Here is a 72089-nt window from a genome sequence, read left to right as displayed (position 1 = left end):
ACAATATGTAAGTAGATTGCTTAGGTTTTTATGTCGGTAACGCCATGTAGCGCTCTGTATGAAGATCACTGACTGTGATGTGTGCAGTCTGTGGCTGGATGGACTCATTGTTGGAATATTCGCTTGTGTAGTGTTGGGCAGTTGGACGTGAACAGCGCGTAGCCAGTGTTGCCAATTTAGCGACTTTGTCGCTAGAAATGGCGACTTTTGCCTTCGTCTTAGCGACAAAAAAAACTTTTTAGCGACAAAAATTATTTAGCGACTTATCTGGCGACTTTTGGAGTACTGACGACTTTTGAAGTACAAATCAAAACTATTTTGGGCCAGTATTTTCATTAACAAAACTAAGATTTTAACTATAGGATGGGTACTACACTGACTTTGTTTTAGATTTACTAAGTCAAATTAAGTTTTTAGCAGTTCATGTAGCATTGTTCAGCATTTAGTAAACCTGAATGTGGGAATTGCCTACAGAGTAAGAAAACCTTGACTATATAATAATTCATTATTCATTACCCACTAGCCTGTTATCGTCGATAGCGTATCGATCTACAATTCTTCAACTTTTGAATTCCTTTTATTTTTCGAATTGACAAAAAACATACGTAAAAGTATAATAAAATATATTTCTCTCCAGCAACCTCTAATTTTTCGAAATGTTGACTCGCAGTCAAATTATTAACACATGATAGTGGTAACGCAAGAACAATTCGGTGGGGGTATCTCAGACATTATTACGTTTTAAACAGTGAACAATAGGACTGATATCGTGTTACCGAGTTAGTAGATTGTTTCATGACCTCTAGTTCGCCTGAGTTTTAATGTATTTTCAGTGATTATAAATTGGTGAAACCTATGTTGTGGTGGCTTACATAATGGATTTAACGCAGAAGAAGAAGCAGTACGCTAAAAAATATCAGGATGCGTGGGAAGCAGAACCTGAATTCAATGGATGGCTGAAACCAGTCGTTGGAGACTTATCCAAGGCAAGATGTCAAGTATGTGCAACAGAGTTTTATGCTAAATTGTGTGATATTAGAAAGCATTCGAAAACTATTAAGCATAAACAAAAAATTGATTGAAAAAACACAAACCACCTTACTTGTGAAAATTGTTCCGAAAACTACAGTTAGAATAGCAAGCAGAGAGGAAGGCGCCCTTTCTTTATTTTCCGATGATGAGGGCGCTAAAAACATACAATTACATCGTACAAAGTGCACTAACATTATAACTGAAGTTTTGGCTCAATATTTTACACAATAATTGGTTGAAGATATGGGTAACCAAAAATACAGTGCACTAATAGATGAATCCACAGATGTATCAATATCTAAAATGCTAGGTATCGATATACGGTACTATGGTGTAAACAACCAAACCATTTGATCAGCATTTCTCAAACTCGCTGTAGTAGAAACTGCAGATGCAAGAAATCTGACTGCTGTTCTTGTGAATTCTTTGAAAGATCTCAAACTTCCAATCGCTAATATGGTAGGAATTGGCACAGATAATGCTTCTGCAATAGTTGGAATAAACAATGGGTTTTTCGAACAACTCAAGAGAGAATATGGTTTGAAGCATTTGGTAGCAATCCGTTGCATTTGTCACTCTCTTCAGCTCGCAGTTTCGCACGCCTCAGTGAATACCAACTACAGTTCTGTCAAACCATGAAATAGAAGAGTTATTCGGTCTTCTGAGTGACTGCGATGAATAGCTCACATTCCGGTATGTATATATTTTATAACCTAATTTGAGTTCTTGCTTTCTTTTGTTACAAATATAGTTGTATATTTTTGGTATATTTGACTACTGTGATTGAAACAACAATCTATGTGTTGCGTCAATTATGATAACATGTTTAATTATACGTTAGCGTATTTTATGTGTATGTTGTTGCAAGCGATGCGTCATTAAATTACGACAATATAGCAATTAGGTATGAGACAATTTTTATTAATATTTTATTACCCCCCCCCCCCCCCCCACTGGCTTATTGCACCATTCACAGCACGAAATTTTCAGTACACCCATAGAAAATCAGTTTTAGCGACTTTTGATATTGAATCTAGCGACTTGGGTGTTTTAGAGTTGGCAACACTGCGCGTAATGTTGGGCAGTTGGAGGTGAGCCGCCAGCAGTGGTGGATGTGGAGAGAGAGATGCCAGAGTTTTGAGAGCGGACAATCTGGACGTGTGTCCGTCAGAGAAAGGAAATTTGTTTGATTGGATGTCACAAAATTATATATTGACTTTTGAACGCTATTAAGGTAAATACATTGTTTGTTCTCCATCAAAATCTTTCATTTGCTAACTATACCTATCAGTAGTTAGGGCCTCAGTAGATAGAATCTTTCATTTAGCTGACAGTATTGGCACTCGCTGTATTGCAGTAGTTCGAGTAACGATAATTTTTGTGAGGTAAGTGATTCATGAAAGGTGTAGGTTATTGTTAGTCAGGGCCATTCTTTTGTAAGGATTATTGAAAGTGAGACTGCGTTGCACTAAAAAAATATTGTGTGTCATTTTAGAGATGATGAAAATAAGTGAAGAGAGAAATGGCTGAGTACGTTCAGTTTTGCTCAGCTGTTTGTAAATCAGATAACGTAAGAGTTTTACCAGCATATTAATTCATAATTTTTCTAAGGAGACGTTTCAAATGTGGCGGACGTTGCGCGTGTTCTGGCCTTATCCTTACAATTTACATTGGATTCAACGACTTCAGGAAGAAGCGATTCGAACAATACCCGTAACATTGGTTCGTGGCAGAATTCTTGACCATATTCTCCTTTCGAATATAGTAAATTTGCTTGAGAAGGAAAAGCTTCTGTCCAAGAATCAGTACGCTTTTAGAAAGCATCGGTCGTGCAAAACTCAGTTACCCCTTTTTTCCCACGACATCCTACGACTATGGGTGGAGAGCACTTGCAGACACCGTATTCGTATAGTTCTGAAAAGCACCTGACACGATGTCCCGCTGGAGACTGTTAGCGAAGGTACAAGCATACGGGATACACGCACCGGCACGAGAAAAAAAAATCTGAGCGACGAATTCTGAAAGGTGGTACGATACAACTTTTGTTGAAAACGAAGCGATGTAAAGCAAGTGTTCCATTCGCACTATTAAAATGCTCAGAAAAACATTGAAATAACGTTTTAAGGAGTCTAAATTTCAAAAACGCGCCCTGGAAGGTTGTAGTATCGAACCCTCTTGTTTAGCAGTATCTGTTCTGTTGGACGCGTCCACCCACGTTTTCCCCACCGCCAGCCCACAAGTTATGAGCGTGGGGAGGGGGGAGAGGTAAAATTTGCGAATGCACCTCATTTAAACATCAATGCAGGCCCACTGTTTACGACCCGGTTTTATATTTCACGTTTCTCAACAACATATATCAAAAACAAAACAAATTTTCAGCATCCTTTAATTATTTTTGGCACACCAAAGATATAATTGTTGTCTGGTACAAATTATCAGCATACCAAGAGACACGCATAATTAAAAAAAAATCACACTCAGATTCCGATCTAATTGTGACTTATATAGTTTCACAACTGAAAACCCGTCTTTCACACATACATGTTGGTCGAAGAATTGTAGAGCTTTTTCAGTCTCATTACGGAGTCGTGGCAACTCTACACGAGTAAAGCAACGTAGGCGTCCTGGTTAGTTATAACGCCAAACGGATTTGTCTTTAAAACAGGAATTTCCTTATTGATCGGTCAGTTACTTTTACAGATGCATAGGGGCTCTGCCAACTCAAAACAACAAACGGTCTCGAAAACAGATCTAAGACAGGCGGTATCCGCAAAACCTTTAGGAAACCGTTCTCTTAATTCTTTCAAAGCCACGAGGAATTCTTCTAGCCTACCACTTTCTTTGATGGCAGTGAGCTTACGGAAATGGACGGTGTTTTTTGTCTCAGTCTGTCCCTTTCACAACTCGATTTTCTTCTTCATCCACATCAAATCACAAATTAGTTACCGAGCGGGGCGGCGCAGTGGTTAGACACTGGACTCGCATTCGGGAGGACGACGGTTCAATCCCGCGTCCGGCCATCCTGATTTAGGTTTTCCGTGATTTCCCTAAACCACTCCAGGCAAATGCCGGGATGGTTCCTCTGAAAGGGCACGGCCGACTTCCTTCCCAATCCTTCCCTAATCCGATTAGACCGATGACCACGCTGTCTGGTCTCCTTCCCCAAACCCACCAACCAACCAACAAATTAGTTCTTTCTCACTTTGGAATGTCTTATTGTGGGCAGTATGCAATCGAGTCCACTTGAAACGCGAAGTCTGCAATCCATTCCAAATGCTGTAATAGTCGTTTATGCGTCACTTTTTCCTCCATAAAGTCGACAACAGCGATTTTTAAATAGAAAAACGGTGCCAGGCACGCCCCTTCACTTAATCAACGTACTTTCCAGCGGTAGATAAAGTGTACATTTTCTTCGTTCAGTTCCATCGAAAACTGTTGCAACTGACATAAGAATAACGCGTGCGACTTCAGAATTCTCACTATTAATTCCACCAACTTTTCATGTGTTGCATGTACTTTCATGGGTAGAAAACAATGAGTCACATCTGTCGTCTGTCGTAACGTTTTGCTCTTTCACTGTCAACAAAGGCTTTAAATTCCTTCTGCAGAGTATTGTAGTATCGTTTTATAGCAAATTTTCGGTACACGTCGTATATATGGCTGCATAATATATATTTAGAATTCCCACCCCTCTCTTCTACCATTCCCATTTCATTTTTAAAGGCTTGTGATGATAAATTGCTAGACTACATCTTTCTGTGCGCATAGCCACTGGATCAATGAACGTTCTTCATACAACAAACAAATCGTAAAGAGTAACCTGCACTGACACCACGATTTTGAACAGACAGGTGACTACCGAAAAAATGCCACACCCCAGTACTAAATGAAATATTTCGCTGTACAGGGTACTTCAAGGAGGGAACGAGCAAAACAGCAACAGATGGAGGCTTGTACCATACGCGGGCGACACACTAGGACCCTGTGGAGTTTGGCCCCCCGTGGTCGGTCTTTTCCTGCGGGAATCGTAATTCGCGATTAGGGGGTAATGGACGAGGTACGCTGCATAGCAGCGTGCGATAGGTTGGGAATTCGGGCCGGTCGGGTATCCTATCCGGATGGCCGAAGCGGACAAGACAACCGCTCACGAAAAGCGGTATATCTGGGTTCGAGTGCCAGTCCGGTACAAGTTTTCAACTTTCGTCATTGCATTTTCACGATGACCTATGTGGCTGGAAGTCACTAAATCCCCGCCCACACTGTATCGTTTCTTCCCTTTTCTCTATTTCATACACCACATACGGAATGTGCACTCCTGGAAATTGAAATAAGAACACCGTGAATTCATTGTCCCAGGAAGGGGAAAGTTTATTGACATATTCCTGGGGTCAGATACATCACAAGATCACACAGACAGAACCACAGGCACATAGACACAGGCAACAGAGCATGCACAATGTCGGCACTAGTACAGTGTATATCCACCTTTCGCAGCAATGCAGGCTGCTATTCTCCCATGGAGACGATCGTAGAGATGCTGGATGTAGTCCTGTGGAACGGCTTGCCATGCCATTTCCACCTGGCGCCTCAGTTGGACCAGCGTTCGTGCTGGACGTGCAGACCGCGTGACACGACGCTTCATCCAGTCCCAAACATGCCCAATGGGGGACAGATCCGGAGATCTTGCTGGCCAGGGTAGTTGATTTACACCTTCTAGAGCACGTTGGGTGGCACGGGATACATGCGGACGTGCATTGTCCTGTTGGAACAGCAAGTTCCCTTGCCGGTCTAGGAATGGTAGAACGATGGGTTCGATGACGGTTTGGATGTACCGTGCACTATTCAGTGTCCCCTCGACGATCACCAGTGGTGTACGGCCAGTGTAAGAGATCGCTCCCCACACCATGATGCCGGGTGTTGGCCCTGTGTGCCTCAGTCATATGCAGTCCTGATTGTGGCGCTCACCTGCACGGCGCCAAACACGCATACGACCATCATTGGCACCAAGGCAGAAGCGACTCTCATCGCTGAAGACGACACGTCTCCATTCGTCCCTCCATTCACGCCTGTCGCGACACCACTGGAGGCGGGCTGCACGATGTTGGGGCGTGAGCCCAGCTTCATGGAGACGGTTGCGAATGGTCCTCGCCGATACCCCAGGAGCAACAGTGTCCCTAATTTGCTGGGAAGTGGCAGTGCGGTCCCCAACGGCACTGCGTAGGATCCTACGGTCTTGGCGTGCATCCGTGCGTCGCTGCGGTCCGGTCCCAGGTCGACGGGCACGTGCACCTTCCGCCGACCACTGGCGACAACATCTATGTACTGTGGAGACCTCACGCCCCACGTGTTGAGCAATTCGGCGGTACGTCCACCCGGCCTCCCGCATGCCCACTATACGCCCTCGCTCAAAGTCCGTCAACTGCACATACGGTTCACGTCCACGCTGTCGCGGCATGCTACCAGTGTTAAAGACTGCGATGGAGCTCCGTATGCCACGGCAAACTGGCTGACACTGACGGCGGCGGTGCACAAATGCTGCGCAGCTAGCGCCATTCGACGGCCAACACCGCGGTTCCTGGTGTGTCCGCTGTGCCGAGCGTGTGATCATTGCTTGTACAGCCCTCTCGCAGTGTCCGGAGCAAGTATGGTGGGTCTGACACACCGGTGTCAATGTGTTCTTTTTTCCATTTCCAGGAGTGTATGTGAATGGCTAAAAGACTTCTTAAGTAACAGAATCCAGTACGTTGTCCTCGAAGGCAAGTAGTCTTCAAAGAGAAAGCTATCGTCAGGAATGCCCCAGGGAAGAGTGATAGGACAACTATTATTTTGTATGTACGCTCTAACAAGGGACCCCTTGAGTGCGAGGCCGCAAGTTCACCCTTTAGTAAGGCTCATTTGAAAGCATCCATCAGGAGAGCAACAGAAAATGACTGTACAGGAGTTACAGAGATCAACCCTCTGTGCCGTGTATGTATTACATCGTCGACATTCAATGAAATGTTGAAAACAATCAATCAACTTGCACCATGAACACTGAGTGAAAACTGGCGCGCCACAGTGATCACGAAGTTTCGTACCATCAAAATCGAAGGCGAACTCTTTGGGAGTTATAAACCGTGCAGGATACTCAGCTAGGTATCCACTCTTAAAGAATCCTACTAGAAGCATATTAGTTTAACGGTATGATGAGAACTAATAGAATCTGATGGTGTGCAACCAAATGTGAAACAGTCGTGGAGCTTATCGTGAAACTGGCTATCATTTAAGGCGCAGCTGCAGATAGCGCGATAATATGTTTCGTAGGCACGGAAAAACAAACATCCAGTCGTTCCAGATGGTATAAACTACATTATCACACGCTTCCAGGAGGGATAATTTGCTCTAAAGGAGTATGATTTTTAAACGCAGACCAGGAATCAAGCAAAAGTAATTTATTTTGGCGACCTATTGGCCAAAAGCAGCAGTGCTCATACCATAGTTGTAGTTCTCTTACCCCAGTTTTCCCACTCCTGCTTGCTGTGACGCAAATACTGCCCTTGCAACATCACGCATACGAGAAGGAATCGTCATACGCAAACACTTACAACTCCTCGCAGCGCAATAAACAGCTCTCCAGCCAATTTACCATCCAGATTACCAATCGGCATAATTGTATACCAGTGCGTTAAGGCATTGATTTTAGTTGATTTTGTGACAGCTCTCTTGGTACCTCTAACTTTTAACCTACCTTTCATATGCATTTCCTCTTCAAGTCTCGATTGGTCGGTGTGAAAAACAAATTCCTTACTAAAAGATGAAATGAGTTTGCTTATTTCATGCAATAATTTTGGGGCCAATACAACAGTTTGCTGTACATCATCAAGCTGATGCTATGTTTGAAATTCAGTTATCTTGCGTCTTCCAGTTCTCTAGCACTGCTTGAAGTTATGCAAACATCACAGCTGCCCTTGAAATCACTGTACGAGTAATCTACGTCGCGCGCAGTTTGATGTCCGTAACGATCACGCACATCCTGTAAATTGTATCGAGCTTCCTTGAGACGCTCAAACACCAGTTTTTGTAACAAGTGCATCTTGTCCTGCCTCGGAAATCTGTAGTTCACTACACAATCTTGTTGCTGCGGAATTGCTCATACAGCAAGTAAGGCGCCCGAGAATGTGTTTTCCGCCAGTTCGTGTAGTACACCAGCAAGAAGCGTCTAGAAACTGTCAGACAGGTAATAACATGTAGGACAGAAAGACACATTTCCTTGGATATAGAACGACAAAGAATTGGACAAAGTGTGTGAAAAACGCTTTTGGTTCCAGTATAGGGCTTCCGTCGGCAACTGCTACTTCTGTAGACAGGGATTCGTGTAACGGATTTGTTCTAAATGGATTTTCCCGGTGCAAAAGGCAATCGAACATTTCAGAGTTCATCAAAAATGTGCACTTCACCGTTCGTCCGTGACTGCCCTGACAACTACGAAACAAGGTACCAACGAGTCATCTCTTGTGTCAACACATAAATTAGAAGATATGAAAAATGCGCACAATGCGATTTTAAAGATAATAACGTCCCCTCATTCAGCAAGGTATAGCAGTTCGTGGTCACACCCATGAAGCATCAAATATTGCTGCTGCTTAGACCAGAAGATGCTCATGACTTGAAATCTTCATAAATGGTTGAAATGGCTCTGAGCACTATGCGAATTAACTTCTGAGGTCATCCGTCCCCTAGAACTTAGAACTACTTAAACCTAACTAACCTAAAGACACCACACACATCCATGCCCGAGGCAGGATTCGAAACTGCGACCGTAGCAGTCGCGCGGTTCCAGACTGTAGCGCCTAGAACCGCTCGGCCACAATGGCCGGCTTTGCGGCAGGAATTAGCAGCCTTCTCCCTCTTTTCAGAAAAAACTGTTGTAGTACCGAGAAATCAAAACATTGCTGGAAATTTTGTCTGAATGTTTAGCTTCACAAAGGGATATATTTTTTAAGTTGTGAAGTGAAACCGTTAAGAAAGCCGAGGAACTTGACAGTGAGGAATTAGTTTTGCCTAGAAAAAGGAAGATGCCAAAACGCTACGAGGAAGGTAGTGATCCTGATATGTACCAAATGCCAGAGAAAGTGTACAAATATTTTTCTAAATTATGATATTGCTGTGGATTCACTAAATACTAGATTGGACTCGAAAAGTCTGGAACGTATTTCACAACTCGTAGCTTTTGCTGTCGGTCAAATTGGTGCTGATCGAATCCTGCAGTTCTGTGGGGTACGCTTTCAAGAAGACAAGCTAACATTGCATAGGGATATGTTTCTACACGTGTGAGTGTGTGTGTGTGTGTGTGTGTGTGTGTGCAGAACAAATGATGAGCAAGCGGCCAACCTCGTCAGCCATTATAAATATACAAAGTAGAGAAAACAATGGCCCCATGCGTGAAATGCTCACAGAATTTGTGAAGTTTGTTCGGACGATTTTAACTATAAGTGTTTCTTCTTATAGCTTTGAGCGGTTGTTTCAGCCCTTAGACAATTGAATTTTTTTTCGCTGTCAACAGTGACATAAAGAAAAGATTGAATGATTTGGCAATTTTGCATGTTCATAAATAAATGGCTACAAATACTGCTATTACAAAAATTACAAATAAATTCTTGTGTGCAAATGACCTAAGATGGAAAGTTAATATGTTATTATTATTATCTGGTATGTAAAGCGAGTTATTTTGTGGTAGTTTAGCGGCCTGCAGAAAGTAAAAGATTATTTTTATTTTATTACGAATTAAAATGAAAATAGAAAAAATTAAAACATATACACATATAAACACAGAAATAAGAATACAATAACCAGAACAGTCATACGCATAGAAATGGTCAGATCAATACGGTTTCGTGGAATGAGTCGACGCTACATTGAGTTTAACGCAGAGTATGTAACAATGGTTGTCCTTGCCGTCTCTCGTAGCACTGCAATTGCACCATGGTCGTCGGAACTCACAAAAATGTGGCGCAGGTTAATTATTACACAAAAATGGAATCAATGAAAATGCATCCCAAAATATCACATTTAGTTAGAAAAACTATCTATTCTTGATGTTTAGTGTATCCGAGACTGTATAATGCACATTTTTCTGAACGTTTAACTTTTGTCGTATCTTTATTCGGCAGCATGTCAATTATCCAATAACAAGTAATGGTGTTATAACGGGAAGTTACTCAGTTTAGCACAACGGTTACGGAAGTTTAGAGTGTCACAAGTGAATGCTATTCTGAAGTGGAAAGTTATAACAGAGGTTATCAATGCGGAAAATAAGATGATAGCAAAATCGCCATAAAAGTAGTTAGGCCTGTTAATATCGCAGACTATTCACATGATCTCGCAGATTATCAGTGGGACGTTAATGATAAAACTAAAAAGTTCTTTGTCTGACAAAACACTTCAGCCTGGAGGGAAGTGGTTCGAGACTGGAGATGGCTAACCAAAAGAATAGTGTGATACGAATGTATGTGCACGGCTGTAGCCATGCGTTGTATTCAATCCGTGAAAATCAGAGTTGACTCCGGTATGTATTCACAACCAAGGAAAAGTGAGAACGTCTGAAAACAGGTGCTTAAGCTTATTGTGAATGTGACAATACCAAAGGCATCCAATAACTTTGTTTCTCGTTGCCATTGCTCCGATTTGTATCCGAATCACTAACGCTGTAGCACAGTTGCGAGTTACTCGTCGAACAAGCAGTTCAACTGCGCTCTTTAGCCTTGTGCCGTGCTCACAACTGGACACCTCTGCTGTCTTTAGCAGCCAATACTGTGGTTGCAAGGTAGACAATATGTGGAGCGTCGAATGCCGTAAACATCATTTGCCTTTTTCGACCTCTCACTCAACGAATTCCCTGAAAAAAAAATAAAAAGAAAAAAATGCCTGCCTACACAGGGCGAGAGTTCCTACTGCTTGTCTTCGTGCGTACCAAACCCTACCTTGGCGAGCAATGTCGCCACATCTCTCCCAAATTGAGAACGTTGGAGCATTATAGGCGAGGCCCTCCAACCAGCTCGGGATTTTGACGATCTGACGCGCCGATTTGACAGAATTTGTCACGGTATCCCTCAGGAGAGCATCCAACAACTCTGTCAATCAGTGCCAAGTCCAATAACTGCACGGATAAGGGCCAGAGGTGGATCTACGCGTTAATGACGTGCTCAAATTATGAGGCTCTTTCTCTTCTATAAATCACCCACTTTTTCCGAAATTGTAGTTATTTGTTTGTCTGTACATGTACATTACATCTACAGATTTCCGTCCCATTTGGATAACTTCTTCCTGGTACGTCGTTTTTTTTCTTCTTCTTCTTCTTCTTGGAGTGTACATAAATGATCTGGAGGACCGGACGGGCAGCAATATCCGGCTGTTTACTGATGATACTGTGTCTTTGAGCGACCGTAGGATGTTACAAGATGACTTAGACAAATTTGTAGTTGGTGTGATGATTATTCGCAGCTAAATGTAGACAAATGTAAAGTAATGCAGATGAGCAGGGAAAACAAACCCATAATGTTAGAATACAGTGTTAGCATCGTGTTGCTTGATACAGTCATGCCATTTAAATATCTAAGCGTAATGATAAAAACCAATATGAAATGGAACGAGCATGAAAAGCTTGTAGTAGGGAAGGCGAATGGTCGAATTCGGTCTATTGGGAGAAATTTAGGAGACCACACACAGGACACTAGGACGACCTGTTCGTGAATACTCCAGGAGTGTTTTTGATGCCCACCAACTCGGATTAAAGAAAGACATGGAAACAATTCAGAATGGGTCTGCAAGATATATTACCGGTAGGTTCAAACAACACGCAAGTGTTAAGGAGATGCCTTAGGAGTTTAAATGGGATCCCTGGAGGGAAGCAGACATTCTTTCCGAGGAACACTACTGAGAAAATTTAGAGAATCGGCATTTGAAGCTGATTGCAGAACGATTCTACTGCCGCCAATGAAGATCTCGCATAAGAACCACTAACATGAGATGCATTAAGGCTCGTACAGAAGCATACAGACAGTCGTTTCTGCCTCGCTCTATTTGCGATTGGAGCAGGTTGGGGTAGTGATACAAGGCACTCCCCACCACGCACAACACGGTGGCTTGTGTAGTGTGCAGGTAGATTAGAGGCAGAAATCGTTGCGCCTGCTGCTGCGTTGCCACTTCTACTAACTACGAGATAATGGGCGAGCCATATCACGTCTTGTGGATGATAATACAACTGCTGAGTCGATTTGTCAGGAAATACTGCAATAACGTGGCCTGATGTTTCGCCCAAGACAGCTTTTCAGCTGCTAAGAAGGTGGGATATCCAGCTGATCTTGTATACAGAACAAGAGAGAACTATTAAAACATCCCGAGATCTGGCTGAGGGATCTCCAACTGTTGACTGAAACGTACTTCATCCCAAAGGCTTACCAATGACCATGTTGAGCGGCTGATACTTCATTAGCACTGGACTAGCCATTTTTACTGCTTCTAACGGAGTGGAATTGAAATCAACTCCAGTATTTCAAATTTAAGTTTCCCTTGTTTTCATCACATTACTTGGTGTGAGTACCATTACAGATAGCTAAAACAGGGCCTTAGAATATTTCTTATTTTCCTCAATTCGTAACGGACTTCATCGTAGCTTTCAAATAACATTCGTTGCTTTCCAATAGCAAATGATATCTTTCTTCGAAATCCATATAGGGGATAATGTTATAACATGGAACATTTTTCAGACTTCCACCTCTGTGGTATAAGGTTAATTTATTTATTTAATTTATTTATTTAATTTATTTATTTTCTTGTTCTGTTTTGAAATATTTAGCTTTCTCTTCAGTTTTCTTAAGTCATAAAAATTGCTCCTCAGACATAAGGTTTTCCGACACGTGCAGAGCTGTTGCTAGGTAGAACATGGTCATGTACGTAGGAATATATGCTTTGTTCAAGATTGAAACTGTGGCAATCGAGAAAATCTTGTCGATACTATACTTAATAATTTGTGTGTTACATAATTACTCTACAACAAACGACTCATCAGAAAGTGAAATCAAATTTTTAAAAAAATATTATGAAAAGTGGGGTACAATTTAAAAACGATAAATGAAAGCTTCTGACAACTATCACAAATTTCCGTTTTCAGAACATGTAAATTTGTGAATAAAGTAAAGAAACTGAACTCATTCGCAAATATCACGTTTTCCATTGTTCTGAAGACTTTTTGTCTCCAACTTTAACGTGGTGCACAATTGCTGAAGTATGGCCTGACCGTCCACACGATACGAAACAGATTTTACAAATATACAGAATTTTACAATTCATAAAACTTTGTCACAGAAGAATTAACACTGTTCTCCCAGTAGCTTTAGTATATTATAGAGAATTGAAATACGTAGAACTCGAGATATTTACAAACGCTGCACAAAGCATAACCTCACGTCTCACAACAACAAAAACAGCAGAAAATTCTGGAAACTAGTCTTCCTGTGGCAGCCCCTGTTGCGCGTTCCTCCACGAAATTCTAAAATCGACCTCTGGACTGGAACACCGACAGCAGACTTCATGTCTTCGTAGGAATACTATACTGCAGATACAACATCCTCCCCCACTATAACAATATACATCATAACATTGTTATTTTGAAGGCCTTGTAGTTGGTATAAGTTATTGGTTTAAACTTGAATGAAAACATTAGTTCGAAATAAAAGCAACTACATCACTCTTAGAGACAAAACTGTGTATTCGATGTAATTGGTAATGGAGTCAGAGGCTGAAAGTCCATCCACTGTCCACCGCTTCCTGTTTCCACGTCTATCTTGAGACTATTTCGCCTGCAACTCTTCTGCGTAGTTCATATGCACGTCTCGCGCCTCGGCGTCATTTTAGGGAGGTCTTTCAGGAAAAGCAAATAAGCGCGGAAGGCACAACTTACATGGAACTTGTAGCAACGATTACATTGACGGCCATGCTAGATAGATTTGTTTTAGCCCTTGTAGTGGTAGAGGACATAACTGGAGCTCCGAACAATCTCAGCGGCCGCGGTGGAATCGTAGTACGGTGGGTACATGCCAGAGTCACTGGCTGTGTCTTTTAAAGAGGTTAGCCGTCCGCTGTGGCCGAGCGGTTCTAGGCGCTTCAGTCCGGACCCGCGCTGCTGCTACGGTCGCAGGTTCGAATCCTGCCTCGGGCATGAATGTGTGTGATGCTCTTAGGTTAGTTCGGTTTAAGTAGTTGACAGCAAATCAGTCACGAAATCGGAAGCTATGGAAATACATAGTTACAGAAGAATACCAATGATTCAGTGGATACATCGAGTAACTGGTGAAGAAGTAGTGCGGAGAACTGGGGAGAGAAGAGCTTCGTAGTAAAACTTAACTAAAAGTGAAAATAGACTGACAGGGCAATGGGATGAAAGAGTAGAGGAAGAGTGTATGTAGCTTGCAGCACTTGTACAGAGATCAAGAGACTTGCAGAAGACTGACAAGCGCCAGGAGTCGCATCACATCAGTCTTCGAAGTGAAGCAACAATCACAAAATTGTGATACTGGTCGTGTGGAGGCCATTAATGTGACTCTTGGAGATAAGCTCCACCAAGACGTCCCCCTTATCGGCGCTAAGTAGGATTTTATCAGTATTTATCAGCACTTATCGGCTTTCTTTCTATATAAGACAGATGAAAAGTAAGGTCACGTTACATTTGGTTCTGGTGCTTAGAGTTGGTGTGTTGTAGCTTCACACAATAGAAAACTACCTCCAAATGGTAAGTATCCAACTTCATTCTTGCTTATTTTCATTTGATTCCTAAACATGTAAAGAGGTCAACCAACTTGCTTTTCTTAACCATGTAGATTAAAACTGTTTTACATTAACGGAAAGTTCCTTAGTAGAACGATTAAGCAATTTTCTGACAGTACGTTGAAAGACACTGATGGCGACTTGTTTCACCTCCCGTTCTCTCAAAATCCGAGCTTTTTGTCCGTCTTAGATGACCCCTGTTGTCAGCAGGGTATTAAACACCAGCTTTCGTTATTACCTTCTCTTGTACAATCCAGAGGAGTGGGATGAAATTAAATTCGGTTCACACAGATTTGCCTTCGTAGTTTTCTTAAATCAATCTAATGGTGTGATAGTTCCTTTAAAACGATACGGTTTGTTTCCTTTCTCACCCTGAGTGTGTGGCCCGTTTCATCTGATCTTGTCGCTGACATGTTACAGCGTAGTATTCGTGAACCAAGCTTCATGAAATCAGTCAGAAACATATACAGCAAATTAACTGATCCTTCGATCTGGCTGATTCCTGAATACCAGATGTCAGGATATCCCATTTTACAGTTTTCAAAGTATCTTCATATGATTTGTGTACTGTTAGAGAGAACAGATTTCAAAGAAAACGAATATTTAACTTTCATTATAAGTAGTTTTGCTTTGCGTAAAGAATTGTTCACATCGTGATCACTCGATATGTAAACAGGCAGATTTGTGTTTTACTTCTATAGTACCATATCTTTTACGTAAAGATAAGGGAAGTAATAGAATAGGTAATATCTAAGTATTTGTCAAAACGATTTAAAGAAATCACTGGAAATCGATATGGAGATGGCCGGACAGAGATTTGAATCCAGGCACCTCCGAACACGACTGAATTGTTCTCCAACTCATTATAAGCATTAGAGAAGGTTCTCATTAGCCAATGCACAACAGCCGTCTGTGACCCACGGAGGCAGGTCCATGGAAGCAAGTAACGGGTTAAGTTAACTCTCATCAAGAGCCTGGGGTGTCAAGAAGTCTGAGGGAGGGCTGAGGTGTTGTTTGTTTGTGTGTGTGTGTGTGTGTGTGTGTGTGTGTGTGTGTGTGTGTGTGCCTGTATTTAGGAAAACTGTAAGAACAGAAAATTGGAATCATTCATCACTTCAAAGACTGAAATTTCGAGTTCTGACGGGAAACGAAGGTGTGAGTTTAAATTATCTGGTAGTTCATACATTCTGTATTATCGTCTTTTCTTAGAGTTTTGTTAGAGCCATGGGTGTGAATTCTGCCATTACTGTGTTATTTCTAGGGATTTTTTGGGTGTGGGGATGGATGTTGTAAAGGTGGGGAGGCAGTGTTATGCTGCTATGTTGGTGTGGGAACTATCACCAGGAGGTTTTCCGGGTGTAATGAACAGTGGGATGGGAGTGACTTCGTGGCTTAGGGTAGGACCCTGCGTGGAAGACCACATTGTAGAGGGAGGTAATGAATTCTGTAGATAAATGAGAACATCCTCTCAGGTACAACAAGTAATAACTGGTGACAAGTAGCAGTATTGTATGTTTTGTGAAATATCTATTTGACATATTGCTTTTAGTAATTCGCTGCGCACTTCTGTGATCGCAACTGGAATAAAAATGTGTCTGTGACGAGTTCGTAGAAAGGAACGTGATATCGGAGCGACACATGTGTGAGCAGTAGAGCTCGTGAAACATTTTGGGTGGATGCAGACAGATATGTGTAGTTGGTGTGTAGGACATTGCGGCATGTCAAGAGTTGTTCCAAGAAACAACCAACATAACGACTATCGTCAGAGAAGTTAGACATTAGGAAATGGTTTCCTATTTAATTATCTGTGAATTTTTAGTAAACCTTGTAATTACTATGGGAGTAATATTTTTTTGAGCTGTGGATCGCTACCAGGACGAGCATGCTGCACGAGCGGTATTACATCATCTTGGGTGGTATTCGTATACTAACTCCGTCATTAAAATTTGCATAGAATAAACTATGGAAGTTTTACATTTGGAAGAAATGAGTAAGGTTGAGGCTTTTAGTGGGCATACCGAACAGTCGTTGTGGTCCTGCCTGGTGGCTCATCTGGTCGCCAATAGCATCTCCTTCATAAGCTATGGGAATTGGATTATCAGCTACGTTTTGTACATGTGGATAAGTTCAGATTGTATGATAAGCTCGACGAAATGTATCATTAAGGATTAACGTATTGTATTTGGACAGAGAATGCATAAATATATTTTTAATATTGTCTGGGAGAGGGTACTTGTGTGGAGGACGCTGTAATGGTGGCATTGTGGTATAACGTCAGTGGAGGCAATTGGGATGATTCAGCTCAGAACAGGTTTCAGAAGAAATGGCTGTGTTCGTTGAAAAGGGGTGTGATCATTACAGGGATAGACGGCTTGAGGGTATGAATGAAATGCGGAATGGGCAGCAATGAAATTTGTTGGACGTTGTGAGGTCTTTGGAATGTAAGAATACTTCCACCGATCATGAATTTCGTGATGTCTCCAACAACTAGACGTAGTTGTAGGTGTAGGTGTAGGTGTAGGTGTAGGTGTAGGGACTTGTGATGAAGAGAGGTGTCGACAGGTCTCGTGGCAACTGAGAACCTGGTTCATTTGTCGAACGCTTTTGTTTCAGAGTTTTTGGACAAACTAGGATGGTGCCAGCAACGAATGTTACTTGCAGGGGACAGATGTCGTTTTCACATTGTTTAAGGATGAGACTGGATTCACAGTTTTACAGTCAGTTGTTATGAAACGCGTTAGGTATCACTATGATGGGTGTGGGGTCTAAATGAACGTCAAATGCTATATGGGAAATTTTCTGGATGAATCTCGCCGAAGGTAAAGGCTGGAATAGTTTTTGCAACCGAATCTTTGTGTGAAATCATCTGTTACATGGATACGGAATTAAGTGTTTTCAGATTACACATGTGGGGCATTCCAGAATAATTAATTTCTGGTCTAGACAAGAAAGGAGGAATACATGCGTCTGACACAGTGTGCAATGGGTCAAAACATTTTGTTAGTCAACATATGCAGATAATTTCCTTTTCTATCAGTTTTATTAGAGTGAGAAGTGTGAAGGGTTCTTGTACCAAGTCATTTCTAGTTTATTTAGGATTTCCATTTGATGATGTCGAGAAGGGAGAAGGTGGGAAACTGTAATGTGATGGTGTAAGACAAAAATCCATTTGCATGGCTTCGGATCTTGTTTTGCCTTGTTTTGTAATTTCCCAGGTTTTTACTCCATACAGACAAATATGTATTATTGAGAATATTATGAAAAGGATAGATTGCTACTCACCATACGAGGTGCGGCTAGAAAAAAACCGGACTGATGCTGGAAAAAACATTTATTTACAATTATTTACAATTTCATGTTATCTCCTTCAATGTACTCTCTTCGTCGGTCTCTACACCGCTCCATTCGAATTTTCCACTGTTCATAGCAATGCTGCAGATCATTTTGGGTAGGTCCATACATTACTTCCGTCGCTTTTTCTTTTACTGCTTCAACAGTCTCAAATCTAGTTCCTTTCAAAGCTGACTTGACTTTAGGGAAAAGAAAAAAGTCACAGGGGGCCAAATCAGGTGAGTAGGGTGGATGATCTAAGATGGGAATGTTGTGTTTTGCCAAAAACGTCTTCACTGACAACGCACTGTGAGCTGGGGCATTGTCTTGGTGAAGGATCCATGACGTTTTTCTCCACAAATCGTTCCGTTTTCTCCGTACTCGCTCACGTAGGGTAGCCAGGACGCTAATGTAGTAATGCTGATTCACTGTTTGTCCCTCTGTACCCAATCAATGTCCACAATCCCTTTGATGTCAAAAAAAAACAATCATCATTGTCTTGAATTTCGATTTTGACATTCGGCCATCTTTAAATCGTTTAAACCACTCAAACACTTGTGTTCGCGATAAACTATCATCGCCGTACACTTGTTGTAACATTACAAACGTTTCACTTGCAGATTTTCCTAGTTTGAAACAAAATTTGATGTTAACACGCTGTTCTTTCTGTACACTCTTTCTGTACACTCAACATTTTCCGACGCACAGACAAAACGTCAACTACTTAAAACAGACGCCACGGGCAGACTGAGTGCAGGAGGCAGATGAAACTCGAGCAGTAGGCGGAGCGAGAGTCACGTGACAGGCCACGCGACTTTCAGCCTTATTGCATTCGTTTTATTGTTTCACCAGTACTAGTCCGGTTTTTTTCTAGCCACACCTGGTACAACAGCAATTTGGGTTGCAGACGACGAATAGACTGCTGAACAAGTGAGCTTTCAGCTAAAAGACCTTCTTCTGAATTACACAACGTATACACGCACATTCACGCAAACACAAGTCATATACACACAACCGCTGTCTCTGAAAGCCATGGACAGGCTGCGAGCAACAGCGCATGATGAGAGAAGCAATTGGGGTGTAAGGAGAAGGAGGAGACTGAGGCAAGGTGGGAAAGGTGTTTGGGGGGGGGGGGGGAGGCAATAAAATGCTGCTTGTGGGAGCATACTGTGAGGGAGGTGGGTAGGGCAGCTAGCTGGGTACAGGTAAAAAGATAGGTAAAAAGACTGTGGGTGTGTTGGTAGAATAGAAGGCCTTGTAATGCTGGAGTGGGGAAGGGAAAGATGGGTGAACGACAGTTAGTAAGCAAGGTTGAGCCCAGGAGTGGTGGGAGAACATATGATATATGTAGGAGAGTTCAGAAAAATTGATGTTGATAGGAAGGATCCTGAAGGCACAGGCCATTAATCTGTCATTGAAATGAAGAATGTTGTGTCAGGCAGTGTGCTCACAAACTAAGTGGTACAGCTGTTTCTTGGCCATAGTTGAATGGCACCCATTCAGCTTGTCGTTGGTTATCATACCCATGTAGAACACAGCATAGTGAAAGGTGATGCCTGTGTCTGGACTGGAGTAGTAGGAGGATGTACAGGACTGGTCTAGTATCTAGGTCTATTACAGGGACATGAGCCACAAGACATGAGGTTAGGAGCCATTGTTGAATTGGGATAGACAACGATATTGTGCAGGTTTGGTGGGTGGCGGAACATCACTGTGGGTGCGTGGAAAGGGTAATGAGTAGGACATACCTCATTTCAAAGTGCACCGAGAGGTCATCGAAACCGTGGCAGAGAATGTAATCCAGTTGCTCCAGTCCTGGGTGGTACTGAGTCATGAGGGGAATGGGTCTCTACGAGGTGGTGCAGAGATAAGGCGTTGGAGATCGCTTTCTGTACAACGCTGGGAGGGTAACTACAGTCTGTGAAGGCCTCAGTGGGATCCTTTATACGTTTCGAGAGGGACTGCTCGTTACTGCAGATGCAATGGCCATGGATGGCTAAGCTGTGCCGAATAGACTTCTTGGTATGAAATGGGTGTCAGCTGTCGAAGTGGAGGTATTGCCTGGGTTAGTGGGTTTTGTAGGGATGCAGGTACTGATGTAGTCATCTTTCAGGTGGAAGTGAACATTGACAAAGACCATGTGAAGCGAATGGGGGAGAAGGTGTTGAGGTTGTGGGGGAGTGTGTCCTCAACCTCACTGCAGATCACAAAGATACCAGTGAGTTTGAACCAGGTGAGTGGTTTGGGATTATGCGTGGTTAGGAAGGAATCACCCATGAATAGGTTGGCATATAACTGTGTCATATGCCCATTTTTGCACCCTACATTTGTTTGCAGGTGATGTCTTCATAAAAGAAATAATTCTGGGTGGGGGTATAGTTGGTCATGGTGACCAAGAAGGAAGTTGTAGGTTTGGAATCTTTTGGGTGTTTTGAAAGGTAGTATTCAATAATGGCAGTTCCATGGGTATTAGGGATGTTAATACAAAGGGACACAGCATAAACAGTAGTGAGCAAGGCACCATGTGGTAAAGGAATAAGAAATGTGGAGAGTCAGTGGAGGAAATGGTCGGTGTCTGGAGAGTAGGCTGCAGGTAATAGGCTGAAGGTGTTTTCTATCAGAGCTGAGATTCTTTCAGCGGAGGCATAGCAACTGGCCACAATGAGTGTTCTGGGTACCATGCCGAAGGTAGGAGTGTGGGCAATGGTAGCAATGAGGAGAGAGATTGGGGAGAGGTTCTGGAACAGAACAAAGGATTTGAAAAGATACTGGAGATCGTACAGAATTTTTGGATCGGATCACTGTGACAGGATTAGTAGGTGACTGAACCTGACAGCTTGGCGCGTCCTGCGAGCATTTAATTCTTGTGGTTTGAAACCACGTGATAAAGACTTTTTCAGCTGGTAGGAGTGGTTTCGAACCACAAGGATTACCTGACGAAAGGACACCATCAGCTATCAGATTCGTCCATCTACAAATCCTCCCACAGTTCTAAAGTTCATAAACCCAACCACCCAGGACAAGAATTGTGGCCAGTTACTGTGCCCCCACTGTTCTCTCTGCTGCCCGCTCCCCACTGTCCCCCTCCCCTCACCATCTGTTTAGGTGCTGAACTGCTAGTTGCCCTACTCTCTTCCCACTTTGTCCTTGAGTGCTCCCACAAGCAGCACTTTACTGTCCTCCACCCCTACCCTGCTATCCTTCCCCCTCCCACCCGTAGCATCCTTCTTAGCATCACCACCTAGATTGATTCTCCCATCACGTGTTGTTGTTTGCAGCCAGAAGGAGTGGTCATGAGTATGTGAGTTGTGTTTGCGTAAATGTGTAATGCGTGTGTATACGTTGTTTCATTGAGAAGAATGTCTTTTCGCTGATAGCTTACTTCTAGAGCAGTCTTTTTGTTATGCCTGTCTGCGACTCAACATCTCCACTATATGGTCATATGGTGAGTGGCAATGTATGCTATTCATAACACTATCACCACACCCTCCTGGCTTTTTCCATTGTTCAGTTTGTACTATTGATTCTTATAACATCTTTTGGTATTTTTGACATGTATGGAAAACAAATATACACAGTTCTGTAGTTACCTTTGTATTCATTTTTTCTTAGATAGCAACAGGCAACAGCCTCTAACTGCTAATGCCAGCTGAATTATGGATAGTACACCCTTGTGAAGTTCACAACAGACTACTTCCACAATAGGCAAAATAAAGTCTAAGGGTTGGTACCGACAACTGACATATGGCCCACTCTGGATGTAGACATAACTGATGTTCGAGTTAATTAGTATTTAGCAGTGTACTAACAAGAATGTAATCATTCTCTGTGTGTATTTGAATGCTGACATCCACTGGTGGTAAGTTCCTGTGGAACCATACTGCTGAGGTCATTGGTCCCTAGACTTACACACTACTTGATGTAACTTAAACTAACTTACACTAAGGACGACACATACACAGGACAGATGTTGTAGCAGGTGCAGAAAGGAAGGGCTATGGTGCACTAATCAACGATGGTACGAATGTCACTACTACGACGCCACACTTCCCCTTTTTTCCATTTTCATAGCTGATGTACCATGTACGTACATATGTACTAAAATAAAATTCTCTGGGGAATTCCTTGCCATACAGTATAGCAATTTCGAATTATTTTTGCAGAGTCAGGTATTTAAAATGAAAACTGCGTTAAACATGTACCAGTGCACACGCCTCAGCATAAGCTACAAGCATTACCTCTATTTCGTATTAACATTCGTTGGATGTGACAACTCGCAATTAGACTGTCACCTTCCAACTTAGCGTAGATCTGAAGCTACGATACACAATAAAGATTTCGAAGCGGGGACATGTGCACCTTAGTCACCAAGAGATAAAAGACTTGTATAGGAATAAAAAATAGAATCGAGTGGTAACAGTTTTCCGGAGAGGTATCGAACATGGTGGCCTGGTCTGTGGTGGATTTGGTAGAGAGACTCATCTTCAAAGGGGTTCACATTAGAGCATGCGCGATCGAAAACAGGTAGCTGCTGCTTCCCTTATCCGACTCGATCGTAGCACGGCTGAGTGTAATTTCAGCACTCGACGCTGGTTTCTGTAATAGTATAGTTACAGCGTACAGAGCTCTACAAAAAATATTTTTTTTTCGTTTATTTGCATACCACCAATCATTCGAAGAGAAATGGCGTACTAATTATAGTGCGCCATTTACAGAGTGCTGTGGCAAATTAGCACGCGGTCACCAGCCGCCACAGAGTATTACTTTCTGTGAACACTCTTTCGAGATCGGCTTTACGCAATCGAGTGACTCGTGTGAAATTTCCTGGCAGATTAAAAGTGTGTGCCGGTCCGAGACTCGAACTCGTGACCTTTGCCTAGGTTTGCAGGAGAGCTTCTGTAAAGTTTGGAAGGTAGGAGACGAGATACTGGCAGACGTAAAGCTGTGAGGACGGGGCGCGAGTCGAGCTCGGGTAGCTCAGATGGTAGAGCACTTGCCCGCGAAAGGCAAAGGTCCCGAGTTCGAGTTCCGGTCCGGCACACAGTTTTAATCTGCCAGGAAGTTTCATATCAGCGCACACTCCGCTGTAGAGTGAAACTTTCATTCTAGAAACATCCCCCAGGCTGTGGCTAAGCCATCTCTCCGCAGTATCCTTTCTTTCAGGAGTGCTAGTTCTGCAAGGTTCGAAGGAGAGCTTCTGTAAAGTTTGGAAGGTAGGAGACAAGGTACTGGCAGAAGTGAAGCTGTGAGGACGGGGCGTGAGTCGTGCTCGGGTAGCTCAGATGGTAGAGCACTTGCCCGCGAAAGGCAAAGGTCCCGAGTTCGAGTTCCGGTCCGGTACACAGTTTTAATCTGCCAGGAAATTTCATATCAGCGCGCACTCCGCTGCAGAGTGAAAATCTCATTCTGGAGTGACTCGTGTGTTCGTGGACCAGTCCGTGTGACCGACCACTGGTGGAGTCACGTCCGTAAATACAGGAAACCTAGAGCAAATGGTGACCCACTTTGGTACCCTCCCTCCTGAAGTGGCGCGCACCGACACTCGCTGTCTGCTGCACAGTACTTCCGGTCGCGGTTCGTCCCTCTCCTGCTGGCGCTGCTGGTCGCTGCCGGCGGCTCCCTGGCGGCCTCGCCCCCTTGCGGCTGGGTCTCCGCCCATTACGCAGACGTCGCGCTCGCCTGCTATGGCCCCCGCGTGACGGCGCCCCCGCGCCTGCTGCCTGCGACGCTGCAGACGCTGCAGCTCTCCGGGACGGGCATCCGGGTCCTCCGCGGCGACACCTTCAGCGGCCGACAGCTGCGGCGCCTCCGGCTGCTCTCCGTCACGGACAGCGCCCTCAGCAGCGTCGAGGCAGGCGCACTCTGCTCGCTCACAGCTCTCACCGTCCTCGACTTGAGCAACAACAGGTGGGCGCGCCAGCTGAGGCATAGAATGAGATAAGCATTCTTATGGCTGAACGGAAACAAATAATACCTGCATCAAAAAAGTTTTGCACCATCTCGGTTCCGAGATATCCGGAAGATGTACACAAACCGGAATAGAGATCAGTATAAACAGCATTTCCGCCCTTCTCATTGCTCATGAAAACCATACATCTACATCTACATCTACATCCATACTCCGCAAGCCACCTGACGGTATGTGGCGGAGGGTGCCTTGAGTACCTCTATCCGTTCTCCCTTCTATTCCAGTCTCGTATTCTTCGTGGAAAGAAGGATTGTCGGTATGCTTCTGTGTGGCCTCTAATCTCTCTGATTTTATCCTCATGGTCTCTTCGCGAGATATACGTAGGAGGGAGCAATATACTGTTTGACTCCTCGGTGAAGGTACTGAGCGTCTCTCCTGCAGAGTCTTCCACTGGAGTTTATCTATCATCTCCGTAACGGTTTCGCGATTGCTATATGATCCTGCAACGAAGCGAGCTGCTCTCCGTTGGATCTTCTCTATCTCTTCTATCAACCCTATCTGGTACGGATCCCACACTGCCGAGCAGCATTCCAGCAGTGGGCGAAGAAGCGTACTGTAACCTACTTCCTTTGTTTTCGGATTGCATTTACTTAGGATTCTTCCACTGAATCTCAGTCAGGCATCTGCTTTACCGATGTTCAACTTTATACGATCATTCAATTTTAAATCACTCCTAATGCCTACTCCCAGATAATTTATGGAATTAACTGCTTCCAGTTGCTGACCTGCTATATTGTAGCCAAATGATAAGGAATCTTTCTTTCTATGTATTCGCAGCACATTACACTTGTCTACATTTAGATTCAACTGCCATTCCCTGCACCATTCGACAATTAGCTGCTGATCCTCCTGCATTTCTAGTACAATTTTCCATCGTTACAACCTCTCGGTATATCACAGCATCATCCGCAAAAAGCCTCGGTGAACTTCCGATGTCATCCACAAGGTCATTTATGAATATTGTGAATAGCAACGGTCCTACGACACTCCCCTGCGGCACACCTGAAATCACTCTTACTTCGGAAGACTTCTCTCCATTGAGAATGACATGCTGCGTTCTGTTATCTAGGAATTCAATCCAATCACACAATTGATCTGATAGTCCATATGCTCTTACTTTGTTCATTAAACGACTGTGGGGAACTGTATCGAACGCCTTGCGGACGTCAAGAAACACGGCATCTACCTGGGAACCCATGTCTATGGCCCCCTACATTGTATGTTGTTCCACCATACAGCAAAACATTCATAGATGGTGGTCCACATTGCTGTACACACCGGCTCCTCTGATACCCAGTAGCACGCCCTCTTGTATGTATGCATGCATGCCTGTATTCTTCGTGGCATACTATCCACAAGTTCAAGGAACTGTTGATCCAGATTTTCCCATTCCTCAACGGCGTTTCGGCGTAGATCCCTTAGAGTGGATGCTGGGTCACGTCGCCCGTAAACAGTCCCTTTCAATCTATGTTCGACAGCGTTCACGTCTGGAGAACATGCTGCCCACTCTAGTCGAGCGACTTCGTTATCCTGAAGGAAGTCATTCACAAGATGTGCACGATGGGGGTGCGAACTGTCGTCCACGAAGAAGAATGCCTCGCCAGTATGCTGCCGATATGGTTGCACTATCAGTCTGAGGATGGCATTCACTTATCCTACAGCCGTTACGGCCCCTTCCATTATCAGCAGCGTACGTCAGCCCCACATAATAACCACTCCGTCTTCAGACCACGAGTTGCCTACTGGGACCATCCGACCGCCGTGTCATCCTCAGTGGAGGATGAGGAAAGGAGGGGCGTGGGGTCAGCACACCGCTCTCCCAGTCGTTATGATGGTATTCTTGACCGAAGCCTCTACTATTCGGTCGAGTACCTCCTCAATTCGCATCACGAGGCTGAGTGCAGCCCGAAAAATGGCAACAGCGCATGGCGGCCTGGATGGTCACCCATCCAAGTGCCGACCACTCGCGACAGCGCTTAACTTCTGTGATATCACGGGGACCGGTGTATCCACTGCGGCAAGGCCGTTCGGCCCCACATACTGCCACCCCAAAGCAACAAATATGGTTCAAATGGCTCTGAGCACTATGAGACAACATCAGAGGTCATCAGTCCTCTAGAACGTAGAACTTCTTAAACCTAACTAACCTAAGGACATCCCGCACATCGATGCCCGAGGCAGGATTCGAACCTGCGACCGTAGCGGTGGCGCGGTTCCAGACTGCAGCGCCTAGAACCAATCGGCCACAACAGCCGGCCCCAAAACAACAGGGAACCTCCACTTTCCTGCACTCACTAGACAATGTGTCTAAGGCGTTCAGCCTGACCGGGTTGCCTCCAAATACGTCTCCAACGATTGTCTAGTTGATGGCATATGCGACACTCATCTGTGAAGAGAAAATGATGGCAATCCTGAGCGGTCCATGGGGCATGTTGTTGGACCCATCTGTACAGCGTTGTAAACATTATTCAACATGGTGGCGTTGCTGTCAGGGTTCCTCCGAGCCATAATCTGTAGGTAGCGGTCGTCCACTGCAATAGCAGCCCTTGGGCGGCCTGAGCGAGGCATGTCATCGACAGTTTCTCTGTATCTCCTCTATGTCCGACCAACATCGCTTTGGTTCATTCCGAGACGCCCGGACACTTCTCTTGTTGACATCCCTTCCTGGCACAAAGTAACAATGCGGATGCGATCGAACCGCGGTATTGACCATCTAGGCATGGCTGAACTACAAACAACACGAACCGTGTTCTTTCTTGCTGGTGAAATGACTGAAACTGATCGGCTGTCGGACCCCCTCCGTCTAATAGGCGCTGCTCATGCATGGTTGTTTACATCTTTGGACTGTGTCTGCGATACAATATCCACAGTCAACGTCTATCTTCAGGAGTTCAGGGAACCGGGGTGGTGAAAAACTTTGTTTGATATGTATATATTCAAAGCTATCGATCTGTCGATCCTCAGTCATTGGGATATCGGGCAGTTTCACTGATACGAGCTATTACATACTTTGTTACAATACACTGTTGTGTCCGCCACCGTAGCTAAGCGGACACCGCGCTGGCTCGTCATGCCGCGGGCCCTGGGTTCGTGTTGGAGATTTTCTCCGCTCAGGAGCTGGGTGTCTGTGTCGCCTTCATCACCATCATTTCATCCTCATCGACGCGCAAGTCGCCGAAGTGGCAGCACCTCAAAAGACTCAGGCGATCAGATTTACCCGTTGGGAGGCCCTCGCCACACGACATTTCAACACACTGCTTGTTGGTGAGGTGACAAAGAACATGGGGTACCCCCTAAAAACGTGTTGGACGTCCATTTACCCGGCATAGTGCAGAAGACGTGGCATGGACTCCACAAGCCGTTGGATGTCTCCTGCGGAAATACTGAGCCATTCCGCCTCAGTTGCCGTTCATAGTTGCGAAATTGTTGCCAGTGAAGGATTCTGTGCACGAACTGATCTCTCAATTACGTCCTGTAAAGGTTCGGGAGGGTTCATATCGGGCAATGTGAGTGGCCAAATCATTCGCTCGAGATGTCCATAATGTTTTTCAAACAAATCGCGGTGACATGGCGCATTGTCATCCATAAAAATGACATGAAGTCCATGAATGGCTGCAGATGCTCTACAATCAGCCGAACATAATCATTTCCAGTCTATGATCGGGTAGGTTGGGTCAGAAGACACAGTTCATTCCATGTAAATACTGACCACACCACTAGCTTGCACAGTGCCTTGTTGACAAGTTGTGTCCGTCGGTCCGTAGGGCCTGCGCCGCTCTCGAACCGCACCGTCAGCAATTACCAACTCAAACTGGAACTCACCTGACTAGATCACGCTTTTCCAGTCGTCTACGTTCCAGCCGATATGTTCACGAGCCCAGGACAGGCGCTGCAGACGATGCCTGCTGTTAACAAAGACACTCGTGTCGGGCATTCGCCGCCATAGGCCAGTAACGTCAGATTTCGCCGCACTGTCTTAATGGATTCGTTCGTCGTACATCCCACATTGATTTTTGCGGTTATTTAACGCAATGTTGCTTGGCTCTTAGCACTGACAACTGTATGTAAACGCCATTGCTCTCAGTCGTTAAATGAAGGCCGGCGGCTACTTCGTTGACCATGGTGAAGGCAATGCTTGAAATTTTATATTCTCGGCAGACTTTTGATGCTGTGGATCTCGAAATATTGAAATGGAATATGCCATGCGTCTAGTTCCAACGACAATTGTATATTTGCATAGCGTTATCCCATAATACTGGCAGCTTCAGTGGCTCTAGCCTGGTTGGACGTCGCTTGAAACACCTAGTATGACACACGATTCCATGCTCCATCGACTCAACTCCAGCGTTCTTCAGTCTTAGGGTCTGGCGTTTAGTGGCGTGCCACAACCAGATGTATTCCACTGGTGAGAGATCTGGAGAACGAGCTGGCCTGAGAAGCGACAGAACACTCTCTGTACCGAGGTAGATCAGCGCAAATGGAATGAGATGGTTGTATAGCATTTACGGTCGCCTACGGCTAGTCTTTTTATTTGACACCACTTCGGTGACTTGCACGTCGATGATGATAAAACAATGATGAGGACGACACTTAGTGCGAATGAAATCTTCGACTCGACTGGGAAGCGGAGCTGGGCCCTTCGCATGACAGGCACACTGACCGCTGGAGGTGACAGGTCAGCATGTCATCAGCAGTGTATATTCTTGTATTACCTTATTCAAAGACACCTCGAAGAAAGGGCACAGGTATCAGCTTTAACATGACAGGAACGTTGCAGCCGCTATGACATGTACCAGATAAGCGAACCCAAAGTATCCGTGTTTTGTGCTCAGTGGTACTCCAAACAACAACTATTTGGCACGTATGACGCTGACGAACGTAGTCTGGCAAAGTTCATTCTCCTCAGGGCCTCCGCAGACCAACTGCCTTGATCGTGATGCTATATGCAAACTGCGACTTCTGAAAAGATGATAAGGTGCCAGTCCTGTTTTCAATATCGGTTGCACCACTGCTGGCTCATCTCTCTCTACCATCATGTGTTGCTGTGGTTGCCATGCTGGCATTTCACCCAACATGGCGTCATTTATGGTCTTTCTGAAACGATTTATTCCATATTCCACCACGTTCCATATTCCCACGATAGTCGTGGGATCCTGACCGGGATGAGATACGATACAGCCGTACAACAAATAGTAGGCTTGATACGCCACTTTCTTGATGCTTATTCTGACATGTGCTGATTTCCATTACTCCTTCTTACACGAGACATAACACAATCATAACCAACATACAAATGCGATTTCTGAATGAAAAACCCACTGTGTGATCTTTTCCTTATCGAGAATTAGCTTTTTCCCTGTGGCTTCACCTTTTGTATTGATTCCACACTTATACTGAACACACGCTCTCCTCCCCCTCTCCACCTCTTCCTCCCACCTCTGTTTATCTCCACCTCCCAAATCTCTGTGTCTCTTCATCTGCTCCAGCGTCTCTTTGTCCACTTTTCAACGCATCTCTCCGACAGTATCTTCCTTTCATTCTGACCATATCTCTCTCCCCCTCTCTCTTTCCGCCTTGCCCTCCTCCTTTTCCACCTGTCAATTAGCCCTGCACACCTTCCAACTGCCTCATGCATCTCCTGCTGTTCCCCTCCCCTCTATCCATTTCCTCCTCTCCCTCTATCCATCGCAAACTGTCCCTAGCCATGCTCATTAGCATGCTAGCCCCTGAAATACAGTTCAGTAAAGCACAGCACGTCTTCCATGCAGCATGGGCTGTATACATTTGCCTTTGACACGCAGACTGCCATGCAAAGCAGATTGATAGAGAAGGCCGATATTACTCCAACACAAAATGCCTATCACGCAGGACTGGAAAATCGTTTCTTGCTATTGACATGTAGGGTTCTCACCAAAACAGGTTGGTGTGGCTGTCCAATACCATACCCACGCATGTCTGGTGTGCATGGCAGCCTATGCGCCAGGGGATGGGAAAACACGGTTTTTACCATACCTCCACTCCTTCTGGAGCTGTTATAGCGCCACTACTCGTTAGGCATGACGTTCCTGTTGTTTCTGTGCTAAATTTGATTGAAATGGATGCAGGGGTTTTGGGGATCCCAGGCATACACACATATATATATGTAACAGATCTACAAGAGGAAATGCAATTTTTTTTTTCTGTAAGCAAGTTGATTTTTTTCAGAATTCCAATACACCATGTTATTCCCCAGTCTTTCGGCTACAATTTCCATTCGGTGCGACAGCCTTATGCCACCTTAGTGGGGAGGCCTATACGCCCTCGTGGTACGACACTATCGGCCGATGTCAGAGGCAACGTCTGGCTGCATCAAAAACTTCCCCATTAATAAATTCCCCATCATCCTCGCACTGCTTCCGACATAACTTATTATTCATTGGGCCAAACAGGTGGAAGTCGGAAGATGCGAAATCCAGGCTATATGGTGGATTAGGAATAACATTCCCTGGTGACGAACGCGCTGAAGTCGTTTCAAGAATTTCCTGGGGGTAGGACATTACACTTGATTTTTGTACCATGAAGGAGGACTTCATACGGAATAAGTCCTTCAGAGTCCCAGAAGACCGTAGCCTTAACTTCACTGGTTGAGGGTGCGGCATTGAACTTTTTCTTCAGAGGAGAGCCGATGTGGCGCCACTGAGTCGATTGCCGTTTTGTTTTCGGTACGAAGTGATGAACCCATATTTCATCGCCTGTGAGGATGTTCGACAAAAAATTGTAACGATCACCCTCGTAACGCATGAGAATTCAGCTGAGATGGTCTTTCGTTGACCTTTGTGTTCTTCTGTTATGCGGCGAAGAAGCCAGCGGGCACACATCTTTGAGTACCCCAAGCGGCGAACGAGTGTGTCAGCACTGCCAACGGAGATGTCCGCTTGTGCAGCGATGTGTTTGATTACGACCTGTCGATCACATCGAACTAGTGTACCCGCACATGCAATACTGCAGGAGGCACAGCTGTGCTCGTCCGGCTGATACGCATGAGATTGGACAGGTCTGCGAGACCATATTGCCACGATGTCAGACGCCTCGCCCAAAGACTCACCGTGGTTTTTGTTCACAGACAGGTCTCCGTAGACATTCTGCAGGTGCGTATCTCCCATGCTCTGGTTTTCCGCCAAAAGAAACTAATGAGGGGTATCTGCGTGGATCGCACCTCCATTACGGACGCCATTTTGAAGACTACATATAGCGCCGCCACCTATGGGAACTTCATGAAACTATAGGGGCTGAAGCCGGAGTATTTCGCAATGCCCCACAATAAATTTCGCATTATTAATAAATGTGTTGCATTACTTGTTGAACGACCCTCGGAGATGGCATTACTACTCCCACATTGTGCCCTGAAATGTTAATCAATTGAATTCCGAGCATGGAGTAGACTCCGTGTCAATTAGACGTTGGCTGGATGCCACATTGACGGTCTTCATCTACATCTACATCTACATGATTACTCTGCAATTCACATTTAAGTGCTTGACAGAGGGTTCATCGAACCACAATCATACTATCTCTCTACCATTCCATTCCCGAACAGCGCGCGGGAAAAACGAACACCTAAACCTTTCTGTTCGAGCTCTGATTTCTCTTATTTTATTTTGATGATCATTCCTACCTATGTAGGTTGGGATCGACAAAATATTTTCGCATTCGGAAGAGAAAGTTGGTTACTGAAATTTCGTAAATAGATCTCGCCGCGACGAAAAACGTCTTTGCTTTAATGACTTCCATCCCAACTCGCGTATCATATCTGCCACACTCTTTCCTATATTACGTGATAATACAAAACGAGCTGCCCTTTTTTGCACCCTTTCGATGTCCTCCGTCAATCCCACCTGATAAGGATCCCACACCGCGCAGCAATATTCTAACAGAAGACGAACGAGTGTAGTGTAAGCTGTCTCTTTAGTGGACTTGTTGCATCTTCTAAGTGTCCTGCCAATGAAACGCAACCTTTGGTTCGCCTTCCCCACACTATTATCTATGTGGTCTTTCCAACTGAAGTTGTTCGTAATTTTAACACCCAGGTAGTTAGTTGAATTGACAGCCTTGAGAATTGAACTATTTATCGAGTAATCGAATTCTAACGGATTTCTTTTGGAACTCATGTGGATCACCTCACACTTTTCGTTATTTAGCGTTAACTGCCACCTGCCACACCATACAGCAATCTTTACTGAATAGCTTTGCAACTGATACTGGTCTTCGGGAGACCTTACTAGACGGTAAATTACAGCATCATCTGCGAACAACCTAAGAGAAATGCTCAGATTGTCACCCAGGTCATTTATATAGATCAGGAACAGCAGAGGTCCCAGGACGCTTCCCTGGGGAACACCTGATATCACTTCAATTTTACTCGATGATTTGCCGTCTATTACTACGAACTGCAACCTTCCTGACCGGAAATCACGAATCCAGTCGCACAACTGAGGCTAAACACCATAGGCCCGCAGCTTGATTAGAAGTCGCTTGTGAGGAACGGTGTCAAAAGCTTTCCGGAAATCTACAAATACGTAATCAACTTGAGATCCCCTGTCAATAGCGGCCATTACTTCGTGCGAATAAAGAGCTAGCTGCGTTGCATAAGACCCAGGTTTTCTGAAACCATGCTGATTACGTATGAATAGATCGTTCCCTTCGAGGTGATTCATAATGTTCGAATACAATATATGCTCCAAAATCCTACTGCATACCGACGTCAATGATATAGGTCTGTAAATCGATGGATTACTCCTACTACCCTTCTTAAACACTGGTGCGACCTGCGCAATTTTCCACTCTGTAGGTACAGATCTGTCGGTGAGCGAGCGATTGTATATGATTGCTAAGAAGGGAGCTATTGTATCAGCGTAATCTGAAAGGAACCTAATCGGTATACAATCTGGACCTGAAGACTTGCCCGTATCAAGCGATTTGAGTTGCTTCGCAACCCCTAAGGTATCTACTTCTAAGAAACTCATGCTAGCGGCTGTTCGTGTTTCAAATTCTGGAATATTCCATTCGTCTTCCCTAGTGAAGGAATTTCGGAAAACTGCGTTCAATAACTCCACTTTAGCGGCACAGTCGTCGGTAACGGTGCTGCAATTTCAACTGCCAGCAGCTTATTTTAATCGTAAAATAACAATCTTAGTCACACCATTCCTCTTGTTCACGTATCAAGTGCTGCATTGTTGATTATCTGGTTAGAAGCTATATAATAGCTTAGATTTTTCATAGTTTTAATTTCTCTTATATTAGAAAAATTCCTCCTAGGCGTCGAGAGGGAGCGGTAGTCGAGGTCTCATCTGTTTGTTCCAGACTTCGTCAGGTGGACGCCTCCAGCTTCGAGTGCAACCGCCATCTGCGCCGTGTCGACCTGTCTGGCAACACTGGTCTCCGTCGACTGCCCGCGCTGGTCAGCGATTCCATTGAGACTGTGGATGCCGACCGCTGCAGCATCGCAGACGTCGATGTCGACGACCTGCGAGGACTGCCAGCTCTCAAGGTCCTCCACCTGAGTGGCAACCCCGGCCTCGACTGCCGGGGCGTCATGCGGAGACTCGCTCCATCTTATCCGTCACTGGTGGTCGTCTGTGATGACTCGCAGGCGTTCTCTGGAACAGCCAAACTTTCCAGCGCTCAGTCGCCTTCTGATACCTCGAACAATTCACCGCAACACGTGACATCTACTGAGACGGACACAAGGCCAGAGATCGACTTCCAAAATTCAGTTACGCAATTACATATCGAAGACCAAAAAGTCAGTACGGCAGTGACGCCCTCTGAAACGGTTGCGGGGCCAGAGATCGACTCCAAAAATTCTCTCACACAGTTACATATCGAAGACCTAAAAGTCAGTACAGTTGTGACATACTTGGGAACGGTTACAGGAAATCACATCGACTCCAAAAATTCAGTTACAGAATTACTCGAACAAAAAATCGATACAGCTACAAAAAGTCTCTTAGACCTTACTACAGAAGTTCCTATAAAGCACAGAGCAGAGACCTCTACACAGTCGCCTCACGGTTTCACGAAAATTAAAAGCGAAAATATTTTTGTGGTTACCAATCCAAAAGAATTCTATGAACTTGATTCCATTTTCCTTATCTCTATGGGCGTATTGCTGCCGTTGATATTGTTGTTAACACTATTGGTGTTCTACTTGAAAACAAAAGCTAACGATTAATGGCCTTGTTGACTGATTCTTTCGTAGAGTCTAGGTACAACTCCACGCGCGACTGGTATCTGCCTCAGAAAATAAGAAAAGATATAGCTAAGCGACAGCAAGAAGAAGAAATGCTAGTAGTACATCATTTCGTCAGCAGATACTCAGAAGAAGACCTGACTTTTGACGCACAATCCCCCCAAATTGTGCTGCGAACCTGTTCGAACTTTCACGATAGGCGGAGTCTAATGATACAGCTGTTGCGTCACTGTTAACGGACCTGAGAAGCAGTTTCGCAGCACAAAGCCAGGGATTTCCTGGGATCGAGACTGGGAGGTTGTTCTTGCGTTCATTGGTACATTGTACGAAACGATTTATTACTAAGCAATTGTTACAAAGATTTACTAAGCACACGGAAGCGAACATATGAAAGAAATCACAAAATGTGAAGCTACAACACACCAGCACCAGAACCAAACGTCTGTTGTGAAGCTGCCCAAGGTACAGTGAAGCCATCAGTTTGAGAACAAAGCCGGGGTAAGTTATGCTAGAGTGGTCTAAATTTTCTTAAAACCATCAGTTTCTCAAAACTTTAAATTTTGGTACAGCTAGTATTTTTAAGAGTCATACACTAACAGTATTGCTTGAACAAGTTGGTAAACTGCATTAATCAGGACAACGCTCTCATTATTAACGGTATATTAATTAAGGTGTGTTAGGGCAACGAGAATAATTCTACGCTTCGCAGTGGAAGTGTATGTTTCAGGTAAGAGTTTCACTTATTCTACGATGTATTCGTCTTAAAAGACAATGCAATTACTCCAAAAGTCAAGAGTGCAGTTATTGATGCGAGTATCTGGAATTTACGTAAAAGTCATCACTGCCATTTCTTCCTCATTATCTCAATGTTACTGTTGATTAAACACAGTTGTGGGCACGTCCATCCATTCTAACGAAACAATATTATGTTCTTCTCCACTTGTGACGTCTTCTCAGTGACTTTTTCATATAGTTGGTCCAGCAGATTACATAGTTTCGGCAAATTATTGCACCACCCTTCTCAATGTAGCCAGCAGAATCTATTTTGTGTTCCAGGAAATGCTGTCGGTTGATCCTTCGTCGTCACCACAGCAGAGAGTCCCTAGCTTCCATTAAGTGCGCTCACCGCTGCTTCGATTTTGATTAGATTCAATGAACCCACAGTAACAAAACGGAGCACAAGATTTTTGATGGGACCGATGACCACGCTGTTTGGTCCCCTTCCCCAAATCAACCAACCAACAAAATTTCTTAAATTAATTTTAAACAGATTAAAACATTGTTTATATGTTCGGTTCGTATTTTCTTTGCGTCAAAATTCCATAGAGGTGGCACCCACCTTTCTCATCAAACGTTTTTCTCTGGATCCTTTTCAAGAGAAACATGACACCATAGAGTTCAGTTACGCATTTATTAACAGACATCCTGTATAGCGACAAGCAATATTAAACAATGAATATTATAGCACCACTGCATATCATTTCCACCATTAAACGAAAGACAGAAAATACACGTAATTTGAAAATCCGTGACAAGAAAACTGCCCCCAGGTAAAGCTGACACCTGTCTTACGTTATAATTTGTACCAATCTAATATTAACAAAGTAAGTAATAATTCGAAAAAGAATCATCTCCAGTACATTCAACTGGATTACTGACAATGACTCTAGTTGTATTGGTGTATACTGTTTCGCTCTGAGGCCAACTGCTGTAGAGCAATTCTGCGACACAATGGTTAAACCTGTTGTGAAAGTTTTTTGTGTCTCCTGTAAAATTTATTTTCTGGGAAATGGCCCCTTTTCCAACACACCGATTAGGTTTTAGACAAAACATATATAGGAACAGCTACGGGCGATACTGATTCATTTTTAATTTTATTATTGTAGTCGGTCAAACTCGCCATAATTTTACATATAATACCAGTTTCGGCTGGCATATTAATTTGCTGGCAGTGGTGAAATATATGCACATTATTGCCGCAGCTGCATCACCTTGTTCAAACAGTACTGGTCATCATGTATGGCTTTTGATCCTAACAGTTATACCAATTTGTATTTTTTTAAGAATACTATCTCTCTGACAGTTCGAGAACTTTTCTCTTTGCCATAATATTTCAATAGAGTGTTTGTTTTCTTTGATCTGATGGTCTTATATGTTTTAGCAGCTGAACAGTAATTTCAACTTCCCACCGTTTCTCCATGTTTGCATATTAATTTTAAAGATTTCAGTGTCAAGCCATCTGATTCATACCAATAGCATTCATGCTTCTTACTAATGCAGTTGTGTTTGGTTTTTCCGCAGATTCACGGAGTCACTGATTTGAACTTTTCGTCATAAAAGCCGACTGCAGACATTACACCATGGCACATAACGTCCATCACAAATCAGTGAAGAGAATTTCTTCCAAACGCTATTGTAACGAAATGTACAAGCTTCACAATAATGAAAGAAATAAAAAAAATCGTAAAATAAATTCTGCCTCGAGTCTTACTTATTTCATTCCCAGGTATTAATTTCCTCGTTATGAAATGTTCTGATGCTACTTATGCATAAAGAGAGTATTATAGTCATGTCTGAAACACAGACCATTAATTAACCAATTTATTTTTTTAATTTGTGAGAATATTCGTTCACCAAAGGCACCGGATTAATGCATGACCTCCGTGTTCAGAAGAGAGTGCGGTGTCTCCGTGATGCTTCCGGGCTCTCGTGGCACCAGTAATTGAGATGTTCCTTTTTATAGACAACATACGAACTTGGGTCTATTTTCTAGCATGCGATTGTCATGAAAGCTACACTAATTACGAAACATCAAATTTAAACCAAGAAGACCCACAGAGACTGCCTTAGGGACTAACGGTGACCACTTTTTAAATTAGTTTTATTATATATTTCTGCCTCATGCTGAAATAGGTAATCATTTTTAAAGAAGAACCATTTACCACAGAGTATACATGTAGACCAAAATTCTGTCTTTCGTACTAAAAGGAAGTTAACAGATACAGAACTTCTATATTTTATCGATTGTTATCGTTGTAATGTTTCATTTATTCCTTTTTTTTAAATATGGTAGCTTACAGAGATGTAAAATACATTGCTTTGAGCGAATTTATTGAGGTCACCCTCAATGAATGTATGAAAACTTTTTAAGTAAATTCGGGCGGAACAGTTATGCCTGAAACATATTCCTGAACTTAGGTAGACTCCTAAGACTGTTTTATCTTCTTTAGTGTTGAAATGACAACAGAGGTAGCTGTGCACAGCAAAGTTACACTAAGCAGAGTCGAATTAAAAATGTCAGCCGTAGCTGCAACTAAGCTTCCTGCTACCGTAAGTAGAGAATGAATTCTTCAAATTAGTAACGTACCAACGATTTTAGTGGTATTAAGTTTCGGAACCACATTGGTTTTTTACCAGTAAATATCTGTATAGAAAATTATTGTACTTACGTCAATTTTCGAGAAACGTGTTCATTAGGATCTAGTGATGCCATTCTTTAGTTGGACAAAAATAAAGATGCCTTGGTGACTTTTTCTCAGTTTGAAAATACAGGGACAGTGAAGCTTCGTGGAGTCTGGGCGAGACGCAAACTGGGAGTTACCTAAGGAGCCAGTTATTTATTCCGTCTCTACAACTAAGTACTTAAGGATCTCATAAAGCTGTCTTTATATATGTTGGGGTGATGTTCTTCTTCCCATTTCAGTTTATTATGATTGTCTTCAAAATCGATGAACAGTTGATTCGCTGTCCAAGTTAGATCACATGGCGTAATATTATTCCTTTCGTTTTCTGAACAGAATATCTAAACTCATGTGCTGAGAAACACAATCCAAAAATTTTTCTCGCAAATTGGATACAGTCTGATGGCATTACTGTACAGTGGTCTTCCGGCTAGCTCCACATATGATGGCTTGCGCAGCCAATGCGGAACAGCCATGGCAGCGCTGGTATTTCACTCCACAGGGCCGAAAAATAGTAACAGCACTGGAGTTACGTATTTTTTGGAGATAGTTCAGAAACTAAATACAGTGATCTGTACATGACTTGTGTGTCAATTACACTGTGGCAGAGACAAACAAGGATAATGCGAATGCTTCATCTGTGTAGCAGATTCTCTAGATAGTTTTATGTCCGTAGGTCGTACGGTAGTCTGTACTGCACGTATAGATTGATGATTCCACAATTAACTCGAGAATTTATATTTATTGCAGTCTCACCAGCGAAACGATAACAGAAATGATCGTCCTTGATATCAGTGTGAGCGTAGCAACAACAAGAGTCTGTCGTGGTCTGAATCGTGACGCAGATCCTCAGGTAGGTCGTGACGTAACCACTGCTGCTCAGCTACACCGTACCACTCAGGGAGAGCGCTGACGGCTTCTGAGCTGCGTACCGGAGGGATGCGGCCTGGTGCAGACTCGTCTGTGCTCCAACAGGTGTGACACCGAGGCGTGTCCGCGGGAGCTCTGACCCGTTCATTTTTATTTCGTCCGCTTCCACCCCCCCCCCCCCCCCATCTCTGCCCCAGCCAGATGGATCGGGAGTGGGATGTCAATGGATGCAATTAGCTGCTCTTCAGCCGCACGGGAATAAACATTGAAAAAAAAAATAATATAACAGCTGGATATGGCGGTTGGCAAAAATAATCGTTTTCTACAATAAAAGACCTATCGTCAGTTACATAAGTTAAAATATAAAAGGTTGATTTGGATATTAATTAAAATAAAGACACTCATGAAAGGAAAAAGTGTTGCACACAAATATATAGAAACAGATACACAATTACATAAGATAAAACGGAAAGGCGATCTGTTGACTGATTAAAATAGCGACATAGATAAGTGAAGAGATCAGTGAATTTAGACTGTCAGGGATAAGGGTATCATGGGAACTTAGCACTTATTGTCTAGGAGGGAGTCTATGCGGGTGGATGTTTGGAGGACGGACTGGGTAACGGAAAGAAGGGTGAGGCTCCGAAACAAGACTTACGAAGTGGGTGGAGAGGACAGGAATGGAAGGGAACCCTGACGAGGCTGGACGGAAGGAACCTCCTAGATCTGGTAGAACGTGTATATATCAGGGTGGGTTACATGGTCGGGTACGGGAAGGCGATTAATGTTCCGTTGGGTGAAGGGTGTGGAGATGTAGCGTTGGGAAATGTGGTGCTAGAAGTGCGTCACAGTACCAGGATCAGTGAGCACGGGATATGCTAGTGTGTGGTTAGTATCAAGTTTACGGGTAACGTAGGATACTCAGAGGTGTTCAAGATGGAAGAACAGGCTGGCGAATTTTATAATCTGGTAGAGGCTAGGCGGAGTGCGTGGCGTTTGAGGATCCCTAGCGCGTGATAAAGGGAAGGAGCGGAAGTCCATGTCACATTTGCATGCCAGAGGATGGATCCGATCAGCGTGCGGGTGATTGGGGAGGGGTGAAATCCCCATGTTCAGTCGATAAATAGTTTTAGCAATTTTCGTCTACTGTTTGCTTTCTGTCGAATGGTTAGTAGATGGAGCTTCCATGTTACTCAATGATCAAGTGTTACTCCAAAATAGTTTAATGTTTTAGTTAACTGGATACGACGATCGTATATGGTAAGGAGAACCTCGTCTGGTTGGAAACTGCGTGTGGTTCGGCCTGTAATTATTGCCTGGGTTTTGGTGACCGCTGGCTCGAAGGCTTCTTCTGAGTAGGTTGCTCCCGTTGGTCGTTTGAATGCAGTAAATTATCCGAAAATGTGTCTGCCGTTATCTGATCTGTGGTGGTAGGTAGTATGGACTTCTAGGTGTACTGGCTGTCTTCAAGCGTGCCTTAAAGTGATAGATACTAAAAATAAACTCGCATGGTCCTACTGCCTGTCAGGAAGGGCCAAGGGCCGCATAAAGCATTCGGTATTCTTCGCATGGGGGCGTTCGGTGATGATTGTGTCTTCTGATACAGGTCTGCTGCGTGTTCCTGAAATCGTGCAAGCACAGTTGGTTCCCTCGTAGCTTCGTGAAGATAGCAGGCTGAGAACCTGAAGCGTGCACCACGGCTTAAGAACACCGCGGCGGAGGAACATCCGCAGCCTCTCGGGATCACTTGTCAGAATAAAAACGTTGCCGAACGAATAACTCTTAATGCATCTATTAAATGAAGCTTACTGCCAGAGGAAGATGGGTTCTGTGCTATCAGTGGTAAATGGTTTCCTTTAACAGGTATCTTTTTCATTTCGTTAACTACAACTGTTCCAGAATTCTACTCTTTATCCTGAAGGTTTGACTTTTGGTTCTAAAACTATGTTTTCAGATCTAATATTGGTTACTCTTACCTGCTGCTGAGGATTCGAGATGGTTGATTAAAAGCTGTGTAGGATAGTACTAGGCAGAAGACATTCGAAGTAGTCGAGATGTGGTGGTACAGAAGGACGTTGAAAAATAGATGGCCTAATAATATGAGAGACGAGAAGTTTCCCTACAGAATCGTCGAGAAAGGGAACATATTGACAACACCGACAAGAAGAAGGAACATCATGATAGGACATGTGTTAATTTATTTATTTATTTACTCGTCAAGTTCTGTAGGACCACATTGAGAAGCACATCTCTCTCCAAGGTCATTTAACGTGTCAGTACATGAAATTACAACATAAAAGTAATAACAAATATAAAATGTTTATGAACTCAAAAAAAGTCAAGCTATAAGTTTAAGTAAATGCAATCAACAATATTTTGTAGCAAAAGAATCAGCTAAATTTTTCTAGGAACTCCTCAACAAAATAGAGTGAGTGACCCTTCGAGGAAACTCTTCAGTTTCATTTTGAAAGCACTTGGATTACTGCTAAGATTTATGAATTCTTGTGGTAGCTTATTGGAAATGGATGCAGCAGTATACTGCACACCTTTCTGCACAAGAGTTAAGGAAGTCCGATCCAAATGCAGGTTCGGTTTCTGCAGAGTATTAACTAAGTGAAAGCTGCTTGTTCTTGGGAATACGACGATATTGTTAACAAGAAACGTGCGTAAAAAATACGTATATTGAGAGGACAATGTCAAAATACTCAGACTAGTGGAGAGGGGTCGACACGTAGTTCGTGAATTTACACCACTGAGTGCCCTTATCGCCCGTTTCTGAGCCAAAAATATCCTTTTAGAATGGGAAGAGTTACCCCAAAATACATTACCATACGACATAAGTGGATGGAAATAAGCAAAGTACATTACTTTTCGTATCGAACGATCACTTACTTCAGATAGCGTTCAAGTACAAAAATGGCAGCATTAAGTCTTTGAACAAGAAAGTGGGCTATACGCAACAGTTTAGTGACTATCTGAGCACCTAGAAATTTGAACTGTTCAGTTTCATTAATCATGTGCCCATTCTGTGAAATTAAAACGTCGGATTTTTTTTTAAATTGTGTGTTAGAAACTGTAAAAACAGAGTCTTACTGTGATTTAGCGTTAATTATTTTCTGCGAGCCATGAACTTATGCCATGAACTTCACTATTTGAAGTCGAGTCATTGTTGCACGCAACAACCTTTACTACCACGCTCGTGTCATCAGCAAACAGAAATATTTTAGAATTGCCCATAATACTAGAGGGCATATCAGTTATATAAATAAGGAACAGGAGTGGCCCTAACACTGAACCCTGGGACACCACCATTTGACTGTACTCCACTCAGACCCAAAATCACAGCCGGTCTCAACACTGTAAATAAGCCAATTGTGAGCTACTCCCCATATTCCGTAATAGTCCAACTTATGGAACAATATTTTGTAATCAACACAATCGCACGGCTTAGTTAAATAAAAAAAAATACGCTAAGCGTTCGAAGCCTTTTGTTTAACGTATCCAGTACCTCGCAAAGAAAAGAGAATATAGCATTTTCAGTTGTTAAACCACTTCTAAAGCCGAACTGTACATTTGATAGCAAATTATGTGATACAAAATGCTCAATTATCTTTACATACATGCTGATCGCATAGAAATAGGTCGAAAATTGTCTGCATTATTCCTTTCTCCCTTTTTATAAAGCGGCTTTAGTACTCACAAGGGCAGGCCGCCAATTGTGAAATTCAGTTTCGATTCATACTGCGCATAATAAAAGCTCATGGCCAGAGGTGCAATGTGGCAAAGCACCAAGATGCACTTCTCAGCCGTTGTCGAGAAAATCGACAGTTAAAAGAAACCGTTCCGGTGAAATACTCTCTACGATTAATAAGTTTCTACATCGTCGTGGCGCAGCGGTAAGCGCTCGGGTTCGTAATCCGAGAGGTTGCCGGATCGAATCTCGCGCCGTGCAACTTTTTTTTTTTAGTATTTGTTTTTGTTAATTCAAATGTATATATATATATATATATATATATATATATATATATATATATATATATATATATATATATATACAGGGTGTTACGAAAAGGTACGGCCAAACTTTCAGGAAACATTCCTCACACACAAATAAAGTTCAAATGGTTCAAATAGCTCTGAGCACTATGGGACTTAACATCTGTGGTCATCAGTCCCCTAGAACTTGGAACTACTTAAACCTAACTAACCTAAGGACATCACACACATCCATGCCCGAGGCAGGATTCGAACCTGCGACCGTAGCAGTCGCGCGATTCCTGACTGAGCGCCTAGAACCGCAAGACCACAGCGACCGGCTACAAATAAAGAAAAGATGTTATGTGGACATGTGTCCGGAAACGCTTAATTTCCATGTTAGAGCTCATTTTAGTTTCGTCAGTATGTAATGTACTACGCTCAATGGAGCACGTTATCATGATTTCATACGGGATACTCTACCTGTGCTGCTAGAACATGTGCCTTTACAAGTACGACACAACATGAGGTTCATGCACGATGGAGCTCCTGCACATTTCAGTCGAAGTGTTCGTACGCTTCTCAACAACAGTTTCGGTGACCGATGAATTGGTAGAGGCGGACCAATTCCATGGCCTTTACGCTCTTCTGACCTCAACCCTCTTGACTTTCATTTATGGGGGTATTTGAAAGCTCTTGTCTACGCAAACCCGGTACCAAATGTAGAGATTATTCGTGCTCGTATTGTGGACGGTTGTGATACAATACGCCATTCTCCAGGGCTGCATCAGCGCATCAGGGATTCCATGCGACGGAGGGTAGATGCATGTATCCTCGCTAACGGAGGACATTTTGAACATTTCCTGTAACAAAGTGTTTGATGTCACGCTGGTACGTTCTGTTGCTGTGTGTTTCCATTCCATGATTAATGTGACTTGAAGAGAAGTAATAAAATGAGCTCTAACATGGAAAGTAAGCGTTTCCGGACACATGTCCCCATAGCATATTTTCTTTATTTGTGTGTGAGGAATGTTTCCTGAAAGTTTGGCCGTACCCTTTTGTAACACCCTATATATATATATATATATATATATATATATATATATATATATATATATTTCTGTTCATTCTTCATTACGAAATGGGCATTCTGTTAGGAAAAGGCTGAATGGTCTCTCAGACCATGATGCACAAATTTTTACATTAAGATGCTTATGTACGCAAAAAAATGTTACATAGAATTAAAAACTATGTAGGAAAGTCATTCCAGCTGCAATAGAGAGTTGTTTAAACCTCGTCAGGGAACAAGAGTGGCTGGATGTTTATAGTATATATATATATATATATATATATATATATATATATATATATATATAATTCCTGGCAATTAGTTGCAACAATTATGCATATGATAAGTTGTTGAAAGTCGTTTGCCTTGGCAAAACTGGCGACTTCGAACATCATTATGTTTTCCGCAAACAAAGTTGTATTTCACAAATGTTATTAATTGTCTTCATAATGTTTACCACGTATAGTTAACGGTAGACGTAGAAACGATATTCCGAAACGAATACGTATAGCGTAAGTCAAACGTTCGAATTAGAAGAGACCCCACGAACACAAATTTGCTGTGGCAGGTGTGAAATATAAACTCCATTACTCGCTCGTTACACTTGAAGCACAGATGTTGAATGGGCCGAAACGAGCCGCCGCATAACAGCGTAGTTGCCTGCTAACGTCAAAAGAAGGTAGATGCAGTCCCTAGCGCAACTTATAACATCGTCGAAAATCAGTGCGTTCGTGAGAGCTTTGGTACACCCTGTTAAACAAACGGAAGCATGAGATTCGGCTACGGAAAATCACAAAATTTGTTTCCCAGAAAGAGACGGCTACCCAAGACGAAATTTTGGCCGCAGCGGACACATTTCGGATCCAGACGCGAACGTTGATAACTAACTTCGACAAAGATTTCATAATTAATACTGAACAAACAGAGCTGTTCACAAATGTCATATGACATGATGATAGAATACGATAATCTGATATATGATAGACAACGCAGATTTCGTATATTTCTTATATAAACGATATTTTTATATTTTGTTTGTCAGGGTGCCAGTACCAGTCCACGTTCAACAGAACTCTCACCGAAAAAGGGTCAAAGGCTGTTCTGGTAACCCGACACGACATGAACAAGGTGACGCATTCGTATACGGCACAATATTCAATCACGATGTCTGGACGAGTCTTGCCTCTTGTTTTCGTATGCCTCCAAGAGTCCACAGGTGCGCTTGGACCCAGAGTACAGAAGACAGTCGACGAGTACGCCAAGAAGTATACCAACGTTGTTATTACATCCTCGAAATCCGGTACACTAACAACGGGTTTTTCATGGACTTCTTGCGTAATGCTTTTCAGCCATACGTACAAAAGAAAGAATTTCTCCTTCTGATCAACTCTTGGGGTGGGCAAATGAACCCGGCGTTATACAATGAGATGTTCCAGGACGATAAGAAGTTACCAACGTGCACTATAAAAGTCATTCCTCCACAGTGCACTCCCCTCGTCCAACCGTGTGACGTGTATTTTTGCCGGCAGGTAAAAAATTTGATCAAGCGCCTTCAAAATTGTGCTTTTATAATCGAGCTAAGCCGTGACATCAACTCCAGAGACGATTGTACAAAAATCCAATCCATCGTCCACCACCAATTGTCTTCTCCGGTTTTGCCGATATGATACGATACGCGTGGTATGCATCAGACCTGACGAACAATTTTTCAGAATGTCAATCAGGTGTGTTTCCCAACAGATAATTTAAAAAACAATTGTTCTTGTAAAAACGCATCGTTTATCAGATGTGCTCGATGTGGTGCTGTTTTCTGCTTTCCATGTTTCTGTGATAACTATCACTCTGGTTCGCGCGGTACTCCAGCTACTTCTGGTCACTAATTGTTAACTATGTGCGAGTGTATACCGAACTTTTCAATAAATTGTATCCACTTGAACATTATTTGTGATATTGTGTTTTATTTCAAGTATTATTTTTCCACGACAAACTACTTTCAACTTATTATATGCATAATTGTTGCAACTGATTGTCGGGAATTATTTATATATATATATATATATATATATATATATATATATATAGTGTGTGTGTATGTGTGTATATATATACATTTGAATTACAAAAAACAAAAAAGTTGCATGGCGCGTTATTCGACCCGGCTACCTTCGGATTACGAACCCGAGCGCTTACCGCTGCGCCACGACGCTGTAGTAAATTATTAATCGTAGAGAGTATTTCACCGCAACGGTTTCTTTTAACTGTCGATTTTCTCGACAACGGCTGAGAAGTGCATCTTGGTGCTTTGCCACATTACACCTCTGGCCATGAGCTATTATTATGCGCAGTATGAATCGAAACTGAATTTCACAATTGGCGGCCTGCCCTTGTGAGTACTTTAATCATTCAGAAAGCTGACCATTCATCAAGGAAAAATTACAAATACGCCTATATACAGGGCTAACATGTGCAGCACAGCATTTTAATATTCTGCTAGGTACTCCATCATATCCATGAGAATCTTTAGTCTTCAGTGATTCAATTATTGATTCAATCACCCCCTTGTCAGTATCACAGAGGTGTATTTCAGACATAAATCTCGGAAAGGCATTTGCCAAGAGAGTTATATGATTCCCTGTAGAAACTAAATTTTTATTTAATTCACCAGCAATGCTCAGAGAAATGATTGTTAAATACTGTACATCTATCTGATTTATCAATAACAGAAATACTTTTACTACGAACTGACTTTATATTGCCGACCTTGTTCTGCTGACCTGACACTTCCTACGCAACTGACCATATGACTTTAATTTTATAATATGAATTAGCTATTCTATTTGCGTACCACATACTGTTTGCCTTCCTAACATCATTTTTAAGCACTTTACAATACTGTTTGCCGGCCGGAGTGGCCGTGCGGTTCTAGGCGCTACAGTCTGGAACCGCGAGACCGGTACGGTCGCAGGTTCGTATCCTGCCTTGGGAATGGATGTGTGTGATGTCCTTAGTTTAGCTAGGTTTAAGTAGTTCTGAGTTCTAGGGGACTGATGACCTCAGAAGTTGAGTCCCATAGTGCTCAGAGCCATTTGAACCATTTTTTTTTTTTTACAATACTGTTTGTATTGGACTACTGTAGTTTGTTTGTGAATACTTCTAACATTTTAATATAATTCCCACTTTGTTCTACATGAGATCCTTATCCCACTAGTCAGCCACCCAGATTGCGTTTTACTGCTAGAACCCCGGGTAGAACGTTTTAATGGAAAGCAACTCTCAAAGAGCATGAGAAATGTGTTAAGGAAAGCATTATATTGATCATCTATGTTATCGGCACTATAAACATCCTGCCACTCTTGTTCCCTGACGAGGTTTAAACAACTCTCTATTGCAGCTGGAATGGCTTTCCTACATAGTTTTTAATTCTATGTAACATTTTTTTGCGTACATAAGCATCTTAATGTAAAAATTTGTGCATCATGGTCTGAAAGACCATTCACCCTTTTCCTAACAGAATGCCCATTTCGTAATGAAGAATGAACAGAAATATTATCTATGGCTGTGCTACCGTTTCTCAGTACCCTAGTTGAAAAAAACACAGTCTGCATCAGATCATATGAGTTAAGGAGATGTACCAACATCCTTTTTCTTGCACAATCATATGCAAAATTCATACTGAAGTCAGCTCATATAACTAACTTCTGGTACTTCCTACAAAGTGAATCAAGAACCCTCTCTTGCTTGATCAGAAATACTCTGAAGTCAGAGTTAGGGTACCTACAAACAACAACAATCAGAAGTTTAGTTCCACTAAATTCAGCTGCCCTGCATAACATTCAAATAACTGTTCAGTGCAGTGCCGAGATACGTCTATGTACTCAAACGGAATACTGTTTATTACGTACATGGCCACTCCCCACTCTCCAAGGAACTCCTTGAAAAACAACCAGCTCTCTCTGTATCCTGGTAAAGGATTATTGCAGTGGTACTCCAATATTTCATAGTCAACATCTATACGCAGTTCACTAACTTGATCTCTAATACCTCTTATATTTCGATGAAATATGATAATTTCTTCTCTACTTTGAAACATGAGGTCCTCTGAAGGTGACTTCTTAGATACAGGGACATCTTTTAAGCAGGTATACCTATCAGTTGACTTCAATCTAAAAAGGGTGCAGCTCTAACACCTACCATAACCCACTACACTGTCACATAAAGGTTTGCCAGTCTCCCCTTCCCATACCTACTGAGGTGCAGGCCACGCCTAGTAAAACCCGGTCTACCGATAAACTGGCACCACTGCAATGGAGCCACGCCCTCTGCCATCAGTGCCTTCACGAGTCCCGTATTAACAATCCTAACAGCCGCATGAAGATGGGGCGGATCATGAGGCCGAAAAAGCTGCACGAAATGCCCATTAGTGCTACCAGTCTGACTAGTTTAAGACATCAGGGAATACACTGCATGCTGCTAGAGGGGGCTATAGAGGGCAAAAACTGTAGAGGAAGTCATAGATTGGAAAATAACAAACGAATAACTGAAGACATAGGGTGTATGTGCTATTCTGAAATGAAGAGACTGGTACAAGAGAAAAATTAGTGGCTGGCCATATCAAACCAACCAGAAAACTGATGACTCAAAAAAATGTATATATGTAACAGGAACTGCGAAACGTATTGTGTGCGTGCGTGTGTGTGTGTGTGTGTGTGTGTGTGTGTGTGTGTGCAGCATAATTAATAGAGAAAACTGACATGGGTGAAAACTGAAAATACATGACAGCATAATCGACCTAACTGAAAGTTGGGATTTTATGCATTTACGCTTCGTGAAATCTACACTCCTGGAAATTGAAATAAGAACACCGTGAATTCATTGTCCCAGGAAGAGGAAACTTTATTGACACATTCCTGGGGTCAGATACATCACATGATCACACTGACAGAACCACAGGCACATAGCCACAGGCAACAGAGCATGCATAATGTCGGCACTAGTACAGTGTATATCCACATTTCGCAGCAATGCAGGCTGCTATTCTCCCATGGAGACGATCGTAGAGATGCTGGATGTAGTCATGTGGAACTGCTTGCCATGCCATTTCCTCAGTTGGACCAGCGTTCGTGCTGGACGTGCAGACCGCGTGAGACGACGCTTCATCCAGTCCCAAACATGCTCAATGGAGGACAGGTCCGGAGATCTTGCTGGCCAGGGTAGTTGACTTACACCTTCTAGAGCACGTTGGGTGGCACGGGATACATGCGGACGTGCATTGTCCTGTTGGAACAGCAAGTTCCCTTGCCGGTCTAGGAATGGTAGAACGATGGGTTCGGTGACGGTTTGGATGTACCGTGCACTATTCAGTGTCCCCTCGACGATCACCAGTGGTGTACGGCCAGTGTAGGAGATCGCTCCCCACACCATGATGCCGGGTGTTGGCCCTGTGTGCCTCGGTCGTATGCAGTCCTGATTGTGGCGCTCACCTGCACGGCGCCAAACACGCATACGACCATCATTGGCACCAAGGCAGAAGCGACTCTCATCGCTGAAGACGACACGTCTCCATTCGTCCCTCCATTCACGCCTGTTGCGACACCACTGGAGGCGGGCTGCACGATGTTGGGGCGTGAGCGGTTGCGAATGGTCCTCGCCGATACCCCAGGAGCAACAGTGTCCCTAATTTGCTGGGAAGTGGCGGTGCGGTCCCCTACGGCACTGCGTAGGATCCTACGGTCTTGGCGTGCATCCGTGCGTCGCTGCGGTCCGGTCCCAGGTCGACGGGCACGTGCACCTTCCGCCGACCACTGGCGAAAACATCGATGTACTGTGGAGACCTCACGCCCCACGTGTCGAGCAATTCGGCGGTACGTCCACCCGGCCTCCCGCATGCCCACTATACGCCCTCGCTCAAAGTCCGTCAACTGCACATACGGTTCACGTCCACGCTGTCGCGCCATGCTACCAGTGTTAAAGACTGCGATGGAGCTCCGTATGCCACGGCAAACTGGCTGACACTGACGGCGGCGGTGCACAAATGCTGCGCAGCTAGCGCCATTCGACGGCCAACACCGCGGTTCCTGGTGTGTCCGCTGTGCCGTGCGTGTGATCATTGCTTGTACAGCCCTCTCGCAGTGTCCAGAGCAAGTATGGTGGGTCTGACACACCGGTGTCAATGTGTTCTTTTTTCCATTTCCAGGAGTGTATAAGGGTCGCCTGGGATGTGATATATTACATTTATCATTATCCATGGATCCCTTGAGTCTCTGGAACGTGGAAAGAGTCAAAGATTTTTTTTTTTTTTACTCAGATACATGGATATTGTACAATTCTATTGCAGACAGAGTTATGAGGTATAATCCTCGAGAAGATATTCATCGGTGGAGTAAAAGAAGTTGGCCAGCAGGAGGTTCTTTAATTCACTCTGAAACCGATCTTTATTAGTTACGAAACCTTTGATGTACTCTGTTGAGTTATTAAATATATGAGTACCCGTGTATTTCACTCCTTTTTGTACTAATGTTAAGCTTTTATAGTCCTTATACAGATTGTCTGTGGTTCTGGTATTATAATCATGTTTTGCTCTATTTTGTGTAAAAAGAGTCATGTCGGAAATGACAAACGACATGAGTATATGTACTGAGAAGTAGAAGTTAGAATACCAAGTTTCTTAAAGAGGCCTCTGCATGATGATCTAGGACTGACACCAGATGTAATTCTAATGACTCGTTTCTGAATTTTGCAAATGTTCTCTTTGTGAGAGGAGTTTCCCCAAAAAATGATTCCATAACTCATTAGTGGATGGAAGTAGACCGAATAAACTAACTTCTTCATTTTTAAATCACCTATTTCTGCTATCACGCGCACTGCAAATGTAGCTGAACTAAGACGTTTCATTAAGTCTAGAGTGTGAGTTTTCCAATTTAGGCTGTGGTCAGTTTGTAGCCCCAAACGTTTGACACCACCTACAGCTTTAATTTCATTGTTTGAATACATTATACTTATAGGGTCAGGTATTCTTTGTGAGGTACTAAACTGTATGTACTGGATCCTGTCAAAATTCAGTAACAATCCATCTGCTCTGAACCATCCATTGATACTTACAAATATTTCATTAACTGATTGTTCAGTGAAATCACGAGTACTGTTTTTTATACTAATATTTGTATCATCTGCAAATAAGACAAAATTTGCATTTTGTGGCAATGCATATGGAAGGTCCTTAATATATATAAGGAACAACAAGGGACCTAAAATAGAGCCCAGGAGCACCCCGTGTCTGATGGTTTCATATTTTGAATGACTATTGTTATACCACATAGATAGGGACACTTTCAGTAAAATGTGCACTGACATCCCGTTATCCACTTGCTACTGAGTTTTTGTGAGACATTTGGCTCTATGAAAGATCTGAATGCCTACAGTTAAATCAGCCCAGTAATACCAACAATATTAATTCTATGTGCAACAATTGAATCTGATTAGCATACGAGCTCATTTTACATGGTAGTGGATAGAATAACGTGATATAGATTGCAGTACTTGATTTAATCTAAAGTTCTGAACTCTTCGATAAGTCATATTTGCAGGCTGACTCATGGGAACGGATGAAGTTCGGACTTACATGAAGTATCAAAACAAGATGAATAATCAATCATTACAATCGACGGTAGCTTATTTGTTCTTGGGGCATTTGTTTGCCGTGCCATATCGTCAACACATTAAAATTGTTGATGGATTCGCACTCATTATTTATATTGTTTGTTTGTTTCTCAAATGCAGCATTTATGAAAATTGAATGATGAATGTCACATTGAACACCTTCTATACAAGTCACTGGCAACGATGATATATTATTTTCCTCTTATTTTTGTTCCCATTGTTCCGATTTCTTGCATCATCTGTTGTTGTAGCGTGCGTAGTAGCACTGGGGTCAATATGAGCCCATAAGAATATTGGAAAAAGATACCTCCCTTGTTATGAAAGCTATTTTTTTCAAAATATATGACTCTCTCTCTCTCTCTGAGACACTTATATCAAATGATGAATGGTTCGGTTTTATATTTATCACTTATTAAAGTTTATTCACGGTTTTTGCACTGAGTACCACTGGGGTCAGTACGACCCCAATCTAAATTTCTTTTTGCTCGTTCAACGTAATATTAATTTATGAAATAGAATCATTTCCGTTAAAAAAACTGTAACGTCTGTTTTACGTCGATTTATTAAAGTACTGCAGATATATCCGGTATAATTTACTTATGGCCTATATGGGCCTAGTGGTACTCAGCGAGAGGAAATAATCCTGGTAGTAGGAGGGCTAAAAATATTGTAAATTAAGGCTCTGCTCTATAGGCTGTAAAGAGAAATGTCGTTCATTGTGACAGTTACCAGTTGTCGTCGAAACAAGAAAAAGAGATGCAGTACACTGTGGTCCGGAGGCGCAGACTTTTTGTGATGTGGAAGCTTGTTTACAGCAGGGTGTAAAACACTTTGCGGATATGAGCGCAGTCGATAGATTGCCAGGGCGTCAGCAGAAGCAACTGAGTGTTCGATGTCTTCCTGTATGACTTGTGCTGTTAGCTCATGTACTGTAAGTTCATCAGCTCCAGGTAGAATTCAGTCAGTTGTGTGGTTCAAGCTGCATTACACTGTAGTTTAAATCCTGTCACTGTGTGTTGTCCTACAGAAAACTAAGTGACGCTATGGGCTGTATTGTGGCTTCACTTGTGTGTTTATTGTTATTGTGCTGTTTGTACTTACGTATGGATCAGCACATGTTCCTTTAACTTTTCCACAGCTTGTTAGCAAGGAACGTGTATTAATCTACAGTTGGGCTGGGGGATAGTGCCCTCTGCTGTGTATCAGCAAATGGATGTATCCTACGACTCGTGCTCTCTACGGTGATGACAAATATTCAGATCGCAACGTATCATCTGATAAGCTGTTCGCCCGAACACCAGATATGGAGGAGAATGGAGGCGCTGCACGTGTTGGACGAAAATCCTGGAACTAGTGTGCAACGAGCGGCAGTAAAGGACGTAAGCCGTCCTCGTGTCGGTTGCCATATCAATACCGTCTTCAACGCGAGCACACAACCACGGTAGCGAATCAATCAACGATTCTAGGAAAATTGTGGGGCAGATGAACTATTTGCATTTACGATAACTTTTTGACCATGAGGTGATTGCAAAGAATGTTGTTGTGAATTTTCATAATCTGTAAGAGTACACTGACGAAAATTCTCATGATACTGCAGGAAGAGGCCTTCAGTATGCCCCTCTGTCAACGTATCACAGTGGTTCTTCGCGATAGATTAAATAGGTCCAAGCATGGTACGACAGAGGGATTTAATCTCAGAACTATCTCGCTGACATATTCTCTGCCGCTCTGGAGATGCTTCACATCAACAAGGACTACAGACGTGGTTCATGCGCGGAGATGCACACGCATATCCTCGCCCGTGTAATACCTCGTACAAAAATTGTGCAATAGCACGAAATTTCACTCTGCTGCGGAGTGCGCGCTTATTAGAAACTACCTGACACGCACTGACAGCAAAAAGTGACAACACCAAGAAGAAATTGTGCGACACAAATGAAAGCTGGTAGGCGTATGTGAAAGATGACGTCTGTTCGTATTTCGAGCCAGTCGCGCAAGAGTGTCGTCAGTAGCGCCATTGTAAGGATGCAAATCAGGTGTGCCCTAACTACATGCTCTAGCGGTCGTGATGGCACGTGGTGGGTTGATGTTAGTCAAGAAAGCCTTTAAGGCGACAAAGGCGCCTTTATCAACACCTCACTGAGATTGAACGAGGTCCTTAATAGGGCTACGAGAAACTGGATGTCCCTTCTATGATACTGCCGAAAGGGTTGGCAGGATTGTAGGCACTGTACATGATTGCTGGCAGCGGCGGTCAGGAGAATGTACCACGCAAGAGCACGGGGCTCCGCACAGCCACGTAGCACTGCCGAAAAGCGTCGTCTTCGGCGTATGGCTCTGGCGCATCGTACTGCATCTGCAGTAGCAGTTTGAGCAGCAGTTGGTACCACAGTGACACAACGAAATGTTACAAATCGGTTACGTCAAGGACAGCTCCAAGCCAGACGCCCTATAGAGTGCGTTTCATTGACCACAAAACACCGCCATTTGCGACCTCAAGGGTGTCAAGCGAGAGCTCATTGCAGGACAGGGTGTAAATCTGTTGTGTCTTCTAATGGAAGTTGGTTCTGCCTCTGTGCCGTTGGTGGCTTTGTCGTGGTTAGAAGGAGGCCAGTTGGTAGCCTGCAACCAACGGCGTGTTACACGTATTGGACCTACACTTGGAGCCGTGGTCTGGGGTGCGATTTCGTGTGACAGCAGGAGCACACTTGTGGCTACCCCACTCAGACCAAATTTTTTATGTCAGTCTGGTGATTTTACCTGTTCTCCTACCCTTCATGAACAGTATTGGGTAGGGGCGGGTTGTTTGGGGAAGGAGACCTGACAGATAGGTAGTCGGTCTTATCGGATTAGGGAAGGACGGAGAAGGACGTCGGCCGTGCCCTTTCAGAGGAACCATCCCGGCATTTGCCTGGAGCGATTTAGGGAAATCACGGAAAACATAAATCAGGATGGCCAGACGCGGGATTGAACCGTCGTCCTCCCGAATGCGAGTCCAGTGTGCTAACCACTGCGCCACCTCGCTCAGTATGAACAGCATTCCTGGGGGTATTTTCCAAGAGGATAACACCTGCCCACATACCATTGTTGTAACCCAACGTGCTCTACAGAGTGTCAACACGTTGCCTTGGCCTGCTCGAACACCAGATCTGTCTCCAGTAGAGCACGTGTAGTACATCATCGGAAGACAATTCCAGTGTCATCCACAACCAGGATTAACCATCCCTGTATTGACCAACCAAGTGCAACAGGCGTGGGGACTCCATATCACAGACTGACATCCGGCATCTATACAACACAATTCATGCACGTCTACTTGCAGCACTGAAAAATCTGGTGCACACTGGTTATTGATGAACCATCATTTCAAATTTGCAATGGTTTATCTTTCACTTACATTAACCTGTCATTTTGCAATGTCAATCACTTAAATTTGTTATCTGGACGAAGGTATTCCCAAAGTTTTATTACTTAACATTAATTATTTTTTGGTGTTGCGATTTTTTTGCCGTCAGTGAACTAAAACGACATCCAACTGTACATAAGTGCCAGCCCCAAGAACATTGCTGACGCAGTACCGAGTATGAACGCAGATCTTTGCTCTGTTTGTCGATGGGCACAGAACCTAGGTCTGAAACTAAACCCCAAGAAATCCCAGGTCATTCTTATATCTCATCCAAAGTTAATCAGCCGGTCTTTCGCGAAACAGTCCCTCAAATACTCCTCAATGGTACCCAACCACCATACCAAAAAATAGTAAAAGACTTTGGAATAATCTTGGATGAACACCTAAACTGGGAAGAACATACAGTCACAGCTTGCCAGAAATCGCTCTCCTCCCTACATGCAATCCAAAAATTTAGAAAAATATTTCCAACCCATGTTAAACAAAAATTAGTCCAAACACTAGTCTTGCCTAATCTTTACTACTGTGATGTAGTTCAACACGGCACAAATAGTGAAAATTCGAGATGCCTCGAGCTAGTGATGAATGCTTGCGTTAGATATGTGTGCAATATACGGTTGTAGGATCATATCAGTCCTTCATACTCCCAGCTAGGTTGGATACGCCCACATAAGGCACGCGATCTCCACACGATGTGCTTACTTCATCGATTTCGTAGCCACTGGTGCCCCCAATACTTATCTTCTCACATTAAACACCTATCATCATTCCACAACCGCAATACCAGATCGGATATGTCTCGCATCTTGGCTGTACCTTTATATAACACAAAATCTTTCTCCGTGTCATTCTCCATCTCAGCCATACGACTATGGAACGCGCTCCCCTGTGATCTGCGTCTTATCCAGGACCACTCAACATTCAAGAGGGAACTCAAAACATACATATTAGATACGGTATAGCCACCATTGTTGTGCCCCTCTCATCTCTTTCTTTTTCCTCTCCATCATAGCTTCGAATTTTACCGTTCTATTTCTCTTCCTCTAACCTATCTACTTCTTCTATATCTCTTTCACTCCATTCTATCGTCTTATGCCTCTGCTCGATGAGAATAACTCACAAGCTGCAAGAACACAACGAGAAAATTCCCAACTAGCAATAGGACTGACATTCATAAAAGAAAAATATGTTTACTTTCATATAATTAGTCATTACTATTATTATTATTATTCTTGATTGTTACACTTATTTTTTTGATTGTTATAATTATCATTGTACTACTGTTATAATCTCTATTTTTTCTTCTTTATCATTAATACAGGGTGTAAGGTATGTGATGCGTCTCAAACAGCCTCTCCATACAAATGCCAACCTCACCTTCACGAGTTGCAGCCAAGGATTGCTGCACGGTACACCCTGTTACCACTAACGAGGATATGGCGACCGAGTACCTCCCGGAATAAGGAGACACCCTCTACCAAGCGAAACGGCCTCCTAGGAGGGCGGATGAGCAGGTAGAGGCAGGGCACGCTCTTGTCCTTGGGATGGGAAACTGTCCCTAAAGGCGGAAGAGCCACATGATGGCCAACGGCATAGAATGAAGAAGGCAAGGAGAAACCACTTCATTAAAGATCTAATTAGATTTCTCAAGTATCAGCAGCCATAATATGAATATGAAACAAGCTCTAGTAAAAATGCAATCCGGAGTAATAGCCCGTCATTCGGTTCTCCGGGAGGGGACTACCAGAGATCTCGTTTCAACAGTTCATAGGAAGAAAGGAAATAAAAAGAGCTATAGTAGAATTGGAACGTGGAACGTCCGCACCTTACTGCAGATGGGGAAGCTCGAAAACCTTAAGCAAGAAATGAAGAAAATGAAGTTGGATATACTAGGAGTGTCTGAAATGAGATGGCCTAACTGCGGAGATTTCTGGAGTGATGAGTACAGGATAATTCACACAGGAACGATAGAAGATAGACCTGGAGCAGGTGGGGTTGGAGTAGTTATGAGTAGAAAATTGGGGCAGAGAGTGAAGGGATATATACAATATGGAGGAAGGATAATACTTGTCAGTCTGGATACCAAACCTACAGAGACGGTTGTGATACAGGTCTATATGCCTACCACAAACCAGGAGGATGAGGAAGTTGAAGCTGTATATGAAGAGTTAAATGGAGCCTTGAGAGGAATCAAAGGAGAAACAAATTTAATAATCATGGGAGACTGGAACGCAATAGTAGGAGATAAAGGGGTACAGCCAGCTGTTGGACGCTACGGCCTTGGTAAAAGGAATGATAGAGGAGACCTACTTATAGAATTTTGTAACAGGAATCAACTGATAATATCGAACATCACCCCCGTAGAAGATACATCTGGAAGTCACCAGGGGATAGAGAACGATACCAAATTGATTACATTCTAGTCAAAAATAGATATAGAAATCAACTAAAAGACTCTAGAGGATACGCAAGCCCAGATATTGTGAGTGATCACAACATGGTTGTTGCGGAATGCCGACTCAAGTTCAAATGCATAAGGAAGAAAATAGGAAATGGAAAACTGGATATAGGGAAGCTTGGAAACCGTGAGACTCAGAAGGAGGGCTAAGGATCTAATTCAACAGCATCCTATAGAGAATGTAGAATAACATTGGGAAAATGTGAGAGATGGCCTAATAAAAGCAGCTGAAGAGATAATTGGAAAACAAAAACCTGAAAAGAGGAAGGAGTGGATAACTGATGAAATAATACTTATGTTTGAGGAAAGAAGGAAGCTCAAAAATAATGAAACGGAAGAAGGGAAAACGGCATACCGAGTGCTTAGGAACAAAATCAACAGGAAGTTGAAGCAAGTAAAAGAAAGATTCCTTGAAGACAGATGCAAAGAAGTTGAAGACCTTCTGAAGAAAGGGAACCTTGAATTAGCATACAAAACAGTGAAACGCTTCTTCTCAGGAGGACAAAGGATTAGATGTAATGCCCTAATAAGAGAGGATAATAAGATGGTGTATAATCATGAAGATATAGCACTTACGTGGAAGGAATACCTAGAGGAATTATATGGAGGCAACGTACAAGATGACATGATTGAAAGTGAGGACGAAGTAGATAAAGGTGAACTAGGAGACAGCATACTAAGGTCTGAATTTGATCAGGCACTACAGGCACTTAAGCACGGAAAAGCACCAGGCATTGACTCATTGCCTGCAGAAATCATCAAAGCAGCTGGAACAGAAATAAAAGATAAATTGTATAAATTAATCTGCCAAATATATGATACTGAAGAGCTGCCTGAGGACTTCAAAAAGTGTATTATTGTTCCATTACCAAAGAAAATGCCAGCAAAATCGTGTGCACAATACAGAACCCTCAGCCTAACATCACATGCATCAAAAATTTTGACGACCATCCTCCTCAGAAGAATTGAAGGGAACGTGGAATGCATGCTCACAGAAGACCAGTTTGGCTTTAGAAGAGGGAGAGGTACGCGAGAAGCCATTATGGCCCTAAGGCTTATAATAGAAAAAAGAATGGAAAAAGGAAAGGACACCTACATAGCATTTATTGACCTCGAAAAAGCCTTTGATAAGGTTGAATGGAAAAAACTATTCCAGATATTGAGGGAAACTGGAGCTAAGTACAAGGACAGGAGAACGATATGGAACATATACAAAGAAGAGGTGGCAATAGTGAGATGTGGGGAACATCAACAACAAGCAAAAATTAAACAGGGTGTGAGACAGGGATGTGCACTCTCCCCTGTCCTCTTTAATATGTACATACAGAAAGCAATGGACGAGGTCAGAGAAAAGTTAGGACAAGCGAATGGAATCAGGATCCAAGGAAAAATAGTTGATATGCTGCGTTTTGCGGATGACATTGCTGTCCTAGCGGAAAATGAGGAAGAATTACAAGTAGTGTTGGAGGAAATGGAAAACACTCTTGCTACACGGTACAACATGAAAATTAATAAGTCAAAAACAAAAATCTTAGTTGCAAGCAAACAAAATAATCAAGCAATTACGAATATAAGGCTGAATGGAGAGAAGCTGAAAGAAATACAAGACTTTGTCTACTTGGGAAGCAGAATAACATCAGATGGTCGTAGTAGGAAAGATGTAATAAGTAGAATAAATCAGGCAAAGATTGCATTCTATAAAAGGAAAGGACTCCTCACATCAAATATGATAAGTCTGTCGTTAAGGAAGCGGTTAATAAAGACCTTTGTTGGGAGTGTGCTTCTCTACGGCAGCGAAACCTGGACACTTGGCGAGGACGAAAGAAGAAGGATTGAAGGATTCGAAATGTGGTGTCTGCGAAGGATGTTAAAAATTCCATGGACGGCCAGGATGACAAATGAAGAAGTCCTGCAGAGAGCGGAGGAAGTTCCAGTTCTTTGGAAGACGGTCAAGAAGAGGAGAGATATATGGATGGGACACATTCTGAGACATGTAAGTCTTCTCCACACTATAACGGAAGGCCTTGTGGAGGGCAAAAGGGCAAGAGGCAGACCTAGAAGAAAGTACATAAGCCAGATAATGCAGGACCTAGGATGCGGAAGTTTCACGGAATTGAAGAGGCTGGCCGACAATCGCACTGAATGGAGAGCTGCTGCAAATCAATATTAGGATTGGCAACTTAAGAAGATCATTAATACTGTATAACACGTTATATGTCCTTAATGTTCTGTACAAACTCAAATTCGTTCAATTTGAGTATGCCTGGTTAGGTGTAAGAGAGGGCCTGAAGGCCCTAATCTTGCCAGGTAAAATAAATGCATAAATAAAAATAAATAAATAAATAAAATAAATAAAACTGTGTGCGACTCCGAGCCTAAAACCTGGAATCTGTACACGCCACAGGCAAATGGCCTCTCGAATAACCTTTGCAAGTAGCTCTAATTCCGGCACATAAACTGCCATATCCCAAACATCACAGAAGGCATCTCGCAAAACCTATCGTGATGATACTATTTTCTGGCAGGCTGACTGCTACACGAGACAAGCACACTGAAACAACATAGCATACATCGAGATAGCATATCACTACAGGTGATGGAACTGAGACATGGCAACAACTAGCAACTGCACGCCGTTAGGTTCAACAGCTCATATAAGTGCGATGGCTCTTATAGGAAGTTTTTAGACATACGATACAGTTAATGAGACACAAACGAACAGCATACAGATTATCGCAGTGGGACCCAACGGTTTGCCAGTGGAATGTTATAGCACATTCTGGTGTTTCCTGTGGACAAGATAGAGAAAAATCTGGTGTCGAATCCTACGATACATTCTATCGCTATCGGAAAACACAGATGCTGTAATGGTACCAATGCTCAGGAAAAACAAAATCATATCACTCGATAATAAGCGAGCGATTGTCTTAACCAATATTGATTAGAAAATACTAGCTCAGCTAATTAAAATTAGACTCTAAACTGAATTGCCCAGAGTCTTAGGTCATTATGAAAAGTCTGTGATCCCAGTGTCTTTACAGCGGTCCAGCCCAACCCTGTATGAAGAGAGAGGGTAAAGTAGATTTAAAACTGTTGTTCCAATCACAGATTCTAGTTGCCTGTACAATTATGAGTTTCAAGGTAGAAGACCAGGGCGTGCGCACCACCGAGCCATCAGTAACCTCAGATAACTTGCGTAAGTACACGACCAGCAGACATCGGAGAAATTTCTGTGTTTACCTTTCAGTTAATTCACGAATTCCGAAAAATGGCGTAGGGCGGCAGAAGATCCAGTGGCTGATAGTTTCAAAACTCCCCGCGAAGGCGACGGCTGCGAGGAAGGACGCTGGCGCTCCCATGCGACGGCCACACGCCTGGCGCCGCCCCAGTGGTGCCAACCTGTGCGTGGCCGGGCCGAACAACCTTTCGGCTGGAAGTCTGAGCGACTTTCGGCACTCCTGCCTGCGCTCACATTGGCAGCAGGGATCTTCTGTGCTCGGAGGAAGCATACGCTCACTGTTCGAGGAACCCACTTCACTGAATTGCTTCGATTCACCTCTCGAGCTCAGTTCTTTGCGGTGCTCTCTGCGCTCAGTTCGTGGCACACACTGTTGGCTTTATTTCGTAACCAGCAGTCGCGCGGTAGTATCCGCCGTTCTGTGCTTCACCGCCGTGGAAGCAACCAGGCGCAGTTAAACTCAGTTTTCAGCAGGCTATTCGCAGTAGAACAGTCACAGCACAGCCGACCGTGTTTAAGACGTAGATATTCAGTTTGCACCGTGAGAGATCAGCCTCACGGTTTTATGAGTATTAATTAGGCAGTCTTGGTCTTGCTGCCCCTATCCATGTGCTCGCACCGTATCGACACTCATGGCTCTGCGACACAACTTGTGGTTCGAATCCTGGAGTTCATCATTGTTAAGATGCATCAGAGCTTTCTCTAGCCGCTGGAGTAGTTGTCGCTATGTTTGATCTTATTTTCTGTCTTTGCGTGTAACTGTGGCTCGGCCCACAGATTGTCTGCAGATGGATTGTTTAGTCCGCAATTGTGCACTGGCTAGTTATCATCTACTCCTATCGTGACTGCCTCTCATTTCAATGTGTTTCTAAGATTGTGCCTGCCTTTCTTTCAGCTGTCTGTTAATTGTTCGTAGTCTCCCCCTGTTCTCTTCACTAAGCAATTAATTTAAATCAGCAACAGAAATCCCTGCAGTAAGTGAAGAAGAATCCGCCGCCATCACCCGGTAAGATTCTTCTAATTTTATGGTAGGGAAGACAACGACAGGCAGAACTGATTTCCTTTTTTCATTTCGATCCTTCCGAAGCAAAAAGAAACGAGCAAACTACAGAAGGTCGTAGAATGAGTGACATATTGGCAGACTATCGAGACCTACTCCACCTTACTTGTGAAGTGCAGGCAACTTCGCTGACAGTATTTCTCGATTTCTAAGAAGTGTGTCATCGAGTAGCATTTGACTATATCGTGTCATGGGATTTATTAGTACATTTATTAGTAAATTCATCGAAATCATAAAGTGATGCATACGAAGTGGGCTCTCCCGAATCAGGATCAATTTTTGGGTTAGAGGAGCTCGGAAAAGTTCAATCATTCATACTCTATCAGCAGGTTAAACAGCAGGTTAAATGCTGGACGACGGAAGACCTAGAAAATGTCCGTATTATAGCTGTAAATGGTCGTAGCTGTGTCTAAGCGCTCATAGAAACCACTGAGACAGAAATCCTTATAGGTACTAAAAGCTGGCTCTAGCTTGAGATACGTTCATCTGGAATTTTTACCAAGGATCAAACAGTGTACAGAAAGGGTAGACTAAACCCAGTTGGGGCTGGCATGTTTTTGCATCATCTACATCTACATCTATTTACATACTGCACAATCCACCATACGGTGCGTGGCGGAGGGTACCTCGTACCACAACTAGCATCTTCTCTCCCTGTTCCACTCCCAAACAGAACGAGGGAAAAATGACTGCCTGTATGCCTCTGTATGAGCCCTAATCTCTCTTATCTTTGTGGTCTTTCGGCGAAATGTAAGTTGGCGGCAGTAAAATTGTACTGCAGTCAGCCTCAAATGCTGGTTCTCTAAATTTGCTCAGTAGCGATTCACGAAAAGAACGCCTCCTTTCCTCTAGAGACTCCCACCCGAGTTCCTGAATCATTTCCGTAACACTCACGTGATGATCAAACCTGCCAGTAACAAATCTAGCAGCCCGCTCTGAATTGCCTCTACGTCCTCCCTCAATCCGTCCTGATAGGGATCCCAAACGCTCGAGCAGTACTCAAGAATAGGACGTATTACCGTTTTATAAGCGGTCTCCTTTACAGATGAACCACACCTTCCCAAAATTCTACCAATGAACCGAAGACGACTATCCGCCTTCCCCACAACTGCCATTACATGCTTGTCCCACATCATAACGCTCTGCAATGTTACGCCCAAATATTTAATCGACGTGACTGTGTCAAGCGCTACACTACTAATGGAGTATTCGAACATTGCAGGATTAATTTTTCCTATTCATCTGCATTAATTTACATTTATCTATATTTAGAGTTAGGTGCCATTCTTTACACCAATCACAAATCCTGTCCAAGTCATCTTGTATCCTCCTACAGTCACTCAACGACTGTCACTCAACGACGACACCTTCCCATACACTGCATGGGGGCTTAATTAAAATGCAATAATTTTAGTAGCTGTATGTCCGGTTACGAAGTCTCGTAACCGGTTGGCCCTGAGATGTAATCTGGCACGGTTCTTTCTCAATACGACAAGATTTTTACAATGAACTAATTGAAAAACCAGAAACACTATAATTGTGCATAGAAACCAGAATTACAAGTCTAATAGGAGGTGCATTCAAGTTCTAAGGCCTCCGATTTTTTTTTCTGATTAACTACTCACCCGAAATCGATGAAACTGGCGTTACTTCTCGACGTAATCGCCCTGCAGACGTACACATTTTTCACAATGCTGACGCCATAATCCCATGGCAGCGGTGAAGGCTTCTTTAGGAGTCTGTTTTGACCACCGGAAAATCGCTGAGGCAATAGCAGCACGGCTGATGAATGTGCGGCCACGGAAAGTGTCTTTCATTGTTGGAAAAAGCCAAAAGTCACTAGGAGCCAGGTCAGGTGAGTAGGGTGCATGAGGAATCACTTCAAAGTTGTTATCACGAAGAAACTGTTGCGTAACGTTAGCTCGATGTGCGGGTGCGTTGTCTTGGTGAAACAGCACACACGCAGCCCTTCCTGGACGTTTTTGTTGCAGTGCAGGAAGGAATTTGTTCTTCAAAACATTTTAGTAGGATGCACCTGTTACCGTAGTGCCCTTTGGAACGGAATGGGTAAGGATTACGCCCTCGCTGTCCCAGAACATGGACACCATCATTTTTTCAGCACTGGCGGTTACCCGAAATTTTTTTGGTGGCGGTGAATCTGTGTGCTTCCATTGGGCTGACTGGCGCTTTGTTTCTGGATTGAAAAATGGCATCCACGACTCATCCATTGTCACAACTGACGAAAAGAAAGTCCCATTCATGCTGTCGTTGGGCACCAACATTGCTTGGCAACATGCCACACGGGCAGCCATGTGGTCGTCTGTCAGCATTCGTGGCACCCACCTGGATGACACATTTCGCATTTTCAGGTCGTCATGAAGGATTGTGTGCACAGAACCCACAGAAATGCCAACTCTGGAGGCGATCTTTTCAACAGTCATCCCCCAAAACAATTCTCTCCACTTTCTCGATCATGTCATCAGACCGGCTTGTGCGAGCCCGAGGTTGTTTCGGTTTGCTGTCACACAATGTTCTGCCTTCATTAAACTGCCGCACCCATGAACGCACTTTCGATACATCCATAACTCCATCACCACATGTCTCCTTCAACTGTCGATGAATTTCAATTGGTTTGACACCACGCAAATTCAGAAAACGAATGATTGCACGCTGTTCAAGTAAGGAAAACGTCGCCATTTTAAGTATTTAAGACAGTTCTCATTCTCGCCGCTGGCGGTAAAATTCCATCTGCCGTACGGTGCTGCCGTCTCTGGGACGTATTGACAATGAACGCGGCCTCATTTTAAAACAATGCGCATGTTACTATCTCTGTCCAGTCCAGAGAAAAAAAATGGGAGGCCTTAGAACTTGAATGCACCTCGTACATTAACACGAGGCAGATGCTTTGTTGACTGCACCTGTGACCAAGAGGCATTGTCATTAAAGAAATGTGAAATAATTTTTTTTTACCTTCATATATATTAACGAAAAATACACTGTGATCGTTGCAACATCTTCCATCTATACATTACACCAACCAAACAGCATCTACTCTCTCGCCCAACAGAACAACAACTGCACTCGACATCCTCTGATTTAGTACTGCCCTCGACATCCTCTCAACAAGAACTGCGACAGTGGAGGTGGCGGAATAATAATCTTTGGCGTAATCTCTGTCGCTGTGACTCAGTGCAGCCACCTTTCATATGCCCCTCCTCCACGGGCTAGAATTTGGTGGTATTTTTGCCAGCATTGGTGGTGAAAATACCACCAAATTCGTCCAAACAACACAGACAAAAATAAAAGATGATATTAATAAATAAATATCACATAACTAAATAAATTTTGGCTTTACACTGACCCTTCAATAATATAATATATAAAAATACAGTAAGGAATACAAATGCTTGCATACATGTGATTTTACATAATAGTTTACGCAAATATCATTTCTCAGAGTAGTTAAACAGTTCAATAAATGGCACCAGCAATGACGAATAGGTGCAGGTGAGAGTCTCATAACATTTCATAAGCAGTCTATACACAATAAATCAGTTTATACAAATAATCACATAAAATCTTTTCAATAGTTCAATAAACAAGTAACACTCCTCAGAGTAGTTGACAGTTCCAACAGTAGCACCCAGCAACGGTCAACTGGTGCAAACAGCAGTCCTATAACATTTCATAAACAGTAAATCAGTTTGCACAAATATTCACATAAAATATTTTCAATAGTTCAATAAACAAGTAGCACTTGTCAGAGTAGTTGGCAGTTCCAACAGTAGTACCCAGCAATGGTCAACAGGTGCAAATAGCAGTCCCATAACATTTCATCAGCAGTATTTGAACAGCTCCAACAGTGGCACCCAGCAATGATCAACAGGTGCAGACAGCAACAAGTGACATCTCATCAGTGATTGAGCAGTTCCAACAGTGGCACCCAGCAATGATGAACAGGTGCAGACAGGAACAAGTGATATCATCTCAGTAGAAGCAGTATAATATTCACCAGCAATAATTACACAGTTCATCAGAGTTCCTCAGCAGAAATTAAACCTTTCCAAGTGGCACCCACCAATGTCAGTATGTGTAAACACTAACAACAGTTTTAATGCACACACAAGTGCTTTTACAAAATTATTATCAATGCTCTTACACTAAACATACAAATTATAATAAACACACAAATGATATCAGATAATTGTTATATTAACTATTACAAATACACAAATATCAGTAAACCTATAATATTTATGGGTGTCAGTGCAAGGCACAACAAACAAGTAAAATAATATTTAGGAGGTAGGTCGGTACCAATTATTTGGGATTAGGAAAGGAAAACACACAAAACACACTCACCCATCTTTCATCAACATATTAAGTACTATTGTGTAGTTGAATAGTATTAACTGTGTAAATGCAATTCTGTCAAAATTTTATGTTCAACATGTGTATCAAGTAGTAGTGGTAGCAGTGTATAATAGTCTATAATAGTTAGTCAACGTCATAGTCATCATGTCAAGACCAATGTTTGCCAAGCCAAATCAAAATGTACGGTTGCTGAACAACTGTCAGTGTGCCAAGATATGCAAATACTTCCTCTCTCCAAAAAAAAGTATATACAACTTATTGATTTAACAAAGTGTGTGTGTAGACAACCTTCCTTCCACTGGAGTGTTCTGGTCTGCCATCTTCATCCTTCTTGTTCCATATAAACCAACAAAAAAAAAAAAAAAAAAAATGCTCCTCACTTGCTTTACTTCTTATCCACCAAAACTCCAATAATCATCAGCATCACATAATCTCAATACTTCAATAATACCTCTTCAATACGTCGATACATGTAAACCTTATCATCAATATCATTTCACTTCCATAACAACTCTTTCCTCTAGTCAGTCTCCTCGAACAAGTACAGATAAAATCCTAGTGCAAACTTCAGTTCATCATCCCATACAATCCGAAGACACAGTGTCCACACACAACCTCCGTGGAATCCACCTGAGCCAAATCTTCTACTCAACATGAATTATAAAATACATTTTGGTTACCTTGCCCATCATAAAATAAAAGAAATGCATACATGACCTCTAACAGCCTTCAGTTTGAATAACTTTCAGTAAGTAGGTGCGAGTACGTAGTATGAATGATCACATAAGACTTTTAATGAATAAATCGTAATATTTTACAGTGTGTACACCACTTCAAAAATCATGGCAAAACAGAAGCAACCATGTGCAGTATTTCTTTGTGTCAAGTGTCACTTGCTATTTCAATTGCTCCCGAAGAATGAAGTGTAATAACTGTCAATGGTCTAAAGGTAGTGTTGGTATTTCATGTCGTTAGCTTCCTTTCTATCAGCATGAATTTATACAGCTATCATAAAACCTCCAGTTCATGTTTCTTGTACCAATGTAATTCTTAGAATTATAGCAGTTCATTTTCTTATCTTAAAATATAAAGCACTGATCGTAAGCAAAACATGCAATAGCGAGTAAATATACCAGTAGAGAACAGAATGTCAATAAGTGGATGCAGCACAATCCCTACAACGAGGCTCTGCCAAGCGAACAATCTATAATTAATACCATAGTGTAATCTAAACTCCATGTTCGTACACAGTATATAAGCAGTTCTATATGCCAAATTAAAGAGTAGTTATGACAACAAAACATAAATGTGTGCCGGCCGCGGTGGTCTCGCGGTTAAGGCGCTCAGTCCGGAACCGCGCGACTGCTACGGTCGCAGGTTCGAATCCTGCCTCGGGCATGGATGTGTGTGATGTCCTTAGGTTAGTTAGGTTTAAGTAGTTCTAAGTTCTAGGGGACTGATGACCACAGATGTTAAGTCCCATAGTTCTCAGAGCCAGAGCCATAAATGTGTAAATACACAATCCACACGCAAAGCAGCAAATACATATCTTACATCTACATCTACATCTACATGATTACTCTGCAATTCACATTTAAGTGCTTGGCAGAGGGTTCATCGAACCACAATCGTACTATCTCTCTACCATTCCACTCACGAACAGCGCGCGGGAACGACGAACATCTAAACCTTTCTGCTCGAGCTCTGGTTTCTCTTATTTTATTTTGATGATCATTCCTACTCATGCAGGTTGGGCTCAACAAAATATTTTCGCGTTCGGAAGAGAAAGTTGGTGACTGATATTTCTTAAATAGATCTCGCCGCGACGAAAAACGTCTTTGCTTTAATGACTTCCATCCCAACTCGCGTATCATATCTGCCACACTCTCTCCCCTATTACGTGATAATACAAAACGAGCTGCACTTTTTTGCACCCATTTCGATGTCCTCCGTCAATCCCACCTGGTAAGGATCCCACGCCGCACAGCAATATTCTAACAGAGGACGAAGGAGTGTAGTGTAAGATGTCTCTTTCGTGGACTTGTTGCATCTTCTAAGTGTCCTGCCAATGAAACGCAACCTTTGGCTCGCCTTCCCCACAATATTATCTATGTGGTCTTTCCAACTGAAGTTGTTCGTAATTTTTACATCCAAGTACTTAGTTGAATTGATAGCCTCGAGAATTGTACTATTTATCGAGTAATCGAATTCCAACGGATTTCTTTTGGAACTCATGTGGATCACCTCACACTTTTCGTTATTTAGCGTCAACTGCCACCTGCCACACCATACAGCAATCTTTTCTAAATCGCTTTGCAACTGATACTGGTCTTCGGATGACGTTACTAGACGGTAAATTACAGCATCATCTGCGAACAGCCTAAGAGAACTGCTCAGATTGTCACCCAGGTCATTTATATAGATCAGGAACAGCAGAGGTCGCAGGACGCTTCCCTGGGGAACACCTGATATCACTTCAGTTTTACTCGATGATTTGCCGTCTATTACTACGAACTGCGACCTTCCTGACCGGAAATCACGAATCCAGTCGCACAACTGAGGCTAAACACCATAGGCCCGCAGCTTGATTAGAAGTCGCTTGTGAGGAACGGTGTCAAAAGCTTTCCGGAAATCTAGAAATACGGAATCAACTTGAGATCCCCTGTCGATAGCGGCCATTACTTCGTGCGAATAAAGAGCTAGCTGCGTTGCACACAAGAACGATGTTTTCTGAAACCATGCTGATTACGTATCAATAGATCGTTCCCTTCGAGGTGATTCATACTGCAAACCGATGTCAATGATGTAGGTCTGTAGTTCGATGGATTACTCCTACTACCCTTGTTGAACACTGGTGCGAGCTGCGCAATTTTCCAGTCTGCAGGTACAGATCTATAGGTGAGCGAGCAGTTGTATATGATTGCTAAGTAGGGAGCTATTGTATCAGCCTGATCTGAAAGGTACCTAATCGGTATACAATCTGGACCTGAAGACTTGCCCGTATCAAGCGATTTGAGTTGCTTCGCAACGCCTAAGGTATCTACTTCGAATAAACTCACGCTAGCAGCTGTTCGTGTTTCAAATTCTGAAATATTCCATTCGTCTTCCCTGGTGAAGGAATTTCGGAAAATTGCGTTCAATAACTCCGCTTTAGCGGCACAGTCGTCGGTAACAGTACCATCGGCACTGCGCAGCGAAGGTATTGACTGCGTCTTGCCGCTTGTGTACTTTACATACGACCAGAATTTCTTCGGATTTTCTACCAAATTTCGAGACAATGTTTCGTTGTGGAACCTATTAAAGGCATCTCGCATTGAAGTCCGTGCCAAATTTCGAGCGTCTGTAAATTTTAGCCAATCTTCGGGATTTCGCGTTCTTCTGAACTTCGCATGCTTTTTCCGTTGCCTCTGCAACAGCGTTCGGACCTGTTTTGTGTACCATGGGGGATCAGTTCCATCTCTTCCAAATTTATGCGGTATGAATCTCTCAATTGCTGTTGCTACTATGAATTTGAGCCACATCTCGTCTACATTTGCACAGTCAGTTCGGAAGGAATGGAGATTGTGTCTTAGGAAGGCTTCTAGTGACACTTTATCCGCTTTTTTAAATAAAATTATTTTGCGTTTGTTTCTGGTGGATTTGGAAGAAACGGTATTGAGCCTAGCTACAACGACCTTGTGCTCACTAATCCCTGTATCAGTCATGATGCTCTCTATTAGCTCTGGATTGTTTGTGGCTAAGAGGTCAAGCATGTTTTCGCAACCATTTACAATTCGTGTGTGTTCGAGAACTAACTACTCGAAATAATTTTCGGAGAAAGCATTTAGGACAATCTCGGAAGATGTTTTCTGCCTACCACCGGTTTTGAACAACTATTTTTGTCAACATATCGAGGGAAGGTTGAAGTCCCCACCAACTATAACCGTATGAGTGGGGTATTTATTTGTTACGAGACTCAAATTTTCTCTGAACTGTTCAGCAACTATTTCATCGGCGTCTGGGGATCGGTAGAAGGAGCCAATTAGCAACTTAGTTCGCCTGTTAAGTATAACCTTCACCCATACCAATTCGCATGGAGTATCTACTTCGACTTCACTACAAGATAAATCACTACTGACAGACACAAACACTCCACCACCAATTCTGCCTAATCTGTCTTTTCTTAACACCGTCTGAGACTTCGTAAAAATTTCTGCAGAACTTATTTCAGGCTTTAGCCAGCTTTCTGAACCTATAACAATTTCTGCTTCTGTGCTTTCTATTAGCGCTTGAAGCTCAGGACTTTCCCAGCACAACTACAACAATTTACAACTACAATTCCGACTGTTCATTCATCCAAGCACGTCCTGTATTTGCCATGCACCCTTTGAGATTGCAGCCCACCCCGTACTTTCCCGAGGCCTTCTAACCTAAAAAACAGCCCAGTCCACGTACCCGTGTAGCCGCCAGCCGAGTGTAGTGAGCTCCTGACCTATTCAGCGGAACCCGAAACCCCACCACCCTATGGCGCAAGTCAAGGAATCTGCAGCCAACACGATCGCAAAACCATCTGAGCCTCCACCCGGCTCTGCACCAAAGATCCGCAGTCGGCTCTGTCAACGATGCTGCAGGTGGACAGCTCTGCCTTCATCGCCTAAGCAAGACCGGCAGCCTTCACCAAATCAGATAGCCGCTGGAATCCAGAGAGAATTTCCTCACATCCAAAGCGACACACGTCATTAATGCCGACATGTGCCACCACCTGCAGCTGGCTGCACCCTGTGCTCTTCGTGGCATGCGGAAGGACCCTTTCCACATCAGGAATGACTCCACCCGGAATGCACACGGAGTGCATACCTGAAAAATAAACTCAGTTAATAGTTACCTTTTTAGTTTATTACTTTCTTCTTCAAAATTAGATTCTTCCTGAAAATTTCTCGATAGCAAGTCCTCTTAACGTCGGACACACACAGAATTTACCTGAAGTCCTTAAATATTTTATACAACTGAATCCTGGAAAAAACTGAACGTTAATAACATATCAAATCACTATAGCTTTATACTGAATTTAATCGGAGAAATTAGACTGTGTATTTGTCTACGGCTGTCAGTGCATTCGCACTGAGCGCTCGATCAGCTGTACGTAAGCGTGACGTAGGAAGTAGTTGTTTGAGGCGCACAGACTGACTGTCGCTTTGTGTATGTGCCGCCGCCAAAACACGGCGCGGTATCTTTGTATTCTCTGCGTGTTTACGTGTAACTGATAGTTTCTCAAAAGTATGTCATTCCACAAAAATTTTAACGTTCGATATATGATGTATTCCCTTACAGCGCCGTGATTTAAGACTTTCTACTTCGACAGTGTTATCATGAATAATTTTGCGAACTCTATATGGATCGTTAGAAAGCAGAAAAAATTTGCGACACAAGCCTTTTCCTTTGTGAGACAAACGATGAGACTTAATTAACGCCTTTTGACCAACTGACAAAGTTTTTAAACGACCAGGACGTTTAGCTGATTTCTCTCTTCTAGCAGCCGCAGATGCAATATTTTGCAGACTCAGTGTAGCTACCTTTCAACACCACAGCATCATCAGCAAACAGCCGCACATTGCTATCCGCCCTATCCAAAAGATCATTTATGTAGATAGAAAACAACAGCGGACCTACCACACTTCACACCACACTTTCACAAGAAGTTGATCCTGTAGTGAAATTGAAATTGGTATGTAGCTGCTGTGGGTTGGTATGCACAGAAGGTACACTTAACAAGCGAAGTATATCAATAATTTGTAACTTTTACCGACGCCTCGCTCCTTTCACCGAATATTAAAGTCTCATTTGTAACATGTACCCGAATTATCCGTTTATAGTTGCTGGTGACTTCAATCTACGCTCGATATGTTGGCGAAACCAAATATTCAAAACAGATGGTAGGAATAAAACATCAAAGTCGTGCCAAATGTTTTCTCCGAAAATTATTCGCAGCAGTTACTTCAGGAGCCCACACTGAATGTAAATGGTTCCTGTAACACGCTAGATCTCGTAGTGACAATCGGTCCTGAGCCAATAGAGAGCATCATAATGGATACAGGAGTTACTGCACATACAGTCGTTGTAACGAGACTGAATACCGTAAGGTGTGAATCCACTACAAATAAATTTAAATTATTTTTATTCAAAAA

General features: G+C 43.1%; 1 protein-coding gene across 1 annotated transcript; it reads left to right on the top strand.

The window, feature by feature from the left end:
* The first annotated feature begins 14739 nt into the window (after positions 1-14739).
* Positions 14740-36831, top strand: LOC124622315. Its single transcript, XM_047147992.1, has 4 exons — positions 14740-14797; positions 23723-24069; positions 33470-34856; positions 36660-36831. Exons 1-3 carry the CDS (start codon positions 14795-14797, stop codon positions 34338-34340), a joined length of 1221 nt encoding a protein of 406 aa, XP_047003948.1. The 5' UTR covers positions 14740-14794; the 3' UTR covers positions 34341-34856; positions 36660-36831.
* The last annotated feature ends 35258 nt before the right edge of the window (positions 36832-72089 follow it).

This window comes from Schistocerca americana, chromosome 7 (assembly GCF_021461395.2).
Source record: "Schistocerca americana isolate TAMUIC-IGC-003095 chromosome 7, iqSchAmer2.1, whole genome shotgun sequence".
Lineage (NCBI taxonomy): Eukaryota > Metazoa > Arthropoda > Insecta > Orthoptera > Acrididae > Schistocerca > Schistocerca americana.
Note: the sequence above shows the minus strand (reverse complement) of the source record. Positions and strands in the feature narration are given on the sequence as shown.

Coding starts and splice junctions, on each gene's coding strand:
- LOC124622315 (XM_047147992.1), top strand. Junction 24,070..33,469: donor CTCGACTTGAGCAACAACAG/GTGGGCGCGCCA, acceptor TGTTTGTTCCAG/ACTTCGTCAGGTGGACGCCT.